The sequence below is a fragment of the Akebia trifoliata genome, chromosome 4 (genome assembly GCF_017979445.1).
Source record: "Akebia trifoliata isolate Shusen 1 chromosome 4, ASM1797944v1, whole genome shotgun sequence".
Lineage (NCBI taxonomy): Eukaryota > Viridiplantae > Streptophyta > Magnoliopsida > Ranunculales > Lardizabalaceae > Akebia > Akebia trifoliata.
This window is the reverse complement of record NC_141378.1, coordinates 27,419,869-27,491,957: the sequence shown is the minus strand read 5'-3', so window position 1 is coordinate 27,491,957 and position 72,089 is coordinate 27,419,869. Positions and strand designations below refer to the sequence as shown.

The following is a 72,089-nucleotide window of genomic DNA, read 5'->3' as shown; positions in this document are numbered from 1 at the left end:
ATCCTTATGATGATCGTTCTACCATCAATTCAATGTTCATAGAAATCTCGACTTGTTTAAGGTCATCCAAAATAATTTTTTTGATTGGACCATCAAAATAATTGTGCTAGGATTCGATTGATTATTCCTGATTGATTGCCTATCTAACATGCCATGATCTTGATTGATATATATTTTTGATATGCATGCTTTAATCTTGATCTTGATTGTTTTGGATAGTTATGCTTTATGATCATATTTTTTCTAATATCCATATTTTATGATTTGATCTGACCCATGGGCCCACGTGTTTGAAAAAAGGCCCCGGGCACACCCCACCCTGTTTTGCACACACCACATGCACGTTTACTGTTTTGAGCACTTACACGTCCCATTTAGCCAACGTGGCACTAGTGCGTGGCCCGGTCTCTTCGGAGATGCGACGTCATTCATGAAACCCACAACTCCAGTCACGTACCTTAGGGTATATCAAACTGGGGCATCAATACCGTCTGATCAGGTGATTCTGAGAAGTATGTTGATGCACCCAGGCTGGAGCGACCTGAGCCTTTGTCCTATTGTGAGCCACACAGTCACATGTCTCGATTGCCAACGTAGTACTAGTACGTGGTCGGTCCCCCCGTGGGATGCCAAACCATTTATGAAAGCTACAACTCTTGACTCGTACCCGTAGGTATAAAAGGTAATCTAAGTATATCAATTGCACTTCTTGGTCAAAACCGGTGCCTAAGCAAGATCTTGCCCCGCTGTACCCTACTGTACGAGGGGGATAGACTACGTCTATTCTAGACGAGAGGTATTTAAGTGGGCCCTTGCTCAGCATTGTGCGCCACCTCTCAACTGGAGATCAAACTGGCTGTTTTTGGCTTCAGAGAAGTGAATTGAGGTTTTAGATTATCACCTATACGGTATATCAAACCAAGTCACCACGTATCGAAAGGTATATAGGTGTGCTTGGGCAAGGGTGGCCAGATAAAAATGCATTGCACGTAGTAAGCTTAGAGTCTAGAAACCTTCCCAGTAGGTCACGACTCGAACTTATCGTGGGTGTTCCCGGGTTGTTTATTGAGTGAATGCATGTGATTGATGAATGTATGTGAGTGATGTGAATGGTGAGATCAGAGTGTATGATTGTCCTCAAGGATTAAAAATATTATTTTTGAAAATCAAAATGGGTGCACCGACCCAATAAAGAATCCATTTTTTTTACAATAATGACCCAGTCCATCCCGATCCAACAATCATGGTGGGCTGGGCCATTTAAATAGAAGTCAAATTTTCAAAGAAGAAAAATGGTTTACGAAAAAGTGTTATCCAGACAAAATGTTTTCCAAAAGAAGTGTTTTCCAGAAAAAGTGTTATTCTCTAGAAGAATGTTTTATAAGGAAAAAATATTTTCTAGAAAATGTTTTCCATAAGAACAAGATTTTCCAAGAGAAAATGTTTTCCAAATAAAAACTATTTTTCAAAGAAAAAATGTTTTCCAGAAGAAAATATTTTCCAAAAGAAAAGAAAATGAAGGAAAAATGATTTACAAAAGATATATATTTGCATGAAAAATTATTGAAATATGTTTGAAGTTGTTATTCAATGAAAACATTATTTGTCAATATTTTTCAAGAGTGCAGTAAAATTATTTTTCTTCTGAATAATCATTAAATGGATGAACTTTTTAATGGATTGGTGCACAAAATTCAATAAAATCTCAGGGATCATTTAAAATGTTATCAAGGGGGTGACACTGAAATTGGTTAAATTCATCTTCAAAGAGGTTTAAGGGTTATCATTGTATCTAAGCTCAATCGTCCATCGTCTAGGTAGGGTTGTAAATCCGATCAGTTAGAGTAAACGTCAATATCAAGTCAACAGTCAGAAATGACCTCAAAATTTCTCAACATCATCCAATTGTTCTTTGAAAATCATAGTGCTTCAATCCTATCGGTTAGAAGCAATATCTCAGTCCTCAGTCCTAATCAAACTCGTGTGGGTACTTGTCTTAAGTTTTCATGAGTCATTTGGGTTAGCTTGAGTCCTTTTTTCCAGCAAGGTCATGTCTCCCTTATATTGAGTCTACTCTTTCCTATTGAGTCAAGTTAGTTCATCGAGTCTATAGAGGTGTCTGTTTCCCCATCTGAAATTGATCGGATAAAGGAAATTTTTGAATACCTCGAGCGCATTAACGAATTAACTACTAATCTGCCTTCAAGGATAGATTTTTCTCCTGAGCAAGAAGATAAGAGTCGGGCTCAAGAAAGCAAAGGTCATTGACCTCGGAACAGAAATAAATTCCTAAAGAGATTCAAATAGAAACCATCTTATCTCTAGAAGAACACAAGGGGATAATGAATTTTTTCAGAAATTTCAAAAGACTTGTTCGTGTGATCATATGAGGGTATGTTAGGTATAAGCTTGGGTGTTGTTCAACACGGAATAGATACTCGTCTATATCGATGGAATCAAAGAAGATTTTATAAAATGTATCAGCACTATCCTTACTACATCTTGAGTTGCAAATCACATATTATCAGTCGATATGAGGATACCTTTTGAACTGATCTTTGATAATGGTCGTACTTCAAAGTATAAGTCATTATTCTGTGTACAAAGTTCAAAATCCGACATTGCAGATCATCACTCTACCGTCCTCAGATTAATGGAGCAGTTGAAGCAGCTCGTGAGAGTTACAAGATAATCATCAAGAAAATGTGTTAATCACACTGGGATTAGTTAGAAAAATTACCATTCACACTAGGGGCACATCATACTTCAATACAGTCCTCTATTGGAGCTATTCCCTACTCTCTAGTATATGATATGGAAGCAGTTTTGCTAGTTAAATTGGAAATCCTATATTCAAGGTCTTGATGGAAAATCAGTTGTCAGAAGCAGACTGGGTTCGCCAACGGTATGAAGAGTTAAATTTGATCGAAGAAAACGAGTTAAAGCCCTGTACCATGTGCAAGCTTATCTAAGAAGAGTCACCCGTGCATTTGACAAAAAAGTCAAAGCTCATCATTTACAAGTCAAGGATTTAACTATCAGACTTCAAAAAAAAATTGAACACTCCTCCTCGACTATAGGAGAAAGTCTGAACCCAATTGGGGAAATTCATTCATTAAGGAAATACTGTCTGGAAAAGTCGTCAGACTTCAAGATCATGGTGGAAGTGAACTACCAGAGTCAACTAACCTTGACCAGATCAAACGGTACTACATTTAAGGAGGCCATCTTTGACCGAATCAATTTTCCTGCAACCCAGTTCAATATCTCCGTTCTCAGCCCTTTGCAGCCTTTTCAAAAAGAAAAATTATGCCTTTTTTCTTTCTTAGCCCGATTACCTAACCTAGGGGAGGGAAATTTGAACTACGTTTTGGTCTGATCCCAAAATGTTGGGGTACGTAGGCAACCTGAGAAATTACTTCAGGCCCGACCACATCAATAAAAAAAATCTATTTCCCCACACAAAAAATCAAAAAATCAAAGAAAATTCAAAAGAAAAAGAAATTCAAAGTGGGAAAAAAAATTTAAAGAAAAAGAAATAACTTAAAAGGAAATGCCACACAAGGGGCATTTGGGTTTTTGAGCCTCAAAATCCTTTTCTTTTTATACCCAGTCCTAAGCTTACTCATGAAAGTCCTCCTAAGTACCGTGCGAGAAGTCAAGGAAGATAGCAAAGCATGATTATACAGCAACTCCAGAAGTTCAGAAGAGAAGAAAAAGATAAAAAATGATGAAGCCTGCTAAGTTGAAAACCCGAAAAGGGCGACTTAGACAAAAATTAAGGCAAGCTCGCAAGGTTGAAAATCTGAAAGGACAACTTTGGCAACAATCAGAGCAAAGAAAAAAAGAGCTCGCTAGATCGAAAACCTGAAAAGGCGATCTAGGCAAAAACTAGAGCAAGCTCGCTGGATTGAAAACCTGAAAAGGCGATCTAGGCAAAAATTAGAGCAATAAAGAAAAACAGAAAAAGATCCCAAGCTGAGAGCGGTCCGAGCTGAAACATTAGAAGTCCGAATAACCAAGTTCAATACTTAGCTTAAGCCAGGCATAGACTCAGAAGCCACAAGTATCTTGTCTATGATCGATTTGAAAATGTTTACTTCCCTAAGTGAACCAAGGGAGATAAAGGTTAATTCTATGATGAGTCTCGAAAGGAAATAATTTTGTACTCTTGAGCCTGACTCAAAACCTTCAATAAAATTAATCAAAATTAAAAAGTTGAGTCTTTATTGCGCTTGTGGTAATCAATTATTTCAAACCTTCATACAAGGGGCATTTTCTTTCTTTTTTTAATGTAACTTTTCCCCCTTATACTAGGGGCATTTTTTTTATTATGTGTTCAATTATTTTCAAGGCCATGGTCATTGTCGAACTAGAGGCATTTTGCTTTTGAGCAGTGTTAATCCTAAGAGATAATGACAACCCCAAATTTAAGGTAACCCTCTTGATAACAGTTTTTCAAAAAACTCTTGAGGTTCGAAAGAAATAAAAATTCAGGTTTTAAAATTTTTTGATAAATCCTTGAGGTTCAAACAAAAGCATTTCGGATCTCACATAGGAGATATAACATTCTTTCAGTCTTCAGATTCTTTTCCAGATTCAATCATTCTTGGAATCAATCATTTCTCCTCAAGATTCATTATCTTCCAGATTTATTCTCCGGTTTGTTCTAATCGGTTTTCTCCAAATTCGTTCATTCTTTCCCAAAATTCATTCATCCCTCTACCAGCCAAGGGTTATCTTGGATTTTGCTCAGTCTCCGCCAAGGGTTATCTTGGATTGCTAGTTTTGTTTCCGCCAAGGGTTATCTTGGATTTTGCTCAGTTGCCGCCAAGGGTTAACTTGGATTTTGCTCAGTTTCCGCCAAGGGTTATCTTGGATTTTGCTCAGTTGCCGCCAAGGGTTATCTTGGATTTTGCTCAGTTGCCGCCAAGGGTTATCTTGGATTTTGCTCAGTCTCCGCCAAGGGTTATCTTGGATTTTGCTCAGTTGCCGCCAAGGGTTATCTTGGATTTTGCTCAGTTCCGCCAAGGGTTACCTTGGATTTTGCTCAGTTGCCGCCAAGGGTTATCTTGGATTTTGCTCAGTCTCCGCCAAGGGTTATCTTGGATTTTGCTCAGTTGCCGCCAAGGGTTATCTTGGATTTTGCTCAGTTTCCGCCAAGGGTTATCTGGATTTTGCTCAGTTGCCGCCAAGGGTTATCTTGGATTTTGCTCAGTCTCCGCCAAGGGTTATCTTGGATTTTGCTCAGTTGCCGCCAAGGGTTTTTCTCGGAATTATGCTCAGATACCGCCGAGGGTTTTCTCGGAACTATGCTCAGATACCGCCGAGGGTTTTCTCGGAACTATGCTCAGATACCGCCGAGGGTTTTCTCGGAATTATGCTCAGATACCGCCGAGGGTTTTCTCGGAATATGCTCAGATACCGCCGAGGGTTTTCTCGGAACTATGCTCAGATACCGCCGAGGGTTTTCTCGGAACTATGCTCAGATACCGCCAAGGGTTATCTTGGAACTATGCTCAGATGCCGCCGAGGGTTTTCTCGGAACTATGCTCAGATACCGCCAAGGGTTATCTTGGAACTATGCTCAGATACCGCCGAGGGTTTTTCTCGGAATTGCTCAGATACCGCCGAGGGTTTTCTCGGAACTATGCTCAGATACCGCCGAGGTTTTCTCGGAATTATGCTCAGATACCGCCGAGGGTTTTCTCGGAACTATGCTCAGATACCGCCGAGGGTTTTCTCGGAATTATGCTCAGATACCGCCGAGGGTTTTCTCGGAACTATGCTCAGGAACTATGTTCAGATTATATTCAAATTATGCTCAGTTTATATTCAAATTATGCTCAGTTTATACTCAGATTATGCTAAATTTATGCTCAGGTTTTACTCAGTTTCACACAGTGCACACACTTGCACATTTGCATTTTTTAGTCAGGGAGAATTCTCTAAAATTCAAGGATCTGACACCGTCAGTGAGAGTTTGCGCTCAAGGACCTGACCACCTTTTTTGATTCGGGGAGAGCTTTACCCTCAAGGATCCGAACACCTTGACAAATTGCTAAATCAGGCTGCAAAATGAACTGTCACTAGCTTTGGCATTCAGATATCGCACTATCTACCAAAATAGATTTGCTATCTAGTTTGCTTCAACCCTCTGCCAAAGAGGGGCATCTGTAGACACCCCATTTTTGCATCCGCCTGATTAATCAACTCGTCAACCCGATCGCAAGGATTCCCAATGATGGATGTGTATTCCATTGCTTTACTTTGTTACCAGATTTGTTTCAGAAATCCAGATGAGGTATCTCGAATTGACAAAACCTTAGAAATCATGCTACGCTAGGAAAATACGACCCCAGAAACATAGAAATCATCATATTGCAGACCAAAAAGAAGCTTCACGATAAAAATCACTAAAAATTACCAAATTACCAAAATACCCCTAACCTCAAAACAACCTTAGAGCCTACGTTACGCTTAGGAAAACCCATTTGAACACATAAAATGACAAATTGGAATCAAATAAATCATTTCACCAATTTTAACAGAATTTGACAAAATTACGAAAATGCCCCTCATAAAGTTCACAACCATTTCACATAAAAAATTTTATAAATAACAAAAACTAATATTTCCATTGAATTCCTTACGAAAAACCGATTCTAAAACATCCTAGAACATTAAAAACTGACTTAAAATGTGAAAAGTCTTCTCCGGGGGCAAAACGGTAATTTCACAATTTTCATGATAAAAAATTCCGAAATTAATAAATAAAACATTAAAATTAAATTTAAATTAACATTAATGAAATTAATTTAAAATTTTGAACCTAAAAAATCGATCAATCGGACTTTCGGGTAAAATTGTTGAGGGTTCGTGGATATTTCTTTAAGGACCCCTCCATTTGGGGGTCCAAAGAATTAAAGATATTTTAGAGGGGGGGTCTCCCAAAATTAAAAGTAAATCAAGAAAGACTGAAGTCAAGGTATTAAAGTCAATCAAGTGAGACTGAAGTCAAAATTAAAGTCAATTAAGCAAGACTGAAGTCAAAATATAAAAGTCAATCAATTAAGACTAAAGTCAAAACATTAAAAGTCAATCAAATAAGACCAAAAGTCATAATAGAATTCTAATTAAATAATAATTCTACCTAAAATAATTCTAACATAAAAATAATTCTACCTAAAACAATTCTAATTAAAACACAATTCTACCTAAAACAAGTCAAATTAAAACACAACTCTAATTAAAGATCTCTAATTAAACACTAACTCTATCCAAATCAACCCCTAAAAATATCTATAAATAGAGGTGCTCACACCCTATTTTCGTATCAAATTATAAACCCTAAGAGAAGTAGGTCTAGAAGCTCCCCTAGCCCCCCATAAACCCTAGTTTTGGAGCCCCAACTCCTTAGCTAACATCCCTCCTTCAATTTTAGTCTAGAAAATAACCCAAAAGCCTTCTAAAAACACCCCCAAATCCGCAACAAACTTGAAGAGTTCAGATTCAAAAACAAGGAGATACCTTGCCTCGGAGATCCGAAGTCAAATCCGAAGCAGAACGAAGCAAGGGAGCACGGTACAAGGAGTTCTTTTTGTCAGATCTGAGGGAACCAAGTCCTTGCCATCGGAAAGGTAAACCTTTTATTTTTATTTATTTTCTTATCTAGGTTTTAGCAATGTAATTTACTTGGGAATTTAGTAGAGACCGGCTGTGGCCGGGCGGGGTTGGTGCCTAACACCTTCCAACCCCGTAACTTGATCCCCGAATTCAGTTTTTTTTTGTTTTAGATTAGTTTTTATCCGTTTAGAGTCATTGATCGGTTCCTAGACCGTAATAACTAGGTGGCGACTCCCAAACCTCAAGGGTCAAAAGCGGATCCGCGCACCCCGCGGATCGAGGGCGCTTTCAGGTATACTTCTACCAGCACTAGCACAGATATCGAAACATATGCATTCGGTGCAACCACCATATCAGGGTCATGATAGTGCTCTTCTGAGAGTATATAGGAGTATGAGGCCACCCAACTTTGATGGAGTTGCAGACCCCAACATGGCTGAAGAATGGTTAAAGGAGTCTAACATATACTTATGCACCATGGAGTGTTAAGGTCTTATGTGCCTCTTTCATGTTTCAGAGGAGTGCAACACATTGGTGTACTTCGGTGAAAGACAATCAACCTAAAATTCAGAACAGTTGGACGATCTTTCAGAGAACGTTCCTAAAGAAGTATGTTCCCGCTAGTTTCAAAGACAGAAATACGATGGAGTTTGATCGGTTAGCACAAGGTAATATGACAATGAAACAGTATGAGTTCCACTTTACGCAATTGGCTTATTATGCTCCCAAGTTGATTTTCACTAATCAGATGAAAGCAGAGAAATTTGTTAGAGGATTGAAAATCACCTTCAGGAATAGGATGGCAGCCTTCGGGGTTACTAACTACTCCGAGGTGGTCACGAGAGCCCAAAGGCTAGAGTGAACAAATGAGCTCATCCATGAGCAAAATGTTGGGATGAGAACAGTACCCCTATTAGCTAAGAAGCAGATGATTTATAGGCCCAGTAGTTCCAGGTAGCAGTGGGCCATTTAACCATAAGGTTAGATTAGTTTTCGAACCCCAGTATTTGTAGGCCTATACCCACGGAGGGCAGCATTACCAGTACGGGACAAAAGTCTGACTACCCAATTATAGAGTTAGATGACTATAAGCCAGAGACTGATTTCGAGGCCTTGAGTTCAAACTGCCAAACCCCCACTATCATCACCAAAGGCACCTACAAGTCAAGCTAGTAGGGAGTCGATCAGATGTTATGAGTGTAGAGAGTTGGGACATCTGGGAAGATAGTGCCCCAAAATCCTCCAATAGACACGTGACTCGATAACCCGGGCTAAGGTTTATGTTATGACACAGGCTGATACTACTACAACTTCAGAGAATGTCATGAAAGGTATAATCATGTTACACAATTTTTTAGCACATGTTTTGATTGATTCGAGTTCCACACATTCATTTATATCGTCTAGCATGGTAGAAAAGTTAGAACTATCCACAACGGACACAAATAGGACATTTTCACTATTGACTCCTCTAGGAAATAAAACAATGCCACATCTTATATGTATTGCATGTATTCTCAAGATAGGATATAATTCATTTGAACTGGACTTGATGGTTTTAGAACTTCAAGATTTCGACATCATTTTAGGCATGAACTGGTAAGCAGTGTACCATGCAGTTATAGATTTTTATGCGAAGACAGTTAGGTTTGGTGTGTCGGGACAGTCAAAGTTCAAATTCAAGTTCAAGGGAATTCAGAATTGTGTAATTTGAATGATAGAACCATCCAATAATGGAGTTGATTTGGATAGATTGTATGGTAAGAATGTTATCGTTAGTAAAACAAAAGAAGAATCACTAAAGGTGGAGGCAATTTGAATAGTATGTGACTATCCCGATGTCTTTCTTGAAGAATTACCTAGGTTACCTCTAATCAGGAAGATTGATTTTTCAATCAAACTAATTCTAGGAACTAGACCCATATCGATTCCACCTTATCGAATGGTTCCAATGGAAAAGAAGGAGTTGAAAAGTTAGTTGAAAGAATTGACGTGTTTGGGTTTCATTTGTCTAAACAGTTCGCTTTAGGGTACTCCAGTTTTATTTGTGAAGAAAAAAAATGGGTCAATGAGGTTGTGCGTTGATTATCGAAAACTGAACCAAGTGATTATAAAGAATAAATATCTGCTTCCCTTGATTGATGATCTATTTGATCAATTGAGAAGTGCAAAATACTTTTCTAAAATTGATCTAAGATCGAGATACCACCAGTTAAGGATCAAAGAGGAGGATATTTTGAAGACAACATTCCAAACACAATTAGGGCACTTTTAGTACCTAGTAATGCCTTTCGGCTTGACTAATGCACCTGTAGTATTTATGGATCTTATGTAGCAAGTATTTTGGGATTTTTTGAATGTCTTCATTATCGTCTTCATTGATGATATTTTGATTTATTCGAAAATGAAATTTGAACATGAGGATCATTTAAGTATCACACTTCATAGATTGCGTGAGGAGAAGCTTTATGCGAAATTCTCCTAGTGTGAATTCTGGTTAGATGAAGTGAAATTCTTAGGTCACATAGTTTTTAAGAGTAAGATATTTGTGGACCCGTCGAAGATCGAAACATATATGAACTAGTAGAGATCGATTACTATTACTGAGATTAGGAGTTTTCTCGAATTTGTGAAATACTACCGTAGGTTTGTAGAAGGCTTCTCCAAGATAACTTCATCATTAACAAAATTAACTCAAAAGGGGGTCAAGTTTGAATGGACAAATGGTTGTAAGACAACATTCCAAGAGTTGAAGACTCAACTAACTATGACACCAGTTTTGATAGTCTCTAGGCCACGAAAGAAATATGTCATTTATGCGGATGCTTCTTATATGGGACTTGAGTTTGTACTAATGCAGGGAGATCGGGTAATTGTTTACGCATCGAGATAGTTGAAGATCCACGAGAAGAACTATCCAACTCATGATTTAGAGCTGGCGACTGTAATGCATGCACTCAAGATTTGGAGACACTACTTGTATGGGGAGACATTCGAAGTATATTTAGATCATAAGAACCTCAAGTATTTGTTCTCACAGAAATACTTGAACATGAGGCAAAGACGGTAGATGGAGTACCTAAAGGACTACAACTTTGCATTGCATTACCACCCTTGTAAGGTTAATGTAGTAATAGATGCGTTAAGTCATAAGAAAGATGGGGTGTTTACTCACATAAGGATTGAAGAATGGAAAATGCTAAAAATTACAATTGATTACGCATTCAACATTCCCTTAGAAACAGACGAGCATAAATTCTATGTAGCTTAGATAAGAGTACAACCCCAGATCGTTGAGACAGTTATTGAAGCCCAGAAGATGGATACGGTATTGGAAGGGTATCAAAAGAAAACATAGGACTTTAGCAATCAGAGTTGGAGAATTCATGAAGATGGTAAAATACGGTTCAAGAGCAGACTTTGGGTTCTTCGCGACGCTTTGTTGAAGAAGAGCATAATAGATGAAGCCCATAAGTCATATTTTTCTATTCATCCATGGAGTACCAACATGTATCAGGACATGAAGAGAAATTTTTTGTGTCAGGGATGAAAAATCATATTACCCAGTATGTGAGTCATTGTATGACATGTCAGCAAGTGAAGGCTGAGTATAGAAGGCCTACAAGGTTGTTACAACCATTCCCTATTCCAAAATGGAAATGGGAGCACGTGACTATGGATTTTGTTTGTGGTTGTCGAAAGTCAGTGATGGGATTGATATAGTTTGGGTGATTGTGGATAGACTTACTAAATCTATTCATTTTCTACCGATCAAGATGACCTATACTATTGATAGGTTGAGTAGGATTTATGTCTCAGAGATTGTGAAGTTACATGGAATCCCAGTTTCTTTTGTATTTGATAGGAATTCACGCTTTACATCTCAATTCTAGCAAAGTTTTCAAGTTGCTTTTGGTACGAAGTTGAAGATGAGTATTGTATTCCACCCACAGATTGATGGATAGTCAAAACGTATTATTCAAATATTGAAAGACATGTTGAGGGCTTGTGTACTAGACTTTGGAGGTAATTGGAATAATCACTTAGCATTAGTCGAATTTGCCTATAATAATTGTTAACAATTCAGTATAGGTATGGCACGATTTGAAGCATTGTATGGTAGGTCGTGCAGATCGTTGAATTGTTGGGCAGAAGTTGGGGATATCCAACATCGTCTCAGAAATTACTGAGAAGATTAGGACCATTTGAGAGAGGTTGTGGGTAGCAAAGAGTAGACAGAAAAGTTATGCATACCATCGTTAGAGTTTGTGGTCGGTGACTTTGTGTTTTTGAAGATTTCTCTTAAGAGGGGAATCAGTAGGTTTGGCATTAAGGGCAAACTGAAGCCGATGTATGTAGAGCCGTTTGAGATTATAGACAGAGTTGGCACGGTTGCATACAAGTTGGCATTAACAGCTCAATTGGAAAGGGTTCATAGTATATTTCATGTATCGATGTTGAGGAAGTATGAATCAGATCTGTCCTATGTTATTGATTGGTAGTCTTTGAATTTAGAGGAAGACATATCATATGAGCAAGGACCAGTGTAGATTTTTGACTATAAGGAAAGATGTTGAGATCGCGAGCTATCCCATTGGTGACAATGTTTTGGAGACATCACAATGCCAAGGAAGTGACCTAGAAGAAAAAAACGGAGATGTGAACTCGATTTCTAGACTTATTCTTAGATTGAGGTATGTTTAATTTCAAAGACGAAATTCTTATTAAAGGGGGGAAGATGTAATGATTTGAAAATATTAACACACATCTTGAGGAAATAATTGTAGATTGTAACGTTGATTTAAAAGTATGAATCCTTAATTTCAAATATTTGAGATAAACTAAATTCGCCAATAGATTCAGAAGGGTCAAAAAATATACTTTAGACTGTAAGCATGTTTTAATCAGAAGTCGAACAAAAAAATTATCGAGTCCTCGAGTTTCGTGTCAACTTTTACCTAATAGGTAAAAAGTTAATTTAGAGACATAATTTCAGCAATCTGATTTCACCATTAGGTTTGTGTCAAAAAATCAACCAAAATAGAATATAAGAATATCCAAATCGGCATTCAAGAAGAATAATTTCTAAAATGACACTTACATCCCCACTTAAGTTTAAATATAAAAAAACTAAAGAAAAATATGATTTTTCTTATTCTTCTCTCCAAATAAAACTCAATCTTAGTTTTCTTTGATCTTTGCAACTCAGATCTGCGTCGAACTAGAACAATCTGAGCTTTGCTTTAAGAAAGTCGTACACGTCATCAAGGACTACATTTGGATGTAAAGATTTTCAATTTTCGCCGGAGTAAAAATTTTGAGATTGGTCGGAGGCGATCCTAAACTTCATTTAACCGTCAAAAATATCCCGAGGTAAGATACCTCCCCTTTTACCCACTAGTTGTAGGAAATTTTTCATAAAAAATAGTTTAAATCATTAATATTATTATTGTTGTACCATTTATCGATGAAACTTATGCACGTTTGATTATATTTAAACATAGTTTTAGGTTTCCATCGAGTAGATTTCATTTCATTGGAATATTGATGAGGTTTTAAGTGTCTAGAGTTTCAATTATCCATAGTTTTCAATGGTTTACCAAAGAAACAAGTAATTTTAATTTTCGGAGCAAAAATCAATAAAATCGATAGAAAATGAACGATTTTTGGCTTGCTACCAGTCCCACCAACCCCATAGACAGGTCTCATCGGGTCTTGTTAGTCCAAAAATTGGTCCCACCAATTTTGTAATAATTTGTTAGAAAATTTTCCAACAAATTTCTTTGGTGTTGTGAAGGTATACACACTAAAAACACTATTTCATTAAAAACATTTAAGTAAATATCAATTTACTTTAAGTTCTTTAATGAAATTAGGGTTTTACCCCCCATTTAGAAATTTTGAGAATAGTTTTAAGATCCAAATCTCATCGTTTCAAAATGTGATTTTTGATTTCAAGAATAAAACGTAAATTTCGACGTTTTTGCTCAATTTTCAAAATTTGATAGCTTTAGTATTTTTTGAATTAAGCTATAAAAGTTACATGGTATTTCTCATGTTGTCGATGATTTTTATTTACAAATACCCGTTTTCAATTTTGACAACTTTGAAAAATTACTTTTTCCAACACTTCACTAAATTTTCACAATTTTTCAGGTTTTACGTCTTATGGCTATATCATATTTTTCGAGTTTTTTTACTCAACCAAAACCATTGAATGGAATTGGTTGATATTCTATGGGTCTCGAATAAAAACAAAACTACTTTGATTGATATGCATGAAGTTAGGTGATGGATTGATCAATTTATTGATGGATGGATAGAGAGAACATATGTTCTCGACTGATTGATGGGACAGTGCATCCAGTTATACATAGTGGTCATGACACGTAAGACGTCATAGATAGATAGATGGATAGAATAAATGAATGATGGAAATGACAGATGGATGCTTCTAGATAGCACTACCAAACTCTACTTGTATTTTCGATAAAAAAAATTAGTATATATTACAAAACAAACTATTTTATTTGCTAGAAAAGGTTCATAGAAAATTCATAAAGATTGACTCGTTGTTGTGTTTCCGGAAGCAGCAAGTTAATCTAGAATAGCGTTAGATGTCATATGTTTTTCGATAGTATGTGATACCTTATAGCATATTACAACTTCTAAGATCTGAAAATTTCTCCTACTTATTTCTTGGGGAACGTTGTGTGCAGAAGCCGTCTTTATATATGGTAGAAGTAAGCAGGATTCACATGGATTACCTCTTGATAGGCTTTGATGTGAGGGGTCTCCTGGGCTAGTTAGTGATCATTATTAGTTTATAATCGTCAAACGGTTGGCCTCACCATTAGTTGAACTTAGTATTGGATTTTTGGTCAATAGCTAGTCTGAGCCAGATAAATGATCATCCAAACGTGATATGCTAGACTAGTAACAAAATTAGATTATAATGATGGGATTCCACGTCGGATTGGAAGTCTAGAATATCGAATTATCATAGTCGAGACGGTTATATCGGCGTGTTCCTCTATTCTCTTATCGACTACACCGTCGTGTTCGTATTATGTATATTTTCTTTATTTTGAAATGTTGAATAGATGTTTTCTATTTGAAAGTTGTATGTATTATTTTAAATGATAAAAATGATAGATTAAAGTTTATTACAACTATTTATTGATTATGCTTAGACATTTATCGTATGTTACATTATGAAAATTTGCATTATTTAATTGTTAAGGTGTTTACTCGTGCACGTATGACTCGTTGTTAGACGACGTTCAACTTACTAAGTAACATTCTCCTGTTACTCACCATATCCTTCACCTTTTCAGATTTTTCAACTTTTGAGGAGTCTTTCATTGAGAAGTCATTCGAGAAGGTCCTTGAGGAGGATCAGGTCGATGTTATGTCGTTGTCGTCTATTTAAAGATTAGTAAAGGATCTTAGCGGCTTTTGATTGTAAATAAGAAACATGTTAGTTTAAGAATTTTTGTAATCCAATATATTATGAGATTGAGGATTGGATTATGTCTGTGTTTGATGATAACTTCCGCTTACTCTAGATATGTATAAATGTTAGTTATATTTGTTGTTCCTCTGCGTGGAATTTCATTTCTTAGATATATTTATCTATGATTATTTTATCAGGTTGTGTGTATGTTTACCTCATACCTCGAGATTTTAATTGACGAGTCATTGAGATTCGTGTTGAAATTTCTGGGCGTGACATAACCTCATTGTCCTCATTATATCCATCATCACCTTCACAATTAACATTAACATCACCAATTTCATCATCACCATCACTATCATATAAACGGATTTTTGGTTTTCGAATTTTTGAAATGGAATGGATAATACATGTATGAAACATATGTCACATATTTTCTATTTATTGAATTTTTTGCCGAATTTTAAACCAAATTTTTGCAATCCAAAATCAAATAGAACTCGAATTTTTCACGAAACGAATTTTGTCGTATTTAGAATTGCTAACGAGGGTCTTGAAAACTAAGTAGATAGGATTAGACCCAAAACTCAATCTATTACTGTGTGGTACCTTCATATTTGGATTTTGATAAGGATCTAATCTAGTAAATTTGCGTAAGTATATAAATTATATTATATATTTTGTTTATGTATACTAGAGTTTGTCCATGCCAATAACACGGGAATCCTTTTTAAAGGTTAAAGGGGTAAAAGATGAAAGATAATAAAGTTAGAGGGGTATTATTGAAAAAAGAAAGGAGAGTGAAGACAATGAAGTTGAAGGGGGAGAAGAGGAAATACAATAAAGTGGGCATTATAAAAAATTATAGTTCGATGAAATGTTTATCCATACAATTACATAATTATAATCAATTACAACATTATCATAATAATTGTCATCACCATCACATCATCCAATTCAAAGTTCAAGAGGTTAAATAACTGATTTTAGAAAGAAAAATCAAGAGATTTTAGGTCATTTTCAATTAGCCTATGAGAGATGACGAAGGTAAAGGGGCATTAAGCAATTTAAAAACATATGGGATCTACATTACTTAATAAACCTTAAATGACTAGTCATCACTTAGTAGGAGAGTGTTGGTGCAACACTCCTTTGTAGTTTTTAAGAGTTCTACATTAACATTCCTTTTATTTTATAGAAAAAAATTATTTAGTTCTTGTATGTCAAATTGAATTTAATTCAATTCAAATCCGATTTGATTGTTATTAGATTGGTTTTAAATCAAAATATTGAGATCTTACAAGAACCCGATTCAATAAGAGTACAATCCAATGTTTTAAAAATCGAGTCAAGTTGGACCAGACACTTTAGTTTCTACGGATTGAGTCAATTGAAAAAACCAATTTTAGAAAAATGAATTGGACCATTTGGTTTCAGTCGGTTCAACCAGTATGACCGATGACCCAACTGGATTTGTGAAATGACTGGTCCAATTTTAGATGATTTTTAACATATCCCTTCATGTTTTGGTGAATATTTGGGATGATGTCCATTGACCTTACGTCTTCTCTTATAAAATAATAGAAAATGATCTAACTTACTAAGATCTTAATTGTTGGATTGATATGGATTGGCAATTTTTTTTGTAAAAAACCTATAACCATCCAAAATTCATTCCTAGACCAGATTTAAAACAAGTAAAATAAATTTTATTTATTTCAAATTAATTTGAAATTACAATGGTGAAAAATTATCTCTTGAATTTCAAATTAAAATCCAATGATAAAAATATATATATTTTTTAATTATTAAAATCTTGTAACCTACATCCCTCACATTAGACCATGTTTTTAAAGTTGAAGTAATCGTAAATGGCCCAACCACCGCTTGACATGAGAGCCCATAAAAAATGATTTTCGCACTCATATTATATCTGAATTGTCCATTTTGTTGACCATTTATATTTAAGATAGTGGGTACCACTTCCAACCTATCCACTTCATGAAAGGAACATTATCATATAAAATGTTTTAGTGAATCTGAAATAGGTGAAACTACCGATCGTCCAAAATAAGAAGACAACAAAGAGAATCAACAACATGGTCCAACGGGCAAGAAATCAAATGATTGAACCCTCACATGTCTTGAGAATAGTATGAGGTGTTCGGAAATGGTTGAAGTAGTTGAACAGGAGGATCAATTATGAACTAAATCTATCTAAATTTATATAATAAAAAAGAAAAATAAAATAGTTATAATTATATTTTTAACACAAATAAATATCTAACACTTTCCAATAAAAAGCATATGGGAAGGGAAAAAATTGTGATTTAAATATATTTAATCAAGATATGAATTGAAATCCTGAAAGTCCTAATAATATTTCACGATTTAATTATTTTCTAATTTATCATTAACAATTAAGATTACAAGTATATGACCAATGATACAAGTTTTTAAGATTAAAAGAGGGTTGTTGTTATTATGCTCTCCAAGGTCTAAGTACCAATGATAATCATTCATTAAAAATAAAAAAAATTTAATCAGTAGAGAGATAAATAGACACGTGGAGAGAGACGGTATCAAATTCGTCTATTGTATTTGTACAATATGTGTATCTATATATATATATAATATATATATATATATTATATATATATATATATAGAGAGAGAGAGAGAGAGAGAGAGAGAGAGAGAGAAATGTATCTTTCGATTGTCAAATTCAATTCTTACTATACTCCTTTTTTTTTTCTTGATTCTTGATTCTTGATTTTTTATTTTTTATTGTGTGAGTGCCTGGCACAATTAATGACAATTGACAAATATGTATTCTACAATAAAAGAAGAGAGATTTACCGGCAGATCTATTTGTTGCAATTTTATTACAAAAGCTCCCTTACTTTATCAAGTTTATTAACGAGCAAACCTTTACTTTATTGATCAGACTAGCATGACTTATTTAATAAGACTTCAAAACTTACTAAGGGTCTCTGGGCCCACAAGTTTTATAAAATTGACAATCCACACCATATACTTTTCGATTTCATGGAAAAATCATATTAAAACAAAAATAATTCATAAAAAAAAAAAGATCTTTTTTTAACCTTAATCCAAGGTATTGAAAATAGATGACTATAAAACTCCCAAATTTAAATCTAAAATTTGGACACTACAAATTGATGAGTTTAAGAACCACTCTAAGGTATGTTGAGTGGCAAATTAATCAATTAATTTAAAATTTATGAGGTAAATCCCCACTTCAAAACTTGTTGTGTAACAAACTTGATAAAATGAGGTTTGGTGGGTAAAACACTTGATAAAGTAAGGTTCTCTTGGAGTTCTACCTAGGGGTGCAACTTGGTTCGGTTCGGTTCAATTTGAGGTCAAATTGGAACTGAACCAACATAGGTCGATTCCACTAAATAAGAACCAGAGCCGAACCAAATTCCATTGGAACCAAACCAACCCAAACCAAATTAAAGTCGGTTTAGTTCGGTTCAGTTCCACAGATTGCAAATATTTTATAAATTATAAGTAATATTTTTTAATGAAAAAATAAACATAAAATTTCATATAATAAATCACAAATCTATCCATAAAAAATCATTAGTTTATCCATAAAAGATTACTAATCTATGTAATAACTCTTAAAATAATTTATAATAATTATTATATACATATATATTTATTTATTGCATAGGGGTTCGGTTCTTGGTTTGGTTCGGTTCTATACAAGCTTGATCCGAGAACCAAACCAAATTGATCGGTTCTCCAATTTTATAACCCGGAACTGAACCGCAACTTGTTTCAAATCAAACCAAACCACCCCAAAGCCATCAATTTGGTTCGGTTCTCGGTTTGAACCAGACCAAGTTGCACCCCTAGTTCTAACAACTCCAAGGGAGCTTTTATAATAAAAATACATCAATTTGGTCTGTCGGATAAATCTCTCATGAAAGAAAGTTACTTCAAAAGCTATGTTCTTTAAAACTCTTTTATCATTAACGGTTAACACAAGTTCAAGATTGCATGAAAATCGAGATTATTACTTGACTTGTGAAAGTGCACCCCACGTGAAGCATAAAAATGCGATTTTATCCGATTAATCACAATTTTTTTTTAAAATCGAAGATTTTAAAAATAAGCGTGATTAAATTATGATTTTTTTCGTTTAAACGGCGATTTTTCTCATTGTGCTGACACGCAAGGGAGGAGGAGCTAGCCAAGGGTGACCCTCTCAAATTTTTAAGTGATTTAGAACTCTATGTTTTGGTGAATGATTGAGATATCCCTGTATTTTTAAACTTATCACATGCCCCCTTTGATCTTATTGGCCTCCCTCAATTTTTTGGGCAATGTTAGAAATACCCTATTTTTTCAAATTGATAACATACTCTTTTTTCATTTATTTATTTATTGATAGACTGATGACATACTCATTTGACTTTGTCACCCCTCTTGACATAATAATAATATTTTTATTTATTTTGTTGATGTATACACTCCTCTACTTTTTAAGTGAATATTTGAGAGACCCTTATATTTTCAAATTGTTGACATGGCCCCTTTGAATTTTTGTCTTTTCTAAACTAACAAAAGAATAAGTATCCCAAATACTCTCATTTTCAAACTCTAACAAAGAACCCTTAATTTTTCTTTTGAAAATCATCTCCAAGTAAATTAATTTTAATCTATTTAACATCATCTTTAATCCATCATTTTGAATCTTACCTTAATCCCTTGTAAAAAATCTTGAAATTTTCTTTCAAAAGTTTTCATCATTTTCTACTTCAAAAATCTCATCTTGTTCTTTAGGTTTGATAGTTAAAGTAAATTAATCTTAAAGTTGAATACTAGGGTAGAATAATTGATGCCTAATTTTGGGAAAGTGGAGCCAAAGGTTTTGATTTCAGGTTGAAGACAAGGATATTGAAATCATTTTGCTTTAATCAATTATAGAAGACCGAGGTTGAAGGGAGTATGTAGGCGTTTTTGCAAATCTTTGAGATGTCCTATGCTTTCAGACTAATGACATTGCCAACTTGACTTAGGTCTCTTCTAATAGACTAATGAGAAATAACCTAGACACCATTATCTTTATCTTACTAGTTAACTGAAAAAAAAAAGGCTCATTGGAATACATATGAACGTACCAAAAGTCTATCTACCATAAAGAAAAAACTCAATTGTTTCTCTTTCCTTATTCACAGGGGCAGAGCTAGTAAGGAGTTGGTAGGGGCAATTGCCCCCATAGAACTTTGAGACACCCTAATATTTTCAACTAATTACATGCCCCATTTGTCCCCATTCCCGCACCTCTCTTCCCATTTGCCCCCACAACCTCACCTCCCTCCAATTCCACCCCGCACCCCTTTTAATTTTTTGTTAATGACATTGGAAATGACCTAAATATCTTTTTCTTCAACTTCAAACTAAAAACCTCTTAATTTCTTCTTAAAACCATTCATCTTCAAGTTCTTCAACTATACAACTAGCCATAGTTTGCCACAACTAACCATAGTTCAATAAAATACTAGTTCTACCCTTGCTTCTCGATCTCATCTTTTATTCTCAAGTTACATTGACAATCAAGTAATCATTGACTTCACTTAGGAGAAAGATAGAGATAGCCTCATCAAATCTACCACACTTTATAATATGTTGGGTTGTTTATTGTAATCTAAGAAATTTTTTATAATTTAAACAACATTAATTAATGCAGAATTATACTCAACTTTCTCCCATTAACAAGTGAAGGTGTTAAGCTTTTAAATCAAATGGAAATTTCCATATATAAAAAGCAAGGTTATTTGTTAGAGAGATTTAAACATATGTTAGAGAACCTGGTGAAGTCGTTAAGTGTCTTGAACATTTACCTTTTAATGACACATTGAACGTAGGGGTGAAGCTCAAATTTTCTTGTAGTGGGGGCAAACTATTTAAGTTTTCGATTAGAAGTTGAAGTAAATGATATTTAGGTCATTTTCAATTAGTCTTTGGGAGAAGGCTCAGTGAAGGGGCAATGTCCTCTTAAAAAAATTGAGGGCGGGTGAGTGCAAAAATTGGAGGGAGGTGAAAGGGTGGGGGCAAATGGGGAGGAAACCAAAAGAACGGGGGCAAAAATAGGGCATGTAATTGAAAATAAAGGGGGTATCATGTCACAAAGTTCTATGTGGGGGGAGGGCAATTGCTCCCATTGCCTCCTAACTAGCTCCGCCTTGAATGAACTTATAATATTCAACATAATTCTGAAAGGTCTTATCTAAATTGGGCTTGATTGATATCTATGCTCTAAGTTTAAGGGGAATGTAACAAAAAAAGAAGATATAATCGTGGAGTCTTTCAACAATAGCTACTAAATTTTTGTTTTTTTTAATACTTTATGTAATTGAGATTCTTCCTTTTATTTGGTGATTGTATTCTCTACAATCAAGAGAGGGTTTAGCCAAGGAGGGAGTAAGTTCTGACGAGTGAAATTATTTTCCTTCTTCAATAAAATATATTTTCTCCTCTCTTATGTGCATGTACCTTTTGATTTGCTTTAATTTTCTATTACGACGTGGTACTCCTATGTCCAATCCTTCATACATTACATGGTTTGAATTCATATTTCAAGAACCTTATAAGTATAATTAAAAAAAAAAAAAAGGCTCATTGACGTACATATGGACATACCAAAAGTCTATCTACTAGAAAAAAAAATTCAATTATTTCTCTTTCCTTGTCCATCTCATCTTCTATTCTCAAGTTACATTGACAATCAAGCAATCATTGACTTTGCTTAGGAGAAAGAAAGAGATAACCACATCATATCTACCTCACTTTTACTACACTTTCACTTCTACTTGGGGTTTGACATCATCCAAAGATCTTATCTTTTTACCATTATTAATTTGTATCCACAGTTGCTTCCTCAAGCCTCAATATATAAGGACAGGTTTGAGAGTCAACATGCTTGTCTTATGTGAGTTAAAAGTTTTGGATTAAGCTGATTTTTTGTGAGGATGATCTTTATGGTAAGAAGATCATCCTAACAAAAAAATCAGCTCAATCTGAAATTTCTAAGTCTATCAAAAGTATTTATAAATTTTCGATAAAATATTGGTGGTTAACAATTTTAAATCACTTTTGATGAACTTAAAATTTTTAAATTTGACTGATTTTTGGTATCATCCTCACCATAGAGATCATTCTTACAAAAAATCATCTCAATCTGAAACTTTTAAGTCACATAATACAAACTTGTTGGCTCGCATATGTATATATATATGGGAAATGTTCACCACCCTAAGCTTTACCCTACACTTTAACAAACGTGTTTTGTCCTACATGGGTTAGAAGTTTTGGAATGGGCTGATGTTTGGTGAGGATGATCTCTATGATTAGAAGATCATCTTCACCAAAAATCAGCCCATTCCGAAATTTTTAGCCCCATGTTTACAAGTTGAAAAATCGTGAACCGTCCATTTTTTGTAAACCATTTTTGATAGGGTTAGAAGTTTTGGAATGAGCTGATTTTTGGTGATGATGATCTCCTCACCATAGAGATCATCCTCACCAAAAATCAGCTCATTCCAAAACTTCTAACCCATGTAGGACAAAAAACGTTTGTTAAAGTGTGTGGTAAAACTTAGGGTGCTGAACATTTCCCATATATATATATATATATATATGGGAAATGTTCAGCACCCTAAGTTTTACCACACACTTTAACAAACGTTTTTTGTCCTACATGGGTTAGAAGTTTTGGAATGAGCTGATTTTTGGTGAGGATGATCTCTATGATTAGAAGATCATCCTCCCCAAAAATCAGCCCATTCCGAAATGTTTAGCCCCATGTTTACACGTTGAAAAATTGTGGACCGTCCATTTTTTGTAAATCAATTTTGATGGGGTTAGAAGTTTTGGAATGAGCTGATTTTTGGTGAGGATGATCTCCTCACCATAGAGATCATCCTCACCAAAAATCAGCTCATTCCGAAACTTCTAACCCATGTAAGACAAAACGCGTTTGTTAAAGTGTGTGGTAAAACTAAGGGTGGCGAACGGGACCCTATATATATATATATATATATATATATATATAATATATATATATATATATATATAGGGTCACGTTCCTAAGACTCATATTGGGACTCACATTGCGACACACCATTTTGTCTTATATGGGCAAAAATATTTGGAATGGGCTGATTTTTTGTGAGGATGATCTCTATGGTGAGGGGATCATCCTGGCAAAAAATCATCCCATTCCAAAACTTCTAACCCCATCAAAATTGATTTACAAAAATTGGACGGTCTATAATTTTTCAACAAAAATTGGACGGTCTAGAAGTTTCATAATGAGCTGATTTTTGGCAAGGATGATCTCCTCACCATAGAGATCATCCTCACAAAAAATCAGCCCATTCCAAATATTTTTGCCCATATAAGACAAAACGGTGTGTCGCAATGTGAGTCCCAATATGAGTCTTAGGAATGCTGTTCATATATATATATATAGGGAAATGTTCAGCAACAAACATTTTGGCAAAGCATTTTTCAAAACATGGGTTAGAAATTTTGGATCTCCTCACCAAAAATCAGCCCATTCCAAAACTTCTAACCCCATAAAAAATGGTTTACAAAAAATGGATGGTCCACGATTTTTCAACTTGTAATCTGGGGTTAGAGGTTTTGGAATGGGCTGATTTTTGGTGAGGATGATCTCTATGGTATAGAGATCATCCTCACCAAAAATCAACCCATTCCAAAACCTCTAACCCATGTTTTGAAAAATGTTTTGCCAAAATGTTTGTTGCTGAACGGGACCCATGTGTATATATTGTCACGTAGTATTTATTTAAAACAATCAAAGGTATATTATTTCACAAGATGAAATAACAAATATTTCTTCTCATGCAAGAGAGCAAACTTCAATGAAGCAAACATTTACTCCTAAATAAAAAAGAGGAGAAAAGGTTATAATTATTAAGAAAAAGAGAAAATGAGACGTTTTTGGCAACCACATGATGATGCTTGTGGAGACTTTATTGTGAATATTTGGGACATTCCCCTCTCAACCTCCATCTTCTATAATATATATAAAATGTTCATCAAAGGGATTGTTGAGAACATATGTTTTCTTGATATGCGCGTATATTACTTCTGATGCAAGGGATCAAACCCTCAATGAAGCAAACATCTACTCAAAAAAAGAAAAGAAGAGATATTTTATTGAAACCACGTGATCTGATCCTTGTGCAGACTTCATTCTATCCTCTTGCCGTGCAGAGAACCGCGTCCACCCTTCCACGTTTTTTTATGAATATTTGGGATGCATGGTGACATGTCCATCTTAACCTCCACCTTTTATAATAGATAACTTGAAAATGGCATAATTGTCCTAATCTTTAACCTGTAATAAAAAAACCCTTAGATTTTTCTTCTTTAAAGCAATTATTTTCAATCTTTTGATAAAATTTTCATTTATCTTTAACTCAAAACACTATTTACTTCAACTTTTAAACATCTACGGAAAGAAAGAATGAGGTAGATGGGTAGAAAAATTTAAAATTTTCTACACAAGGTTAAGATTAAGATTAAAATAATGGATTGAAGGTACAGTTAAATAAATTAAAAATAATTTATGAAAGTGACATAATTGTCCCAATCTTTAACATGTAATAAAAAAAAAAAATCATAGATTTTTCTTCTTTAAAGCCATCATTTTCAATCTCTTTCATAAAATTTTCATTTATCTTCAACTTAAGACCCTATCTACTTTAACTTTTAAACATCAATTGAAGATAGAATTTTTGGTGAATGGTTCATGATAGAATTTTGGATAGAAAAATTTAAATTTTTTACGAAGAGTTAAGATTAAAATTAAAATGATGAATTGAATATACAGTTAAATAAGTTAAAAATAATTTATCATTGAGATTGAAGAGCTTCAATTTGATAGAAAAGTCGAGCAACTTTTGGCTAGAGGTTGATGATAAGGGCATTTGAGTCAATTTTTTGTTAGTTTACAGAGAAGACCAATGTCAAGCAGGTATATTACCCATTTGAAAACAGGGGCATTTAAATATTCATAAAATGTGGAGGGTATGTATAAATAAATAAAATAAACAAATAGTTAAGAAATAAAATATCTTTTTTGAGCGAATCGAATCTATATGTTTGGAAATTGGAACTCAACGTCTCAACTTTCAACCTCTCTCTCTTCTCCACAATCGCTGTGATTTTACAGGTTAGGGTTCTAAGTTCTGATCTCTTTCTGTTTATGTTCTCACTCTGTTCCTTCGATCAATGTCTTTCACAATTTTCCTTCTACACGTTTGATTTCACACGTTGATCTCAATTCTGAAGAGTACGTCCTCCTCAAACTCCAAAACAATTGGGTGATCCCAATTTCGACAATCATCCAAGGAGGAAGTACTCCTTAGATGGATACAGCCCAATTCATCTTCAATCCAATCCTAATTATCACAAAATTTTGGTTCGTATTACTTCAATTTGATCTCAATCTAGTTCCTTTTTAAAATATTTTATACTGAGATCAAACTGAAATTATCTCATTTTGAGAATTTAGTTTAATTCTACTTTCAATTTATGTCAATGGGTTTTCATCGATCTTTGCGATTTGGTTTCGTCTGAAATAATTTGGTGGAAAAAGGATCTAGAAACGAATCTCAATTGCATTTAAAGGCCTTTGGATTGAGCAAAAAATAGAATTTTATTTGAAGCATTTTGTTTTGGTTCTGCATTGTGATTTGTGATTGCAGAGAAAATGTTTTTCGTTTTTCTTGGAAAATTGATTTCCGGGGAAATGTTCCTCAGGGAATGGCTTTCATCAGTCAATGTTTGCCTTTGTTTGATTGCTGCTATGAAAATGCCAAAATGAGAGAATAACATTAGAAATTTTCGGCCCTGACGAGAAAATCATTTTGCTCGGGGATTGGGTTGGAGAATATTTTCCAACCCAAGTCAAGCACATCATCAGAAAGAGTCTGAATTGCAATTTAAGGCCTTTTAGATTTAACACACAGAATTTTATATGAAATACTTTGTTTTGGACTTTTGGTAGTGCATTTTGATTTGAGGGTGTGTATGATTGCATAGAAATCGTTTCTCTTGGAAAATTGATTTCCAGGGAAATGGTCACAAGAGAATGGTTTTGATCAGAAAATGTTTGTCTGTGTTTTGTTGCCGCCAGGAAAATGTTTTAGTTTTGGTGGTGGTGGGGGTGATCTAGAATAACATTAGGATTTTTCCGTCCTAATGAGAAAATCACCTTCTTAGGGGGACTGGGTTGGAGAATATTTTCCCACCAAATCAGACAAATCATTTTATCAGAAATGAATCAGAATTGCAATTAAAAGCCATTGCATTGAAAAAAAGAAGAAAGAAAGAACGAAAGAAAGAAAAGAAAAGAAAAGAGGATATTATGTGAAGTACTTTGTTTAGGTAGTGCATTGTGATTTGTCATCCACCATCTGAGAGATATATCTTCCGAAAGATCAACTTCAGGGGAAATGTTCTTGAGAGAATGGTTTTCATCATAAATTATTTCATTGTGTTTTATTGCTGTGGGGAAAATGTCAACACGAGAGTTTGTTTTCAGTTCTGGAGGTGCAGCAATCATGAGAGAGTAATATTAGGATTTTTCCGCCCTGACGAGAAAATCATTTTCCTACGGGATTGGGTTTGAGAATATTTTCCCACTATGTCAGGTGAATCATTTTATCCAGAAGATGATTTCTCCTGCAAAAATGAATATCACATTTTATATTGGAAACACTATTTTTCCACTGATTTTCCTGCACCATCTTAGAGATCCCAAAAGATTTTAAAGTTTCATCGTGGGACCTCATTTTGATTGTGGTCACTCAACTTCTTTCATCTTCTGCTTGACATTTTGAGTCACTAATTATCTGTTATTTTTCATTTGGATTCCATTTAGACAAGGTTGGCAGAGACAATGGAGAATGGCTATCACGAAGGAGAAGATGATCATTCTTCTAATTCTTTTGTTGATAAGGTAGATTTCAATTTGTTGTTCACTTTTACAACCTTTTTCGATGCATTAGCAACCTTTATATACTTCATTTCAAGTAGGGGTGTCAATGGGCTGGGTCAAGGCTAGGCTTTTGATAGTTTTGCATTGGTCTGGCCTGACCCATCCCATTCATACAATTCTAAATCAGGCCTGTGGTGGTCCTCATCCTAATTTCAAGATGATACATTTGAATTACTATTGACCTTGTTAACCCCCATGCTTTCTTATATTCAAGATGCAACCCCAAACATATCTATAGTTGGAAGTTGAAGAAGGAAAGCTGGGAACCAAGTATTGTGCTCATTATATATGCATGTTAGTTTTGGTAAAAAGAGACCATCATTATTTTTAAGGGTAATTACTTAGTTCCTTTTATAGTCATCAGCTATAGTGGGATATAGGTGATGGCAAAATTTACATTCAACAGATTGCATTTTTTTTTTCTCTTGGGATTGATACTTTAACATGACTTCATATTGTTGAATAACTCTTATTTTATTGGTTTTACAAGTCTTTTGTCCTTTTTAGTCTTTTCACTTATTAAACCATGTAATCACCTTAAAGCTTAATTAGTGCTTAGTAATTAATTACTTTTTACTGTTATCTTATTTTCAACTTGGTATCAGAGCCTACCTCCATCGCCTCTCCTTCTTCCTTGCTACAACCCCATTGCACTCCCCCTCTCTTAAATCCACCTCAAAACCTCTCGTTCTAGTTTAAATCATCACTCCTATGAGGGTTTTTTACTCCATCCCTAATCGCAACATGCGATAAGGTCATTAAACCTCATTGAAGCTTTACGGCAACAGTAGGGTTGTTGTTCTTAGGCCAACCGATGGCCCTATAGGTTTGCGGCAACAATTTCTAGGCTGTTTGCTATAAACACTTGCAGCAGGGCTGCTGTTTGGAACCTGCGACTACAACAGGAGTATCGTTTAAGGCTTGCCACCACAATAGGGGTGCTGGTTGGAGCCTATGCCCACAACAAGACTACTATTTGGAACTTGCGACCACAGCAGGGGCATCGTTTAGGGCCTGTGACCATAGCAAGGGTGTTGATTGGAGCCTATGACCACAGTAGGGGTGCTGTTTGAAGCCTGTGACCACAACAGAGGTGTTATTTGGGGGTTGCGATCCCAGCAAAGGTGTTGTTTGAAGGTTGCAAGTTATTTGGGGGCTGCGATTCCAACAATGCTATTTTTTTTTTGGGATGTACTCACATCAAGTGGCTATTTGAAGCTTATGGTAGTGCCCTACGATTGAGTTAATGATTGCTCGGGTCACCCACAACCGTGTTTGATCACCTTCCACACCTTTTACAATCGTGTATTGTCACCTTTAAGGTGCTGCGATAAGTTTCTCCTTGTGAGTCGCTCTTTCTTCTTATTGGAATTTTCTTCAAACCAAAGCACCCCGACTCTTTGATGGCCTTCGAGACGTCCTCTTCCTCGATCATCGGTAATAGTGATGGATTGAGTGGTCTTCCCTCTCATTTGATCGATTTTCGAAGCATCCGAATTACCACCGTAAAATTAGATGATCCTAATTATATTTTTTGAGTACGATTGGTTGAAATGTTCATTGGTGGAAAATGAAAGATTAGTTACTTTACAGGGGCAGACAAACAACCTGCACTAACTGACACTACTTACTCCCATTGGTTTGTTAATGATTTTATGATCCGTTCTTGGCTGGCTATATCTATGCAACCACACATTGCGATTGATTTTATGTGTTCCACGACCGCAAAATAGGTATGGGATTCCGTAAATAGCATTTACTCGCAACGTTAAAACAATGTCTGGATATTTAACTTAGAGCGTGAGATTTCCTGCCTTTTACAAGGTGACTCTTCCGTCACCATCTATATATCACAGTTACGTGCTCGATGGGAAGAGTTAACCTTCTATTCCTCGTCTCATGCACGGAATATTCTGGATTAGAATCGAGTTTTTCAGTTTCTAGCTGGTCTCCGGGATGAGTTTGAGTATGCGAGAGTTTATTTATTGGGTATGGATCCCTTTCCGTCCGTCTATACAGACTGCGTATTCTTATGTTTTAGTTGATGAGAGTCGTCGTACAACTGTCTTACCTCACTCTTCTGGAGACCACTCTGCTATGTTTGCTCCCATACCTTCTCCATAGCCTCCTAGCAGATCTCTGCCTACACGTCAACGACATAAGTGTGATCATTGTGGAAAGTTGGGTCACGTGAAGGCCCGTTGCTATGCTTTTTATGGTTGTCTTAATCAGCACCATCAATTGTCTGATCGATCTTCAACTCATGTAGTCTCTTAGTTGACTTCTGATCAGGCTCTCCCTTCAGTTACTACATCTTCCTCGGAGTCGGTATCTATGTCCCAAGCTGAGCTTGACGCTTGAAAAGTTCAGGCAATTTTTCAATCAGATGGAGACTTCATCTCAGTCGATCTCTACTTTCTCTTACTCAGATACCTTTACATCTGCACACAGTGTTTCCACCACTTTCTCACCATGGATCATTGATTCTGGTGCTTCAGATAACATGACCGGTACGTCTTCCTTGTTCACAACCTATAGTGTTTGTTCTGGTCATCACAAGATCTGCCTGGTTGATGGTTTTCTGTCTTCTATAGTTGGTCAAGGTCATTTTTCTGTTGCACCTTCTTTATCTTTAACTAATACACTACATGTTCCTCAACTTACTACTAATCTTACATCTATTAGTAGCATTATCAAATATTTGAATTGTAGTGTAATTTTTTATCCTTCTCATTGTGTCTTTTAGGATCTAGGGTCGAAGAGAACGATTGGCATTGAATGTGAAGTGAATGGCTTGTATCTCTTGGATGCACTTGTGTCACCTAACACTCATTCTGTTTCTCAGCCTAGTAGTAATAGTCAGTCTAATAAGGCATTTGTAATGCGTTGGTACTTATGTTTAGGCCATATTTCCTTTAAATATTTGAAATACATGTTTCCTGATTTATTTATTTAATAATAACAATTTACTTGATTTTTCTTGTGAAACTTGTCAATTAGGTAAACATGTGCATTCTCCTTACCCTATTAGTATGAATACTATTGCACCTACTATGTTTGACCTAATTCACTCTGATGTGTGGGGTCTTTCTCCTGTCACCTCCACTCTCGATTTTCGCTATTTTGTCATGTTCATCGATGACCACAGTTGTATCATTTGGGTCTATCTTATGAAACACAAGAGTGAAGTATATGGGATCTTCAAGCAATTTTTGTTATGGTTCATACCCAGTTTGGTCGTACCGTCAAAATTTTCTGTTCTGATCATGGTACTAAGTACACCTATAGTGAGGTATTGAAGATTTGTTTAGAGTCTGCCATTAAACATTAAATGTCCAATGTTAAGACTCCTTAACAGAATGGTCGGTTAGAAAGGAAAAATCGCCATATTATAGAGTTAGCTCGTGCCTTCTCTATTGGCATGAATGTATCACAATCTTATTAGGCCAAAACAGTTCTTACTGTTATTTATCTTATTAATTGGACTCCTTCCCGGGTTCTTCAATTTGCCACGTCCTTCTCTTAACTCCACTTGATTGTCCATTGTTTCCACTTCCTTTGCTTGTGTTTGGGTGCGTCTGCTTTATTCAAATTCTTGACCAGACTTGTATTAAACTTGACCCTAAGGCCGTAAAATGTATCTTTTTGGGTTATATTCCTTTACCCAGAAGGGGTACCTTTGTTATCATCCTCATTCTCAAAGGCATTTCATTTTCAGGACGTTTCCTCTTTTGAGAATACCCCATGTTACCTTGGGTCAGTTGGCATTCAGTTTGAGTGGTTCCCTCTAGATTCCTCTGATGATGATTCTTCTCCCGTGTTATTTCCTCTTCCCATACCTGTTCCTCCGTTTCCATCCCTAGTTCGTCCACTACTCTCGACGGCTACACAATCCTACCATCACTTCTATGCCAGACTAACTCATTTTTCCTCTGCAACTCCGCCTCCTACTATCATTTGTGATGATCGTCCTATTGCCACTTGCAAGGGTAAGCGTATTTGTACATATGTAATTTCTAATTATGTATTTGATTCCGCTCTCTCACTTTCCTATCAGAATTTTCTTGTATCTGTTTTTGTTGTTTTTTTCTTAATACTGTTGCAGATGTTATTGCCTATCTTGAGTGGCGAGCCGCTATGATTGATGGATTGAATGTTTTTGAAAAAATTCAGACTTGGGACTAGTTGTTCTTCTTCCGCCTGGGAGGAAGGCTGTGGGATGCCGTTGGGTGTTCACTATTAAGCATAACCCCGATGGTTCTATTACTCGTTTTAAGGCCCGTTTGGTAGCCAAAGGTTATGCTCAGACTTATGGGATTGATTATCGGTAGATTTTTGCTCCTGTTACTAAGATAACTACCATTCAAGTCATTTTTTCTGTTGTTACTATCAGAGGGTGACCCCTTTTCCAATTAGATGTCAAGAATGCATTTCTTAATGGTGATTTTCAGGAAGAAGTCTATTTGGTTTAACCTTCTGATTTTCTTGCTACTACTTCTTTTGGACATGTCTGTCGTCTTCACCGTTCTCTCTATGATCTGAAGCAGTCTTTTCATGCATGGTCTGAAGCAGTTTCCTCATGCATGGTCTGAGTACTTTATTAAAGTAATACATCAGTTTGATTTTCATCAGAGTTTTGCTGATCATACCCTTTTCTTGCGTCACTCCTAAGAAAAAATTGTCGCTCTGATTGTTTATGTGGATGATATTGTCCTTACTGGAGATGATTGTGATGGCATTGCCGAGGTAAAATCTTACTTAGGACGTCAATTTGAGATTAAGGACCTTGGGCATCTTCGCTATTTTTGGGTATTGAGGTTGCATGGTCCCATTCTATTATCTTTATCTCTCAATGGAAATATGTCTTTGGTTTACTAAGTGACTCTGGTCAGCTTGGTTCTCGTCCCGCCGATACTCCTATTGAGCAGAATTACAAGTTGACTGATTTTGAGAGGGAGTGTTTGATGGATATTGGCCAGTATCAGCGTATTGTGAGAAAATTGAGCTACTTGTCTATGACTCGTCCCGACATTGCCTATACTGTTAGTGTTGTAAGCCAGGTTATGCACTCTCCTCGCACACCTCATTTTACTGCTGTCTATTGTATTCTTAGATATCTTAAGGGATATCATGGTCGAGGTATTTTGTTTAGTTAACATGGTCATGTTTGCGTTGAGGCATGAATAGATGTAGACTATTCTGATTCCATAATTGATAGACGGTCCACTTTTGGATACTGTATTAAAGTTGGTGGCAACTTGGTAACTTGGCGCAGTAAGAAGTAGAATGTGGTTTCTTAGTCCAGTGTTGAGTCAAAGTATAGAGCTATGGCACTTGGAGTGTGTGAGTTGTTGTGGTTCAAGACCTTACTAACTGATTTGTGTATTTCAGTGACAGTCCCTTTTTCACTATATTGTGATAATAAATTAGTTATTAACATAGCGGCAAATCCGGTTTAACATGACAGAGCGAAGCATATTGAAGTTGATCGACATTTCATTAGAGAGAAGATTGTTTCTAGGCAGATTTGTACTCCCTTTGTTCTTACATCTCAGCAATTTGCTGATATTTTTACTAAAGGTATTAGCAAAGACGCCTTTGAAGGTGTCTTGTTCAAGTTGGGCATTACCGACATCCACGCACCAACTTGAGGGAGAGTGTTGAATAACTCTTATTTTATTGGTTTTACAGGTCTTTTCTCCTTTTTAGTCTTTTCACTTATTAGACCATGCAATCACCTTAAAACCTAATTAGGGCTTAGTAATTATTTACTTTTTACTGTTATCTTATTTTCAATTCATATTTTTGTCTCATTTCTAACACCTTTTGTTCTTTCTAGGTTAAAGTTGACCCTGGGCAATTTCCCGCATTGACTTGGAAACGGAAATTAAGTAGTGAAGGAATTCATCTCAAGGAGTTCACTCTACGCATGGAAGAGACAATGCATTTGGTATTTATTCAATTTCCTATTTTTATGTTGTTCTTGTTGTTGAAATTGGTTTACATCGTATAGTGAACATTTAAAAATGCTTAGAAGTAGGTTTTTGGCAAGATGAGTTGAACTGAGTTAACAACCATTAGGACCCTAGCCAATTTGACCGTATTTTTCTTTGCAACGACGAGGACAACTGAACTAAATTTGTCAAACCAAGCTTTAGGCAATTGTTTCAACCCATAGATTGTCTTTCGTAGGCGACACACTAGTCTAGTCTTACCAGAGGCAACATATCCAGGTGGCTACTCCATATATACCTACTCCAACAAGTATTTATGTGGAAAGATGTTTTTAATATCCAATTGATACAGAGGTCAAGCATTACACACTACAACAGAATAGGAACTCTAACAGAGTTCAGGCGAGTCACTGGAGAGAAAGTCTCACTATAATCAAATTCCATAAGTCTAAGTGTAACACTTGGCTACAAGGCAAGCCTTCAACTTCTCAATAGATCCATCAAGAAGATATTTGGTTATATACACCCATTTACACCCCACAGTCTGCTTCCCAGGTAGAAGAGGAGATAAATCCCAAGTATGATTATGATCAAGTGCTGCAATTTCCTCATCTATAGTAGTTTTCACCTAGAGGAGGATAGTGCCAGCGTATAAGAAGTAGGAACAAAAATAACAGACAAGAAAAGTGCTAACTGGCGAAATGAAGGTGACATCCGATGAAAAGACAGGAAATCTTCAATTGGGTGCTTAGTGCAATATCTAGTACCTTTCCTTAAAAGCAATAAGAAGATCACTAGAGGTGGAAGTAGATGTTGGTGGATGTGGAGGAACTTCAAGTGAAGCTGATAATGGATTTGGGGTTGGTAGAAAAAATGGTGCTCAGAAACGCGTGCGTTGATATACTTGAAGAAGTACAATGGAAGGTCACTTGTAGGAAGAATTGGAAGCACAGGAGATGAGGAAACTATAGGATACAGCTCCCTTTGACGAGAAGATACAAGATCCAAATCAAATGAGGTACCAGTAGAAGAAAAACAAGGTGTAGACTTAAAGAATGTCACATCAATACTTACATAGTAGCGTTAAGTGACAAAACAATAGCACCTATACTCTTTTTTTGTAGGAGAGTAATCCAGAAAGACACATTTGATGGATTTTGGAGGAAGTTTATGTAATCCAGGCTCAAATGAATGAACAAAGCAAATAACAACCAAAGACTCTAGGAGTTACAACAAAATGATGAATTTGAGGATAAGCTAAAGCGAAAGGTGATTGACCATTTAAAATTGATGATGACATGTGATTAATAAGATGAAAAGCTGTGAGGACAACATAAGCCCAATAAGGCTTAAGTACGTGCATTTGAAACATAATGGTGCGAGTAACATCAAAATGATGATGTTTTCGCTCAACAATATCATTCTGTTGAGAAGTATTAATACAACTAGTATGATGAATAATGTCTATCTGAACAAAAGACCGAATAGAAGATTGCATGTATTCTAAGGCATTATCAGAATGGATAATTTTCACAAGTTTGCCAAATTTGACTAGAATTTCTTTGTAAAAAGTAAGGAAAACACGAGGTAATTAGTACAATCTTTTAACAAGAAAAGCCATGTCATATGAGAATAATCATCCACAAACACCATAAAGTAATGAAAATCATATAATTTTTATTCTTGACGGACCCAAATATCTATATGAATTACCTGGATTGATGACTCTTAGTACGACTAGGAAAAGAACTACGTTGCTGCTTGCCCAATTGACAAGCCTCACATTCTAAACTAACACTGAATTCAACTTAGGAATAACATGACGTAAATTAGACAAAGATGCATGACCCAACCGATAATGTCACTGGAGGGGTGAATCTAAACCATTCAAGGCAAAAGCAGGAGTTTCACACAATAAATAGTAGAATCCATCTTTCTCATGCCTCAAACCAATCATCTTCTTTGTCTTGAGATCCTGAAAGACACAATAAGAAGGGAAGAAGGTTACGGAGCATTGCTATGATTTTGTAAGTTGACTAAAAGAAAGTAGATTAAAAGGAAAATCATGGACCAAAAGAGTAGAATATAAGAGAAGAGAAGAGTTTTGAAAAAACTATCTTTCCCAATTACTTTATGAGTAGTACATTGTGAGATTTGAGAGAATGAAAATTAGGAAAGAGACAAGATATACCAGATATATGGGCACTAGCTCCTGATTCGATGACCCAAGATGAGGGACACTTGGCAGCAATAAATGTCGGATTACCTAAAGTATTCATAGTAGCTGTGAGTGGAGTAGGTTCTACAATTAAGGTTGTCAACTTTTGAATAATCTCTCTCCAACTGTGTGGTAAGATCGGAAGATGCAATTCTAGATGTAGTCTGAGAAGTGGAACTCTGAGGAGGCTCCTCTTGAGCCTGATTAGCCCAAACAGGTTTACCCCATTTATCCCAACAAAACTACTTAGTGTGGCTAGTGTAGCCACAATAGGTATACTTCAAATCACCACCATGGGCACTTTCACGACCACTACCACCTCCTCTACCATGGCCACGAGAAAAGTTAGATGAACTACTAGAAACCAAATTTTCCATCTGGGGAGGAATAAACTGAAAACCCACACAAAGACGAAAAAAATCTCAAAAAAATAGAGTATCCCTAGGGATATTCTATGAAATGTGGTTATGATTGAAAGGCCAATGAAACAACGATTGGAATAGAATCGCAAAATCCAAAAACACTCGAAAAAAACTGAGATAAGAGAAAATTTTCAAACCGTTGATCAAGAAACTGAAGAAGTCTAATTTTTTTTGTGGGTACAAAAAATACTGCTCATAGGCACTATTACACAAAAAACATTGTTCATGCGACACTATTCACATGAGCACTATTCATAGATTTGTTTTGAAAAATAAATTTTGAGACTTAAAACTATCCACCAATTCCCCGATCATTCATAAACATCTGAAACAAACACAAACCAAGCCTTAGATAAACATCTAGGTATAAACAAACATACCTCAAATACCTAATCCCTATTTAGAAACAAAGCCTTAGGGTTTAAAAGTACCGAAGTGAAGAGGGAAGAGAAATGGATTAAGAAAAGGGAAGAAAAGAAGAGAATTCAAGAAGATCTAATGGTAGAAGTGATTTGATACCATGTTAGAAGATTAGAGTTAATGAGAGAAGGAAACTAGATAAGAGAATGAGTAAGTCACTCCCAATAGGGTTCGACCTCTCTTTTATATTAAAAACATGTGGTTGATCGTGTGGGCTTAAGTGTTAGGCTCACGCAACCTTACATTAATGAGAAATAAGACATGGGTCGTGTGGGCTTAAGTATTGGGCCACATGACATTAAATAATAACTTTAACAAAAAAATCTAACAATAGTCAATTACACAAGTCACATACAATTTTCTTGAGTTAAGAACAATGAGAAATCATCATGAGGAATTTTCTATACAAGAGTACTTACTCACATCACTCACATCAACTCAACATATAAAACAAAGTAGACAACCCATATACCTAGTTATCCAATATTAAAGCCCCCAATGTACAAAAATGTCCCAAATACATTACTTTTATAGCAATGGAAGATAAGTTATCCATTTTATCTTTAACAATACCCACAATGGTTTAAAATCCCGTTTGGTCTTGGTTGAGAGTCTCGAGACATCTTCTTAGGATAAGATACTAGTACAATACACGATATAGATTGTCTTATACTAGGAATTTGATTTAATTAATTAAGTCATTTCTTTACATTATATGTTGTTTGTGTTGTGTTTAGTCCCACATTGGGCACTCATTGCCTTGTCTCTCTCCTTATAAGCTCTTGGGCCTCTTTCCTCATGGCCAATTGGTTTTGAGTTGGACCCCCAAAGTTATCATGGTATCAGAGTGGCCTCTCTCTCCTCCATGTCACCCAGTTCATATCTCCACGTGCTTTGGCCCAATCCCACCCACACATACAGGGGCATGATGAGTTTAGTCTCACATCGGACACTCATTGCCTTGTCTCTCTTCTTATTAGCTCCTGAGTCTCTCCACTCATTGCCAATTGGTTTTGAGTTGGATCCCCAGATTTATCAGTTTGTAGATACATTTATGTTACCAACGAAACCATCATCTAAGCCTTACTTAAAGGAAATGAGGTTTGCTAAATGAATCATGTTCCTCCATTCCACTCTATTTGGAGCAACGTCTTTTGTTATTTGAAGTGTTTTAATATCCACTTTCATTATCTCAATTCACGTTCTTTTGGGACTTCCTCTTGCCTTCACTGAACATGCGTAAATCATCCCACTTGATTTTTTCTTAGTTTATCACCTAGTGCAGCTACTTCTACATTTTCTTGAATGTGTTCATTTCTAACTTATCTTTCCTAGTATTTCCACTTATCTATCTACCTCAACATCCTCGTCTATGTTAAGTTCAAATTGTTATCATGATGCTTCTTTGATCGTCCAACGTGTTCTTAGGTATAATATATAACTGCACATGCATGCCTTCATGTGTTTCCATAGGGATTGTGACCTTAGTGTTATGTCAGGTAGACACGATAACTCATGCACAACATGCACCAAAATATTACTCAAACTATATGGTTATTTTTTACATATATTGTTGTTCATGTTTGATATATAATTTCATTTTATGCTTTTCTAAAGGTTCCATTAGGGCTTCGCATGTGGCGTTATGTCAAAGAAGAAACTTCTAATGGACGGGTGATTATTTTATCCCAAATGGATGCTTTTTTTATATTCAAATTATTGTTTAATAAATGTCTCGTTTAGTTAAACTACAATCCTAGTAAATTTTATTGTTAAACATGCATATTTTTTTCTGTCCATTTTTAGGCGCCAATAATGGATCCTTTCGTTAAGCGCATTGTTAGTTCTTGTCACGGCGTTCCCCTAGGTGGTATTGGGTAAGCCTCTATCCTTAACTAATTACCTCAATTAATATCCACGGTACATTAATCATTACATTTATTTAATTTTTCTTCCATTATCATTCAGGGAGGTGGTGCAAAATTCATTTTGGATAATCAAATTAATTTGTAAAAATTGAATTCTTGACTAGGATTTTAGCTTGCTTATTGAGATCCAGTTTTTTTTTTTATACCAGTCTAAAGGCATTTGTATGAATGAGAATCCTTAAATTCTTTGAGAATAAATACATATTAAAAAATAAAGTGGCTTTCTTTTTGTCAATGGACATCTCCAACAACCAATGTTTTTTATGTTCTTACCACATACTCCAACAATGGAAACCTGGAACAACCTTCATAACACATGGAATTTGATATATTCACCATCCATGCAATGTAAAGGCAAAACACAGTCTTCTCATCATCCAATGCACCTCCAATCCCATGGAATTCATTGCATTCCTCTAGTGATGGTAAGAAGGCAATTGACCAGATTCCCATTCAATTTACCCTAGTATGGAGGAGAAATCCAATATAAATATTTCCATTACACATCTGTACAAAAATTTTATCAAAAAAATTATCAGATCTGTAGACTCTCTTGGTGATGCTTCAAATGTTATTTAACAACTTTTTCTTTCCCTTACCCTACAAGGAAAACCATGTGGGCAAAGCCAACAGGTCCTCTGACGATCAGCTTAGCTATAGAACAGGAGATCGTAAATGCAAGATGTGCGATCCACATACTTGTGGGAGTGAACTCCTAGTTGAATGATAGTGCTTACTAGGTGTTTGTTAGGTATCAAGCCAGTTGAGAAATAGTGAGATGGCTAGACATCTAGCATTGTTTGACAAGGGGCAACTGAACAGACCATGTGGCAGGTTTATTAGTTCCAATCAGCAAAAGACAGGATTGCCACCTTGGCAGTTACGGCTTTAACGCTTTACAATTTTGAAATGCGTTAGTTTGATGTTCTCCTACAAATATCTTACAATGATCTCAAACTCACAAATGTGATTGTAGAGGGTGTTGGAGACTTGCTCAGCATGTTACACTTAATCACTCTGAACTACCAATATTTTTTTACTTCCCAATCATGGAAGTTCCTTCTAAAATTCAAATGCCTAACTACTATACCACTAGATCTCTAAAAGCACTCATTTACAAGGATATTCCTTATTTTAGGTCATGTAAGGCTGAGGCCTGAGTGTTGTTTACGGTTGTGAGTGGATCTCAATGTGAGTGGGTTTGGTACTAGTTGGGCTAGGAAGTAAATGGGCCTAGTGATGACTGGGCCTGGTAATTGGCTGGGCTGTTTGGCTTCTCACCAAAGCCCAAAAGCAATTAAAATGGGTCTGGAATTTCTGTGAAAAGGCCCACAAATCTGGTTTGTCTTTGACCTCCAACAATACTTTATCAAACCCTAACCACCTAATCTGACCATGGTGACCACTATCAACGAACAACAATAATGCTAACCAACCATACTTGGTTGCCACTCACAATTTTTAGAAACCAGTAGGAAAGCCAACAGCACCTAGCTTGATTTCTTCTGACTGCAAAAATGATGTCTAGGAGGGGATCTCTACTTTTATCATGAAACTGCCTTTTGTTTAATTATGAATTATGATTGTAGAATCTCATTTGTGATTCTGTGGTTCTACAGTTCTACTTGGTTTTGAATTACATTTTGAGAAGCCTACCTATTCTTATCTTTAAAATACAGAAATTGCCATCTTGATCTTTTTCCTATGGTTGAAAACATCAACCTTCAGTGCAGGGAGCATTGGAAGAAGTTACAAAGGAGATTTCCAACGCTGGCAATTATTCCCTAGAATATGTGAAGAAAAACCTGTTTTGGCAAATCAATTTTCTGTGAGTTCTCTTCTTACTTTCTGCAGGCATACATCATAGATTATCGCCTATACTACATCTCTAAGAGAAAACTTACCCTGCAATACATGCACGTTTAACGCCAGTGGGAACACAAAAAAATGAGCTTATGGGATTTTGGGACTGTTTAAGTAATAAATTTGAGAGCCATTACATCATTTAACTATAAATAATTGTGATTTCCTCCGAAGTGTTTTGTTCCATTTCTTTATATGTTCATGGTGGAACCCTTTTGAGTCTTTTCTATGCAAGTGATCAAGAGCTAGGGGTTTCATTTTGTAGTCCTTCTCATTAACGAGAAACGCAAGGACCTACTGCTGCAGAACCTGAACCTTCATGAATGCAAACTTTGGCTTCAATTAAGCAACAATTGAAAACCTTCTGAAGTTATTTTTATTTACTATAATAAATATATGTAGTGGCACAAGTGCAAGTCATAGTTGTTGGATCTAGAGATCCTCTCCACTCACTTAGGTTTGAGATGGTTGCGATAGTATATCAATGCAAAATGATACCCAACAAAGGGGATTAGCACACAAATTTCTTTGGCCATCCATGACATTTCATATTCTTTTTTCACACCTCCATCATAATATGAGTAGTGTGGTGCTGACAATACCAAATCTAGTATAATCCTCTCAAAATAACATCATAAACAACCACCTAATATATATATATATATATATATATAGGGGCAGGATCAAGAGCCAACTAAATGGCCGTCGTGTTTTGTCCTATGTGGGTTAGAAGTTTTGGAATGGGCTGATTTTTTGTGAGGATGATCTCCTCACCATATAAGACGAAACACATTCCGAAACTTCCTACCCCTATAAGACAAAACACATTGGCCTTTTAGTTGGCTCTTGATCCTGAACCATATATATATATATATATACTCTATTTGTGTGGAAGTTGTATCTGGATTTTTTTCCTTGTACAAATGCCGTGTTTATTGAGTACTGATAAACTTTGAACTTCTCAAAATTTACAAATGTTTTTGAGTGAAATATGATCTATAATATAGTAGTTGAGATTACAAGTAGTATTCGTTTCTCCTGGCAAATTAATTTTTTGTTTGATTAGTTACCGATCTTACCATTTTAGAAGTTCATGTTGAACAATTAAAAGCATTCACAATCATATTGGCCACAGATTAGAATAGCTTTAGTTCCTACCTTTGGTTGAAATAGGAATGTGCTCTGATAAATTTAAGCTATTGGAGTTATCATAAGATTAGTAATTGATTTTTCCCCCCAAAATATTGCACTTTCTTAGTTTATGCCATTTCTCATGCAGATTTTTGTTTCACGCACAAATGGTAAAAGATATTCTACTGTATTGTCCCCAAGGAGCCCAGAGGTGCTCAAGTAAGCCAATATTTCATTGCCTTATTGGTGTTTCAAGAATCATTTTTTTGGTCATTGGAAACTAATGTGATTTGTTCAAATATCCAATAGAAACTTTATCTTAGTGATTGAGGACTTTGACACAACCGAAGCAGAATAAATCTTACTGAAATCACATGGATGTGCAGAGAGAGTACCAATTCAGGCATTGGGTCATGGGATTGGAACCTAAATGGGCAAAATTCTACATATCATGCTTTATTTCCAAGGGCTTGGACCGTATATGAGGGTATTTCTGTAATAAAAAACTTTGGGACCGTATGACTTTTATCCGATTCATAAATAATAATTAATCTGGTGTGTGGACCTTTGTTTCTTTTGTTTTCTTATCATGCAGGTGAACCTGACCCAGAACTTAGAATAGTTTGCCGTCAGATTTCACCATTTATTCCTCACAATTACAAGGAGAGCAGCTTCCCTGTAGCAGTATTTACATTCACGGTATGGAAGGGCCTGTGAAGTTCAGTTATTCGAAGATTTTCATTCATCTCAAATCCTCAGTCTTAGGCAGTTGCTTGACATTTTTTCAGATATTCAATTCTGGGATGACCGATGCAGATGTTACTCTGCTGTTCACATGGGCTGTAAGCTAATTTTTTTATTATATATTCTTCCATGGGTATTTTAGAAATATCCCTCCCCTGTAAAATTGGTGATATTAATTTTACCCCCTTACAAAATGCAAGATTAGGTTTAACCCCCTTGACCATAATGACACCTTGCTTTTTCTTGATGATTTAACAGGGAAATTTAGATTTTTTTCAAATGCTCTTTAAATACTTAAATTACTAAATCCAAATTTGGGAAATATCAAAATTTCACTGTTAAATCATCAAGAAAAACAACATTGACTTAGGTTCAAGGGGGGTAAGCCTAATCTTCCATTTTGCAAGGGGGTAAACCTAATATAACCAGTTTTACAAGGGGTTGTTTCTAAAATACCCATCTTCCATCTCAAGTCATCCTTGGGGTTGATCAATACGATCTATCAGTTGTGCTATTGGTGGTTTAACTTTGCAGAATTCTGTGGGTGGGAACTCAGGATTTTCTGGTAATCACTCCAATACAAAGATGATGTAAGGAACTATGCAATTTTTGTGTTTCATCCATTGATTTATTTATTTATTTGATTTTTGCATTTTTTAATGTATTCTAACATTTAAGGTCATAATTCTTAATAGAAAAAAAAATGGTGTGCGTGGAGTGCTCCTACATCACAAGTAAGTTTGCTTTCCTTGATATAAAGGGAAAAGATTTCCAGTACACCGATTTTATTTATCGAAAAAATCTGCTTTTCCATTTAGGACTGCAAACGGTCAAAGCCCAGTAACATTTTCCATAGCAGCACAAGAGACAGAAGACGTCAAGGTCTCAGAGTGCCCTTGCTTCTTAGTATCTGGACAATCCCAGGGTGTTACAGCAAAAGATATGTGGCATGAAATTAAAGAGGTTATTATCCTGTTTTTATAGATAAGAAATTGTGTCTTTTTCCCTTTTGAATCCTCCATTCCTTCAATGGCCTATGCATGATTTTTAGTTTAAGAAAACCTGTCTATTGAGAGTACCCCTTCTTGCTTGTTATTGGCAATAACTATTCTAGGATTTTTTTTCCTTCTAATTTGTTGTGAGCTGGATGAGAAACCAACTATTGGTGCCTTATACTTGTAAGTGCTGTCCTATTTGTCTTTGAAGGAAAACATATAAATTAATTTTGGGATGCTCACGTTGGATACAATTTCGTCATTATTATGTATTTGTCAATTGTTTTTCATTTATATTGATGCAAAAGGAATTTACTATTTTAATAATCACATACTTCATACATTTTGCTCACTGGATGGTCATATTCATTATTCTAAGATTAATGATTTTGATATGTTTAACAAACATAATTTCATGTTATAAAACACTCACAAAAACACGCATGTCCATCTCCTGCCCAAATACAAGGTACTCGATACGATGCCTTTGAGAATCCTAATACACCGACACATCTCTTAATACTCAAAAATATCCATGTATATTGTAATAATAGTACTAAATTTCCACGAAATATTTCCATTTTCGCAGGACTCAATAGCAAATTTAACTGACAACTTCTTTACATTTCAGTGCACGAGGGACCCATGGTATTTTTTTTTTATAGGTAGAGGAACACATAGTCTCACCATTGGTTTGAATGAGAAATGAAGTACTCAGTTGGCAGCATGGTTTTAAATCTCTTCCGAGACCGAGACTGATAGACAAGATCTCTCAGCTGTGTTGAATCTCACGAGATGATTTGTTGAGTCAACCCGGACTTTGTGTATTTTAATTAAAATAATTAATTTTTAAAAGTCATCATTATTTTATAAAAAAAATCCTATAATTATTTTCATATTAATATACATGAGTAAAATTATAAAACGAGTTAAAGGGTTCATGTTGTCCGAGACAACCCAGTCTCGTCCATGGACGAGACATCAAACCGGGTTTTAACACCATGGTTGGCAGAGCTTTCAGTCTGTAGATTAGTAATGCAAATATGTCCAGTATGTCACATTAATGCTTTACCCATCTTTGTGCTCAAAATGTGTGTGTAGATTGTCAAAGCTAATTGTAAATATTCTCAGAGGAAATAATTTTAGATATATTGACTTTTATTTAGCTGATGCTTTGGAGGAAAGGATAGAAATTCTCATAAAAAATCAATGCAAATACTTGAGTACAGAATGATTCCATTTCTATGCATCTTCATTTTATCATTTTATACAGGGCTTGATACCTATACTTTCATTCTAATAGTTTGGGTCCTTTGATCGCCTTGATTCCGATGAAACGTCGATGCCATCAGAACCAGGATCTTCTATTGGAGCTGCTGTATCAGCTTCTCTGACTATTCCATGTAACACTGTCCGTACTGTCACATTTTCATTGGCATGGGCGTGCCCTGAAGTAAAATTCTCAAGTGCAAAGACTTATCACAGGTTGGTGGGCCCATCCCTGGAGTAAGCAAAACCTCTCAATGAACTGTTATATTTTGTTCCTGACAAAAGTTTATTAGCAGGCGTTACACAAAATTTTATGGCACTCATCAGAATGCAGCAGAAAATCTTGCACATGATGGAATTCTTGGTAATTGTTGCCAGATTCTTTCTTTTTGGATATTTTGATATAATTCTAGTGTAAACAAGGCATTCATGCTAACTCTGACATCAATGTTTTTAGAGGCATATGAGGCTTACGCCTTGAGGTTCGCCTTGCAATGAGACTCATTAAAACACCCTGAGGTGTAAGATTGAAACATAAAAACAGCAAAGGCTTACACGTCAAACCAAAGGGCTCGCAAAATCCATACACCTTAGTGTGAGGCGTGAGTGAGGCATACGCCTTTTGGCCGAGGCTTATGCCTCACATTTATTTTTTCTATTTTTTCTTTCCTTTTTAAATAATATATTTTTCATCTCATTATTTTATTAATTAGGATCTTATAAACTTCATCTTTGCTACCATTTTTTTGTAGCATGCAAAGAAAAATGTTGAGTTGATTTGATTTATGAATAAGTTTTGGTAATATTTAATGTTATATTGAAGAAGTTATTTAAAAAATATTTAGTTATTTTTGCAATAAACATAAAATATTTATTTACTGTAGAAACTTTCACTTATTCAATTATTAAATATACAATAATATTAAATATAAAATAATAATAATATTTATATTATTATTTATTGTAATGGATTAATACTTAGAATTCGTTTGTGTATTTGAAAATTTTGAATATGTGGTTGCTATCTCAATTTTCTAGTTTTTAATATTAGTTGTTGTATTATTTATTTAAAAATTTCATGTGTCTAAGGCTTATGCTTTATGCCACGAGGCATTGATCAATCGAGAAATTACAGTTTTAAACATAATACTTTAATTTCATTTCATTTTGACAAACAGAGCATGAACACTGGGAGTCTCAGATAGAAACATGGCAAAGGCCTATTCTTAAAGACATTAGTCTTCCTGAATGGTGAGGTTATATGAATCCCTTTGTGAATAACAGCTTGTATGTTTATGGATGGCTTTTAAGTTTTCTGAAGACTTTGTACAGGTACCCTATCGCTCTCTTCAATGAGCTCTACTTTCTTAATGCAGGGGGAACAATTTGGACAGGTATTTAGGGATCTGAGAATCTACTCCCAAATCAATTTTTTTTTAGAGCTCCATTGCCACACCAATTTTACTAATACCACCCCAAAATGTGTTAATTCGTTGGTGATTTTCATATGGATTGGGGTGGTGTTAGAAAAAGTTGCTGTGGCAATAGAATCTCTCTCTCTCTCTCTCTTTTCAGTCGAGTAATCTAAGTCCACAAGTTCCCTTTTGTAGATGGATCACCTCCAATGCAGAGTTTAGTAACCATTGAAGAAAGAAAATTTTCCCTTGAAATGTCCAAATTGGATATTAAGAATTCGATTGTCTCACCTCAAAATGACATTGCGGTTGATATCCTTGAAGGGATGACATCAATACTTGAGCAAATACACAGACCGGTAGCATCGAATTCTGCTTTTGGTACATCTTTGCTTCAAAAGGGAGAAGAAAACATAGGCCAATTCCTCTATCTTGAAGGAATTGAATATCATATGTGGAACACTTACGACGTTCACTTCTACTCATCTTTTGCATTAATTATGCTCTTCCCCAAACTTGAACTCAGCATCCAAAGAGACTTTGCAGCAGCTGTAATGATGCACGATCCCAATAGAATGAAGATTCTATATGATGGAAAAAGGGTCCCAAGAAAGGTTCTTGGAGCAGTTCCTCATGATCTTGGACTCAACAACCCATGGTTCGAAGTAAATGCTTATAATGTTTATAATACAGATAGGTGGAAAGACTTGAATCCTAAATTTGTTCTCCAAGTTTATAGGGATGTAATCGCAACGGGCGATAAGTTATTTGCACGGGCTGTTTGGCCCTCAGTATATATGGCGATGGCTTATATGGACCAGTTTGATAAGGATGGTGATGGGATGATTGAGAATGAAGGGTTTCCTGATCAGACTTATGATGCATGGTCGGTTAAGGGAGTGAGTGCTTACACTGGTGGACTTTGGGTTGCGGCACTTCAGGCTGCTTCAGCCATGGCACGTGAAGTTGGTGACAAGACTTCTGAGGAACATTTTTGGAATAAATTTCTGAAGGCGAGGACGGTATACGATCAGTTGTGGAATGGTTCATACTTTAATTATGACAACAGTGGTGGTGGTTCGAGCTTGTCTATTCAAGCTGATCAATTGGCTGGTCAATGGTATGCTATTATAAACATTGGTCCTCTTCATTTTATTTGTATTAGTAAAGAACATAATATGCAGGGTCAGCCTTTATTGTGTGTTGATCCTAAGTCTCACAAATATAACTGAAACTTTTTTTGAAGTATTGTGTTGAACATGCTTAAATTACAGAATTGAATGGAGGAACATGATACATTCAGCCGACCCCAAAATGGTCAGATAATTATATATCTATATCTATATATATATATATATATATATGGGTCCCGTTCAATGGCTAACTTTTTGGCAAAACATTTTTCAAAACATGAGTTAGAAGTTTTGGAATGGGCTGATCTCTACGGTGAGGAGATCATCATCACCAAAAATCAGCCCATTCCCAAACTTCTAACCCCATCAAAAATAGTTTACAAAAAATGGACGGTCCACGATTTTTCAACTTGTAAACATTGGTTAGAAGTTTTGGAATGGGCTGATTTTTGGTGAGGATGATCTCCTCACCGTAGAGATCATCCTCACCAAAAATCAGCCCATTCCAAAACTTCTAACTCATGTTTTGAAAAATGTTTTGTCAAAAAGTTAGCCATTGAATGCTACCCTATATATATATATATATATATATATATATATATATCTCCCTTGCAGGGTTTAAAATGGAGATCTATAAATGGAAAAAATAGTTGACAAAGGCACACTTACATTATGCATGTATATTTAACATTGCAAGAAAAAAAAAAGTACAGCAGAAAATTCAATATCCTTACACTCTTCCTTGCCAAAAGGATTTATTTGAACATTGCGAGGCAGTAAACCAAAAGAAACTAAAAGGAAAAATGAATCGCCAAACAATTCCATTTGAAAAAAAGGTCCTGGCATTGGAATTTTGACCATGCAATTGTGGTGTATGCTTATATTTTTCTTCAATTTTCTTTATAACTTTTTTCTGGTTTCTTTTCTTCAATTTTATTTGTAATTTCTTTACATTTCAACTCACTAACTAACCACTATAGGTATGCTCGAGCATGTGGACTTTCCCCTATTGTTGATGAAGACAAAGCACATACTGCTCTCGAGAAGGTTTATAATTTCAATGTCTTAAAGGTGAAGGATGGGAGGCGAGGAGCAGTGAACGGGATGCGACCCAATGGAAGGGTTGACATGTCAGCAATGCAATCAAGAGAAATATGGTCCGGAGTCACATATGCTGTTTCTGCGTCTATGATTCATGAAGGAATGGTAGATATGGCATTTAGGACTGCAAGTGGAGTTAATGAAGCTGCCTGGTCCCAAGATGGGCTTGGGTGAGTTAGTTAGTTAGCCTCTCTGTTTCTTTTCTTTCTTTTCAAGTAAATGCAAATTGGTCGAGTCTATGAATGCCATGTTGTATGCGCGATAAAACAAAACCACAATTATTCTCTCTGAATTTAATTTATTATCTGTTCTTTGAAACTGTTAAAATCCTGAGTTAGAAATCCATTCCTATGATTTGGTTCAAATCCTGCATAATGTAAGAACCCAATAGTTATTATTGATTGTGGTATTGAAAGTGGATATGTAACCTGCAACAACAGAAGATATAGCTCTAGGCACAATTGAATGGAGAAAAATAATTTTTTCAGCCGACCCCATTTTATTTCAGATTTGATTTCGTTAATGATGATGATGTAGTTTCCGTTTTTTACTTGAAACCCCTCACTCAAGTCACACTCAAGTAACTAAGAAATCAATAAGAACGCGAGGAAACTGTGTGCATGCAGAGACTACCCATCCAGTGGTCCCCAGTGTCCACTAAGGAGATTTCTTAGTTCAAAGTCATTCTGATTAAATAAAGAGAACCTCTATTGCCACACCAACTTTTGCTAATGCCACCCCAAGATTGAGCTAATTCTTTGGTGACTTACATTTGAATTGGGGTGGTGTTTGCAAAAGTTGGTGTCGTAATAGAATCTCTCTAAATAAATGATTACAACCATTCAAACCAATTGTTTTAATCAAATTAATATGCCTAATCATTTGATTTCTTGATCTTTTAACCTAGACATTTTTTAAGGTTTAGACCCATTGAATCTAAATGGTGCTATCGACCACCATTTTTCTTCATTTATATGTATAGTACTTGAGATCCTTTATAACATTCTTTTCTAGGCTGCTAAATATATCTTCCTCTTGGTGGTTTCCAATGCCATTGCAGGTACTCTTTTCAAACTCCAGAAGGCTGGAATACTGATGATAAGTACAGATCACTGTGCTACATGCGTCCTTTGGCCATATGGGCAATGCAGTGGGCACTGTCACCACCAAAGCTCTTTAAGAAGGAGATGAGACCAGAAACAAAGGAAGAAGATACTCCCTTTTGGCAGCATGACGCCGGATTCTTGAGTGTTGCCAAACTTTTAAAGGTGCCTGAAGATGACGCTTCTGGAAGCTTTCTGCAATTTATTTTTGATTGCACTTGCAGGAGATTGTGGATGTGATACAGATAATCTCCTACAAGCATCTGGAAATTTCTAGATCATATAATTTATAAGAACAATGCTGAAGTGACCTCAAGCTGAACCTCATATCGCACACCTTGACGTGAAAGTGTATGGGAACCGTAGATGTTTTCATCGAGATACGAGTGCAAAAGCATCCTTGGTTCCTGTCCACTTTCACATCAAGAAGTGCGATATGAGGTTCCAGCTTGAGGTCACTCCAGCCCGACTCAATTTATAATTGTAACAATTTGTGATTTATTATTGTAAAAGGATACAAATAAAAGATAACATTTTTATCGCAGCATTGCAGAAGACTAATGATGATACTTGTTTTTCTAAATGTTTCTATTGTTATTAATATTAATGATGGTATAATTTAATTTAGTGCATGTTTGATTGCTGGGAAAATATTTACTAGGTAAATGATGTGTTAGAATTTTCAAAAATATAAATCTTTTTTGTTAGTAAAAATGTTAGTCCCATTTTCTCATCTATCAGATGGAGCAATTTAAGTTAGTTATTTTATCTGGCATACCTTTAGAGGTTTGATCCGGTACTTGGAAGTGGTGTAAAGCACCACCCTTGCACATTCGTAATGCGAAAAGGCAATTGGGTGCTTTATGATGCATTTTGCACGTACGCATCGTCGTGAGCAGTTTTGAGTATCTGATCATATACGTTGGATCAAGTAAATATTTTATCGGAATGATAGAGTGTGTTGGTTCCTGTTTGGTATTCGATTGGATCCATTAAGTCAAGTTATGTGTTGATTATAAGGCAAAAGACATGTACCTTTGATGGTGTGTAATCTAGATCGTTAAATCTATGATCAAACACAATCCATCGACTCTTGAATGAAGAAAGACATTGGGTCATGACTCTTAGTCAACAGACACAACAATGACTCTAAATAATCAACCAGTAATCATATTTCTACATAGAGAAATCATGTGCTTTCATATTTTCGAGCTTAAGAATTTAGCATCATTAGAATTCAATTTTCTTGAGTATTTTAGGTTGAAATTAGATAATACATAATCAAATTCAACATTTCTAAGTATAGATTCATTAAAAGATTTGATCTTAGGATCAAATAATTTGTCTGATTAAAGGTTCAATTCCAATCAGGGGTAGGCCCGCGTTTAACATTTCTCACTTTCTTGGTCAGTATAGACTTATAATGCATTTGGATTCGATATTTTCCACCGGACTTGGACTAATCTATATCGAAACTTTAATCATGTGGTTAAGAGTCAAACATTTAGAGTCAACGGTTAACCTTGGTTTACTTCCAATCAGGTAATAATTGCTCTTAAACGTTCTAAACCACCATCTGTACCACTTTGGGTCCGTGAAAAAAGTCGTCTTTCTAGAGTATTATTGTCAAGTCCAAGTAATCAGCTATTGCCACAAAAAGAAACAAGTACAATGGATGAAGCAACGCTCTGTTAGATTTTAAAATCTTTTTAAGCAAAAATTATCACTTCTGTCCAGACACAAATTGAAACCCTGAAGACAAAAAAAGAAAAAGATAAAGCTATAGAACCTCAGGATGTGTTTGACCTCGTTGAAAACCAAGAAGATGATCAATTATATGTCGACCCTGTCTTAGCTCTTCGAATAACTCAGGTTGAAACTGCTTTGAGGAACATCAAAGATCCCGATGATCTTACTCTTGGATTAGGGGCAATGACGTTATTTCCCATGGTCCGTTTGCCAGAGAAGTTCACGATGCCAGACATGGAGAAATTTGATGGGATTGAATGCCCTAAGACTTACTTGAAAGTATACGTCGGCATAATGCAATATCAGGGTTTGAGTGAGGAACAGATGGCACAACTTTTTCAAAGAACCCTTACAAGTCCTGCCCTACGCTGGCTAATGTCATTGGATTCATCTCGGGTAAGAACATGACATGAATTGATGAATGAGTTTATTGGTCGGTATTCATTTAACACGGATATTGAACTCACAAGAAGAGACCTATAAACTACTAAACAGTAGCCCAACGAAACTTTCACTGAGTTCATTGCTCGATGGAGAGTTAAAGCCGCTCAATTGTGGGATCGACCTTAAGAGAAGGAACAAGTCAATATCATCCTCAGGAATCTCACTCCAAATTATGCCAAGTACTTGATGCCTCAGTACCTTCCCACTTTTCAATCCCTCCTTGAGGTTGGAAATCAAGTTGAGGATGCCTACTCTTCGGGACTTTTTGGTAACCCATCTGAGTCAAAATCCAAACATTTCAAACCTAATGTCAATTCCTTACAAGTGGCCAACACCTCTTTCGCACTATCTCTTCAAGCTATTCAACCCTCACAAGCCAAGCCTAGGAGACAATTTGCCAATTTTGGAATGTCCCTTAGTGTTGCTTATCAAAAATTGATGAAAAGGGGATTGCTGACACCTTTACAACCTAAGCCTTTGCTTAATCTTCTTCCTCCAAACATAAATAATGGGCAATTCTATGAATTCCATCAGATGCCTGGTCATGTTCTTGACAGGTGTATTACTCTTCGTCATTCTATCCAAGACTTGATTGAACAAGGAAAGGTCACCATATCCGTTCCTACTACACCCAATGTTAAAACTAATCATTTACCTACCTTTCAAAATCAACCTCCCCCTACTTTGAACCTGATATCCCTTTTCAAATCTGAGTCGGTTGACCCAATTTCCTTTATTTATTCAGTCGGTCCTAACAGTGTACCCCCACCATGCCGAGATGATCATATCTACCCCAAGGCAGTACTAGAACTAAAGAACATAGAAATTATTGAAGCAACGGGTTGTCCAGCATATGACGGGCTTGAATCAGAATATGAAGAGATAGTAAAAGCAAGAAAGTACAAGTCATTCATCGAAGATAACCGAAGTGGCATAGACCTTATAATTGTGTCCCTTCATTCAGAATGATGTCGTCTTTGTAAGTCTTCTTAATTTTTTAGCTTCAGTTGCGTCAGTCTTTGAGTTCAGATAGTCATTTTTAATTTTGAGCTTTAGTCAGGTTTGTCAGTCTATATTCTTTTTTATTCTAATAAATAAAGAAGCTTTGATTATCATGTGTGCAATAATGATGTGAACATAAAATCTAACATGAGAAATGACTTAAAGCTCATTAATCAAATTTGATAAATATTGAAATTAAATAGTACACTCAAAAAGTGCAAATGGTTATTACGTTATCCTCAAGAGAACATGAGAGAATAATAAACTTACTTGAAAAATATAACAACGTTCCTACATGATTTCAAGAGGATAGATTGTACCAAAATAGATCAAGGCATAAAGTCGAGGGTGAACTTCAAGATCAAAGATTATTGATCAGGAATGATGTAGTTGAAACCATTACAAATGTGCCAAAACCCATAAGAAGGGATCCATCATATTTTTCACTCAAAGAAAAGAGTTATCATTCACAAAAGAACATGAGATTTTCTTCAAAGTTTGGAAATGGTTGAACGAGTCAATGTCAAATACAAAGAACTTAATCTCACTCAACTTTGTAAAAGAAGACTAAAGATTACTCATTCTTAAAAGAAAACTAAAGATTGCTCCTTCTTAGAAAAAGACTGAAGATTATCCCTTCTCAGAAGAAGACTGAAGATTATTTTTTCTCAAAAGAAGACCTTCCTCGACAGAGCAATTAAAATATCGAGTTCCTAGAACCTTGACTAAATCAATTAGCATTTTACCAAAGGAGGCCTTATTTGGTCGAACTATTTTCCTGTCCTACCAAAAAAAAAAAAGATAACTTTCTTTAGCCCCTCGCAGCCTCTAAAAAAATCAAATAGCATGTTTCTTTCTAAACTACACCAACTAACATTGGGAGGGAAGTCTAAGTATGAACTACGTTTTAACCTGATTCCAAAAGAAAAAAAAAGAAATATTTGGGGTACGTAGGCAACCTGAGAAGTTACTTCAGGCCCGGTCATGCAAAGAATAAATGTATTCTCTTAAAAAAAATGTCATCAAAATGGAAAATCCCCTATTGAAAGGTTCAAAAGCAAAGATGCCAAACTAGGGGCATTAGAAAAAAGAATCAAAAGAATTGATAAAAAGAAAAGAATGCGAAACTAGGGGCATTAGAAAAAAAGTCAAAAGAATTTACAGAAAAGAATGACAAAAAAAGATAATATTAGACAATGGGCATTTTGGAAAGTCAAGCCTTTTACCCTTTCTTTCTAAACCATGTCCTAAGCCCACCTATTAAGTCCCTCTGAATGCTAATTGACTCGATTAAGGTGTACGGAACCAAGAAGCTGTCGAGTTGAATATTCAAGATCATCGAGAAAAAAAGAGAAGCTCGCTAAGTCGAAAACCCGAAAATGTGACTTAGGCAAAAGCTAGGGCATAACAATAAAAAAGAAAGTCTGTTAGGTTGAAAACCTGAAAAGGCGACCTAGGCAAAAATCAATGTATTTTTAAAAAAAGAAAAGAAAAACCCATTAGGTTGAAAACCTGGAAAGGCAACCTAAGCAAAAATTAGGGCATTATCAAATGGGAGGAAAGGTCCCATCCAGAAGAAAAATTCAGAAGGAAGCTTGTGTAGAAACTAGGAAATGCAGAACTATTCAAGCCACAACATTCATTTTTCAGCCAAGCACTCACATCCGACGAAGACAATGTTGAAGTTGAAAAAATCAGAAGTCATCTTGAACATTGTAAGATCTTCAAGAGTATCTTTACCTGTTCAAGTGTTCGCTAGTGGAAGATATAGAATCATCAACCACTTTGAAGAGACAAATCTTCTATTCTAATATTTATCAAGATTTTTTTAAAGTTCGACTCAAGCATTTTTCAAAAAAATTCGAAAGAAAATGATCAATTCCTTATTCCACATATAATAATCTTAATAGTCTTAAATTTTAGGGAATGCCAGTTTTTCTATCTATCATACATCAGAGTCCATATTTTTCAAGCGTAATCCATTCCATCAGTCTCGTAGTCAAGTTCCAGTTAAAGCCAACCTTGAAACTAAGGGCATTTTTGAAAGTCATTTAATTCCAAAGTTTTGTTCTTAATTACATGATAAAAAGGAAAATCTTACTTAAAAGTCCGATGAAGTCAAATGATAATTATGAATCCAGATGTATGATAAGCCAATAAAGGTCCAATCTCCTAATCTTTGAGCTCGATAATACCAAGTCTTTAATTAATCCAAGCCTGAGAAACGTGACTTAGTAAGTTCGAGTCCGAGAAATGGGACTCCAACTTTTTTTGAATCATAGAATGAATAAACATGATTGTTTAAGTTCCTATAAACCTTAGCCCAAGAAGTGTGGCTTAGTAAGTTCGAGTCCGAGAAACGAGACTCAAACTTTTTTTGAATCATAGAATGAATTAATAGGATTGTTTAAGTTCCTATAAATCTAAGTTCGAGAAAAGTGGCTTAGTAAGTTTGAGTCCGACAAACGAGACTCCAACTTTTTTTGAATCATAGAATGAATTAACAGGATTGTTTAAAGTTCCTGTAAACTTTAGCCCGAGAAAGGTGGCTTAGTAAGTTCGAGTCCAAGAAACGAGCCTCCAACTTTTTTTGAATCATAGAATGAATTAATAAGATTGTTTAAAGTTCCTGTAAACCTTAGCCCGAGAAACGTGGCTTAGTATGTTCGAGTCCGAGAAACGAGACTCCACATTTTTTGAATCATAGAATGAATTAACAAGATTGTTTAAGTTCCTGTAAACCTTAGCTTGAGAAATGTGGCTTAATAAGTCAAGTCCGTGAAACGAGACTCCAACTTTTTTGAATCATAGAATGGATTAACAGGATTGTTTAAGTTCCTTAGCCCGAGAAGAGTGGCTACAATAGGCTCGAGTACGATAAACGAGACTCAAACTTTTTCGAATTCTAAAAAAGAATTTCAAATAGGATTTAACGAAGTTCTTACAATGTTATGACTCCACTTACCTTATTGTTCAATCTTTCCATGATTGCTTTCGTTGCATAAGCACATTTCAATTTTGAATCATTATTATCAGTGAGAGAAGATCTCTAGGACCTAACACAATGTTACTCAGTAAGCATCACACCATTGCACACACGTGCACTTTTGCATTAGTCAGGGAGAATTTTCTAAAATCTGAGGATCTAACATCGTCAATGAGAGTTCAAGCTCGAGGATTTGACAGTCTTTTAGTTCGGGAAGAGTTTTACCCTCAAGGATCCGAACGCCACGACGAATTGCTAAATCAGGCTGCAAAATGAACTGTCACTAGCTTTGACATTCGGATATCGCACTATCTACCAAAATAGATTTTCTATCTAGTTTGCTTCAACCCTCTGCCAAAGAGGGGCATCTGTAGATACCCCATTTTTGCATTCGCTTAATTAATCAACTCGTCAACTTGATTGCAACGGTTCCCAATGATGGATGATTATTCCATTGCTATATTTTGTTGCTAGATATGTTTTAGAAATTCGGATAAGATATCTCAAATTAACAAAACTATAGAAACCGCACTACGCTAAGAAAATATAACTCCAAAAACATAGAAATCATCATCTTGCCGACAAAAAAAAGCTTTTCGATAAAAATCTCTAAACAATGATCAAATTATCAAAATACCCCTAATCTCAAAACATCCCTAGAACCTACATTACGCTTAGGAAAATCCTTTCAAACACATAAAATCACAAATCGAAATCAAAAAAACATTTTGGCCAATTCTCACAAAATTCGATAAAATTACGAAAATGCCCCTCATAAAGTTCACAACCATTTCGCACAAAATTTTTTATAAATGATACAAACCAATATTCCCATTGAAATCCTTATGAAAAATCGATTCCAAAATATCCTGGAACATGGAAAAACGACTTAAAACGCAAGAAGTCATCTCCGAGGGCAAAACGGTAATTTTATAATTTTAATAATTAAAAATTCTGAAATTAATAATTAAAACATTAATTAATGTAAAGTGAAATCCTAATTAAAATTAAAGTCAATCAAGTAAGACTAAAGTCAAAATCTTAAAGTTAATCAATTAAGACTAAAGTCAATCTTAAAGTCAATCAAGTAAGACTCAAGTCAAAATCTTAAAGTCAATCAAGTAAGACTCAAGTCAAAATCTTAAAGTCAAGTCAATCAAGTAAGACTCAAGTCAAAATCTTAAATTCAATTAAGTGAGACTAAAAGTCAAAATCCTGATAAAATTCAAATTAAAATATAACTCTATATAAAACAATTCTAATTAAAATATAACTCTATTTAAAACAATTCTAATTAAAAATTCTATTTAAAACAATTCTAATTAAACGTTAACTTTACAATTCTAATTAAACATTAACTCTATCTAAAAAGCACTTAAAAAAATCTATAAATAAGGGATCCTACAACTTATTTTCGGATGAAAAAATAAACCCTAAGAAAAGTAGGTCAAAAAGCTTTCCTAGCCTCTCATAAACCCTAATTTTGAAGTCCTAATTCCTTACCTAACATCCATACCCCAACTCTTGCTCAAAAAACATCTAGAAACCCTTCTAAAACATCCAAAAATCCATATAAAAAAATCAATCAGAAAACTCACAGATCTAAGAAGAAGATACTTAATCTTAGAAGATTAGAAGTGGATCCAACGACGGAAACGAAGCAATGAATCACAATCAAGGGATCTCTCCGCCATATCTGAGGGAACCAAAACCGTTGCGTTAGTAAAGGTAAATATTTTTATTTTATTTTTTATTATTTAGGTCTTTTAAGCAATGTAGTTTTATTTGGGAATTAGTAGAGACCGGCGTTTGTCGGGGGGGATTGGTGCCTAACGCTTTCCAACCCCGTAATGTGATCCCCGGACTCAGTATTTTTTTGAGTAGATTAATTGTTTTTATCCGTTTCGAGTCGATGTTCAGTTCCTAAACCGTAATAACTAGGTGGCGATTCCCAAATCTCAAAAATTAAAAGCGGATCCGCACACTCGCGGATCGAGGCTACTTTCAGCATTATGGAATCTATAATGATGTCCTCAAGCAATCAAAGCTCTTGTCATTTGCATTATTTTGAGAGCATAAAACAACATGGCTAACAAATTCTCTTTTTTTCATATGAACTTCCCTTCACTAAAGAAATATAATCATTATGATAATAAAACATGACAAGAAAAATCACTAAGAAAATGAAATTGAAAAGTTATGTACAATATAGTTAATGGATGCAAGTAGGTATTTTTAAGGTTCATGAAGTAAAAATAGATTTATAAAAAATAAAAAATAAAAAGATATAATGTTCTAATGCATTTAAACCATTTATGAGAATGCTTTAAAGACTTCATTTTTCTAGTAAATGGTTTTGAAAAAAATTGTAATCTAATCCACTCATGCAAAGAAAGAAAGATAGAAAAGTGTGGTATACTAATATACACCCCATTTTTATCCTCGTGAGATCAATAAAATGTGTAGAAGAGGGATTAGATCCAAAGGAGCAACTACAAAACCTATGGGATGTGGCAAGAAACCCATACCCAACTCGTGAGCCTAGTCCATCCATAAACCCAAATCCAATCCTAAAGCCCAAGTCCAATTCCTAAGCCCAAACCCAAATAAAAAACCCATGTGCACCAAGGTAGGCACATGTCACCACCACAATCAACCTCCCAAACCTAACATACTCATACCTCAACCGATCACCCCATTTTCCCTACGTCCCCTATATTCTCGCAAATAACACAAATGTTCTCTACCCTATCATCTTATGTCTCCCATGCTTCTTATCTCCCAATTAAAATAAGAGAATTATTATTTCCACACCAACTTTATTAATGCCATACTAATTCCTATGTAAATCACCAAAAAAATTGCACACAATTGCATCAGTAAAAATTGGTGTCATAATAACAACTCTCTAAAATAATTCTAATCCCATTTTGGATTAGCTTAAGTCTTTCATGCTTCTCATCTCCCCAATAAAAAAAATTCTAAACACTATCCTAATCCCTCACCCTCATGTTCCCCTTCCACATGTCATTCCCATAATCACCCTCTCCAAATCCTAAGACAAATTCCATCTTTACCCTCAAAAAATTGAAAAAATCTAAAAGGAAACAAAACAAAGATAATATCATTTTCATTTATTTTTAAGTTTGAACCGTTTTATCCCCAAAACATCCACCAACTCTATATAAATCCCCTCTTCTCACAAACCCAACGCTTGCTATAAAGCCCCCCTCCCCCCCCCCCCTTTCACTCTAAATCTTTACCAAATTTCTTCATTAAAATCCTTCTCCATAAAATCTTTACTTCTTTACTCTATTCTAGTTATCATTCAAAATAACTCACTCAAGGACTTAAGAAGAAAAGAATAAAAAGAAGATCAAGGAAGGAACAAGAGTGAAGCATCAAGGTTGGTTAAAATATGAAAATTATGTCATAATTTCTCTTCTACCCCCTACATCTCCCTCTTTTATCTCTCCCTTCTTTATAGCTTTCTATTTTCTTGTAAAAAATGTATTCTTAAGGCAAGACATTAGGGGTCTCCATCTCTTCATAAGGAGACCCTCAAGGATCTAAGCTACAATCAATGCTCATCTATGTTTAAGGATAGAAAATGTTGTTTTTTCCTTAAATTTGTTTTTCTCTTTTTCTTATTCTTCATAGAATTTCCATGTTTATAAGGTTACCACTTAAAATGGAGAGGGACGGGTGCTTAACACCTTCCCTGACCTCTAACTGGATCCATTACATAGATTTATAGGTAGATTAATTTCTTTATCCAATTTTGGAGTCACTAATTGCATAAAAATGAAATTTCAAAATAATTAACTGGGTAAACATTCAAAACCTTTTCTCAAAAAAGAATGGTAGCAACTCCAAAATCAACACAGTGTTGAGGTTTACTCGATGAATTTTTCATGTCTACAGTTTGGCGACTCCATTGGGGAAAATACTCTTTTGTAGGTTCAACCATTTCTTGAATTGGCCATTTTCAAAAAGAAAATTAACTTTTTTTCTAACCATCTTCTTGTTTATTTGTTTTCTTTATTTTGTGGGAATATTGTAATATTTATTTCCTTTCTTTTTGTTTTATTTTTTTATAAGATTGAATATATACAAGTTGTAAGGAGTGGACATGCCACTTTAAAAATGCACATGCACTTGTGATTTCTTAGCTTACTTGCATAAACCACCTTCTTCAACAAAAAGTCTTAGTCCCAAATGATTAGTAGTCTTGCGTGCCAAAATTGTTTATTTTGGTAAAAGGAAATAAGGCTTCCAACCCAATCACCAACTTAAGACGTGAGTGCTTCAACATGCATCAAGGTTTGAATATTGGGAGGTCATGAAAACACGTATAGTAACAGGCATTAATCAAATTAGAAATTTTAGGAAACAAGATTTTAAAAAAATTGTGTTCACCCCATCAATGTTGTAATAATTCCAATCCATAAAGGCCAAATTTGTAAAGCCCAAGAAGGTAATTTTGTATAGGAATCAAAAGCTTTTCTTACCACTCTCCTTTAGTGAAAGCGCCCTCGATCCGCGAGGTGCGCAGATCCGCTTTTGACCCTTGAGGTTTGGGAGTCGCCACCTAGTTATTGTGGTCTAGGGATCAAATTTTGACTCTAAAAGACAAATAAACTAATCTACTACAGAAAATCTGAATCCGGGGATCATGTTACGGGGTTGGAAGGTGTTAGGCACCAATCCCGCCCGGCCATTGCCGGTCTCTACTTATTCCAAATAAATCTACATCGCTAATGAAAAACCTAGATTAAAAAAAAAAAAAAAAAACTTACCTTCGATCTGTAGAAGTGATATTCCCTCAGATCTGGTGAAAATGGCTCCTTGTACCATATTCCTTACTTCGTTCTATCTCCGGATCTGATTTCTGATATCCGAGGTAAAGTATCTCCTTCTTGGATCTGGGTGCTTCGAATTTATTGTGGATTTTTGGGATATTTTTGAGAGGTTTTTTAGGTATTTTTTAGGCTAAAATCATAGCAGGGGTGTTAGGTAAGGAGTTGAGGCTCCAAAATTAGGGTTTTGGAGAGGTTGTGGAAGCTTCTTCACCTATTTTTCCTAGGATTTTTTCTTTGCTACGAAAATAGGGTGTGGAGGCTCCTATTTATAATTTTTTTTTAGGAGAATTAGGGTTTGATTACGGTTTCAATTAGGGTTTAGACTTTGGTCTCATGAGATGGACTTAGTCTTTAGGGTTTTGACTTAGGGTTTTGACTTTAGTCTTATTAGATTGACTTGATTAGATTAGGGTTTTAACTTTAGTCTTATGAGATTGACTTGATTAGATTAGGATTTTGACTTTAGTCTTACTTAATTGACTTTAATTTTGACTTTAGTCTTATTTGATTAACTTTAATATCTTGACTTTAGTCTTGCTTGATTGACTTTAAATTTTTGAAGAACCCCCCTCTATTATATCTTTGATTCTTTGGACCCCCAAATGGTGGGGTCCTTAAAGAAATATCTTGCGAACAATCAACAATTTTTCTTGAAAGCCTGATTGATCGATTTTTTTATTTAAATTTTATAATTAATTTTATTAATGTTTCACTTTACATTATTTAATGATTTATTTATTAATTTTAAAAATTTTAATTATAAAAATTGTGAAATTACCATTTTGCCCTCGGAGAGGATTTTTTTACGTTTTAAGTCATTTTTCAATGTTCCAAGATGTTTTGGAATCAGTTTTTCGTAAGGAATTCAATGAAAATGTTGGTTTTTATCATTTATGACATTTTTTGTGTGAAGTGGTCGTGAATTTTATGAGGGGTATTTTTGTAATTTTGTCGAATTTTGTGAAAATTGGCGAAATGATTTATTTGGTTTCGATTTGTCGTTTTATGTGTTTGAACGGGTTTTCCTAAGCGTAATGTAAGCTCTAAGGTTGTTTTGATGTTAGGGGTATTTTGGTAATTTAGTCATTTTTAGTAATTTTTATCGTGAAGCTTCTTTTTGGTCTGCAATATGATGATTTCTACGTTTCTGGGATCGTATTTTCCTAGCGTAGCGTGGTTTCTAAGGTTTTGTCAGTTCGAGATACCTCATCCGGATTTCTAAAACACATCTGGTAACAAAATAAAGCAATGGAATACACATCCATCATTGCGATCGGATTGACGAGTTGATTAATCAGGCGGATGCAAAAATGGGGTGTCTACAGATGCCCCTCTTTGGCAGAGGGTTGAAGCGAACTAGATAGCAAATCTATTTTGGTAGATAGTGCGATATCTGAATGCCAAAGCTAGTGACAATTCATTTTGCAGCCTGATTTAGCAATTCGTCAAGGTGTTCAGATCCTTGAGGATAAAGCTCTCCTCGAATTAGAAAAATGTCAGGTCCTTGAGCGCGAGCTCTCACTGGCAGTGTCAGATCCTTGAATTTTAGAAAATTCTCCTTGACTGATGTAACAACTGTGCAAGTGTGTGGGCTTAAAATCTGAGATAAATTTGAGTAAAATCTGAGCACAAAGCGAATATAAATTAGGCATAAACTGAGCATAAATTGAGCATAATTGAGCATAGACTGAGCATGAACTGAGCATAATCTGAGCAAAGTGAGCATAATCTGAGTAAAATTTGAATGTCTTCTTCTACTTACCCTAGGTGAACGAGTAATAAGCTAATTTTTTGAAAGTCCTACTCTACTTGCCCAGGGTGAAAGAGTAATGAACTAATTTTTTTAGGAAGTTCTACTCTACCCACTCGGAGTAAAAGAGTAATGAACTAATTTTTTTTTTGGGAAAGTTCTACTCTACTTACTCGGAGTAAAAGAGTAATGAACTAAGCTTTTTGAGAGTCCTACTCTACCTGCCCAGGGTGAAAGAGTAATGAACTAATTATTTTAGGAAGTTCTACTCTACCTGCCCAGGGTGAAAGAGTAATGAACTAATTTTTTTGGGAAGTTCTACTCTACCTACTCGGAGTAAAAGAGTAATGAACTAATTTTTTTTTTGGGAAAGTTCTACTCTACTTACTCGGAGTGAAAGAGTAATGAACTAAGCTTTTTGAGAGTCCTACTCTACCTGCCTAGGGTGAAAGAGTAATGAACTAATTATTTTGGGAAGTTCTACTCTACCTACTCGGAGTGAAAGAGTAATGAACTAATTTTTTAGGAGTCCTACTCTACCTGCCCAGGGTGAAAGAGTAATGAACTAATTATTTTGGGAAGTTCTACTCTACCTACTCGGAGTGCAAGAGTAATGAACTAATTTTTTTGGGAAGTTCTACTCTACCTACTCGGAGTGAAAGAGTAATGAACTAAGCTTTTTGGGAGTCCTACTCTACCTGCCCAGGGTGAAAGAGTAATGAACTAATTTTTTTGGGAAGTTCTACTCTACCTACTCGGAGTGAAAGAGTAATGAACTAATTGTTTTGGGAGTCCTACTCTACCTGCCCAGGGTGAAAGAGTAATAAACTAATTATTTTGGGAAGTTCTACTCTACCTAGTAGGAGTGAAAGAGTAATGAACTAATTGTTTTGGGAGTCCTACTCTACCTACTCGGAGTGAAAGAGTAATGAACTAATTATTTTGGGAAGTTCTACTCTACCTACTCGGAGTGAAAGAGTAATGAACTAATTTTTAGGGGAACGAACAGGAGATTAACCTCGCATTTGAATTTTTTTTTTTATAATAAAAAGTTGGATTTTATGAAGGTCCGGTAAACATTTTAACTCTCTTTGAATCTGAGGAGTTTTCAAAATTACTATCAAGAGGGTAACCTTTAATTCAAAGTTAACCTTATTCTTTGGGGTTGAAATTGACCAAGCATCAGAACAAAAATGCCCCTAGTTTGACAGGGAATATTACACTGGGGATAATTGAACATATTTTGGAAACGAATGCCCCTAGTGTAAGGGGGGAAACTGTACTCTTTAGAAAAGGAAGTGCCCTTGTTATGAAAGTTTGAAATCCTTGATTACCGCAAGCGCAATAAAGGTTTAACTTTTAATTTTGATTTTTTATATTGAAGATTTTGAATCAGGCTCAAAGAAATTGAAACAAAATATTTCTTTCTGAAATTCATCATAGAATTTGTTCTTTCTCCCCGTCGGTTCACTTAGGGACATGAAACTCTTCAGATCAATCATAAACAAGATACTTGTATCCACTGAGTCTATATTTGGTTCAAACTGGATATTGAAACTTGATCATTCGGACTTCTGATATTTCGACTCGGGCTACCTTTTCAGCTTCTCAACTCAACGGAGATTTTTTTTTATTTTTTCATTGCTCTAAGTTTTGCCTAGATTGCCTTTTCAGGTTTTCAATCTAGCAGCATACCCTAGCTTTTACCTAGATCGCCTTTTTAGGTTTTCGATCTAGCGAGCCTACAATTTTTTCTCTTTTCTTTGCTCTGATTGTTGTCAAGGTCGTCCTTTCAGATTTTCAACCTTGCGAGCTTGCCATAATTTTTGCCTAAGCCGCCCTTCTTGGGTTTTCAACTTAACAGACTTTTTTTCTTCTTCTTCCCTTCTGAACTTCTAGAGTTGCTGTTTGATTATGCTTTGATATCTTCCTTGACTTTTCGCACGGTACTTAAGAGGACTTTCATGGGTAAGCTTAGGACTGGGTATAAAAAGAAAGGAATCTTGAGGCTCAAAAATCCAAATGCCCCTTGTGTGGCATTTCCTTTTAAATTATTATTTTTCCTTGAATTTTCTTTCCCACTTTGACAATTTTTTTCTTTTGAATTTCTTTCTTTTAGATTTTTTCTTTGTCGGGGAATCTATTTTTATTTTTTTTATTTTGATGTGGTCGGGCCTGAAGTAATTTCTCAGGTTGCCTACGTACCCCAAAATTTTGGGATTAGACCAATACGTAGTTCAAAACTTCCCTCCCCTAGGTTAGGTGATCGGGCTAAGAAAGAAAAAGGCATAATTTTTCTTTTTGAAAAATGTTGCAAAGGGGTTGAGAAAGGATATATTGAACTGGGTAACAAGAGAATTGATTCGGCCAAAGATAGCCTCCTTAAATGTAGTACCGTTTGATTCGATCAAGGTTGGTCTGTTCTGGTAATTATATTCCATCATGATCTTGAAGTCTAACAGTTTTTTCAGATAATATTTCCTTAATGATTGAATCTCTCAATTGGGTTCAAACTTTCTAGGATCGAGTAAGAGTACTCAAAATTATTTTTTTTTTTTTGGTAGTCTGATGCTTAGATCCTTGACTTATAAGTGATGAACTTTGACTTTCTTGTCAAACATGCGAGTGATTCCTCTCCATGGACAGACCCAATCTGTTTCTAACAATTAACTTCCATCAAGACCTTGAGATACATGATTTTCTCTTTTAACCCGTAAGATTGCTTCCATATCATACTAGAGTGACTCTAGTAGAAAACTGTATTGAAGTATAATATGTCCATAATGCGAATGGTAACTTCTCTGGCCAATCGGTGTTGATGTGTGATTGACACATTTTCACGATGATTGTCTTGAGACTTTTACTAGCTGCTTCAACTATTCCATCGATTTTAAAATTCCAGCACTGATGCATTTTATAATCCCTCCTCTGACTATGTCAGTCTATTCTGGTTGGTGTTCTCACAGATGGGTATATATTTCATGTTGAAAAAATACTCCAAATTTAACCGACATATTCTCATAGGACCATGTAAGCAAGTCTTTGAATTTTCTGAATAAATTCATCATCTCTTTGACTCTCTAGGGATAAGTTAGTTCCAATCTAAATTTCTTGGGAATTATTTTTGTTCCGAGGTCAATGACCTTTTGTTCCTCGAGCAAGACATTTATCTTCTCATTCAAGAGGGGATTCCTTATTAGAGGAATTTCTCTTTGAAGCCAGTTATTAGTTAACTCGTTAATGCACTCAAGGTATTCAAAATTTTTTTTTATTCAATTAAATTTAGATGGGGCAACTGACACCATTGCAGACTCGACAAACTAACTTGACTAGAACAAAATAAGAAAAAAGACAGACTTAATTACTGAATTGATAGAAAGAACTGGACTCAAGACTCATAAACAACTAAAGACAATTACCCACAACGGGCTTGATTACAGACTGAGAACTCGAGAAACTATTTCCAAGCGATTGGACTGAGTCTTCTTCTTCAGGTTCTTTGCATTCTTCAAACTTACTTATTCTCTCATGGCCAAGACTGTGTTTGGTGGTGAAAATCTCATTAGGGATTGTCACTTTGGTAAGATGGGGGCTAGGAGGTTTATTATTGACAGATCGGATGAGAAGATTGGGTCAAACGAGAGTTGAACATTGGATACCATGTTCAAAGTCTGAGGAGGTTGGTAAATGGGTAGAGGATTTGTAGTAACATTTGGCTGCTCAGGGGCAGGGACAGTAACTTTTTTGGCGTCAATGAGGTCTTGAACTGTATGACGAAGAGCAATGCAACGATCAGTAAGATGACCGGGATTTTGGTGAAACTTACAAAATAGGTTGGGATTGTGAGAAATGGGGAGTGGATTTGGTAAAGGTCGAGGTTGGAGAGGTGCAATGAGCCCTTTACTTAATAGTTTTTGAAGGACAATGCTCAAAGGCATACCAAGATTGGTGAATTTCCTACGCGGTCGAGGTTGATTAGGGTTAACTTGGTTACTAGGCAAGATAGTAGATTGGACGGGTGTAGTAGACGTATTGGCTACAAAGGCGTGATCAGTACTAGACTTAGAATTGGTAAAAGGCTTTTTGAACTTGTTGTCAGAAGGATTGGAAAGGATTCCGGAAGCGAAAGCATCTTCCAATTGGCTACCAGCTTGCAATAGAGACTCAAATGTAGGAAGGTATTGGGAAACTAGATGTCGAGCATACCCTTGTGAGAGGTTTTTTAAGATAATAGCCACTTGTTCTTTCTCTGAAGGTCTATCCTACATTTGTGTAGCCTTGGCCCTCCAGTGACCAATGAAATCAGTGAATGTCTACCTATTTTTCTGTTTAGTTGCTTCCAAATCCCTTCTTGAGGTCTCAATCTCAGTACTGTATTTATACTGATGCCAGAAGACCTTTGACATGTTCTCCCATGTACCCACAGTAACTGGATCTTGAGACATTAGCCAACGTAGTGCTGATCCTGATAAAGTTCTTTGGAACAATAATGTCATTTGTTCGTCGTTGAGCTCCATAGTGCGCATGTTAGTAACATACACCTTAAGATGTGTTTTCGCACATCCTGTCCCACTGAATTTATCCATTTCAGGCATCACAAACTTCTCCGACAAATGGATTCTAGGGATGCGGTTCAGAGCTCCAATGCCTGCTGCAATTTCATCAATACCCTTTATACTCTTCATAGCTGACTCCAATTGGGACATTCTGTTAGATAACGTCGGATTCTCATCAACATACTCTTCGTCTCCATCGAGTTCGAAGACTTCACGTGGACGTTTCTCTTCTACCTTTTTTCCTTTTGGGTCATCTAGAGGATTTCCCGTTGATTCCGAGGTCTGTTCTAACATTTCCACTTTGCCTTTTATATTGTTGATATCATTGGCAAAGGCTGCCAAGATCTTACGGATCTCTGTGAGCTTAGATTCTGACGCCATCTCTACTTGTTGACTTGGTATTGTGGCCTGTTCTAACCGACTGGACTTACGACTCCAACTAGGAGGTGGATGCTTGAGTTTGGGCGCAATGATAATCCTGAAAACCCCATCAAAGGAGGATTACTAGTTATGGATCCTAGAGTAGACTTTTTTAGAGGTTTCTCTTGATAGCATGGGTTAAGTTAACACCTAGATTCAAAATCTCTAACCAATGAAATATTTCGATCAAGAAATATTACATGAATATGATTTATTGATCTTGTTAAGTATGTAATATTCAGTCCATTGAATCAAACTGGCTGATGCAAGGTGATTGGGACTATGTACCCATTTAAGTTTGGGCCGGTTCGACCCAATGGATCTGAATATTCTACTTGCATCCAATATTTTTAAGTCAATTAGTTCAACTGATCCATAAGATCCATTTACCAATTGACCTAATTGGTTTAACTTGATATTGACCAGTATGTTTCACCAATTAAGTTTATTGGGTTGGACCGATATTGCGGGTTTGATTGGAGCAGTGTGGACCGGTCCACCCACTTACCTTTTGGTTGGATTAAATAGAGCAACCCGGGAACACCCACGATAAGTTCGAGTCATGGCCTGCAGGGAAGGTTTCTAGACTATAGGCTTACTACATGCAATGCATTTTTATCTGGCCACTCTTGCCCAAGCACACCTATATACCTTTCGATACGTGGTGATTTGGTTTGATATACCGTATAGGTGATAATCTAAAACCTCAATTCACTTCTCTGAAGCCAAAAACAGCCAGTTTGATCTCCAGTTGAGAGGTGACGCACAATGCTGAGCAAGGGCCCACTTAAATACCTCTCGTCTAGAATAGACGTAATCTATCCCCCTCGTACAGTAGGGTACAGCGGGGCAAGATCTTGCTTAGGCACCGGTTTTGACTAAGAAGTGCAATTGATATACTTCGATTATCTTTTATACCTACAGGTACGAGTTAAGAGTTGTAGCTTTCATAAATAGTTTGGCATCCCACAAGGGGACCGACCACGTCCACGTACTAGTACTACGTTGGCAATCGGGACATGTGACTGTGTGGCTTACAATAGGTCAAAGGCTCAGGTCGCTCCAGCCTGGGTACATCAATATATCTCTCAGAATCACCTGATCAGACGGTATTGATACCCCAGTTTGATATATCCTAAGGTACGTGACTGGAGTTGTGATTTTCATGAATGACATCGCATCTCCGAAGAGACCGGGCCACGCACTAGTGCCACGTTGGCTATATAGGACGTGTAAGTGTGCAAAACAGTAAACGTGCATGTGGTGTGTGCAACACATGGTGGGGTGTGCCCGGGGCCTTTTCAAATAAATGGGTCCATAGGCCTAATCAAACCATCACAACATGAATATCATATGAATATTACCCACATAATTCATCACATCAAGATTAAGATCAAAGCATGCACATCAAGAAATATCTATCAAGATCATGGCAAATCAATTAATGAGCATGGCATAATCAAACAAACATTGCAATAGGCATAGTTTTTAAGGTCCAATCAATGATCACTTTTGGGTGATCCAAAATAAATCGAGATTCCAATAGATGTTACATTGATGATAGAATGACAATGGTTGAGATGAGCTCATTCTCAGGAACATTAATTGTGCTAACATTAGATAAACTCAGATTTTCTGTGAATTAGGAAAATACAATCCGAACTTGTATTGATGATATCTAAGGCTTCCGATAACGAAATTGAGTGAACTCAGGTTCTAAATTAATCTACTCGATGAGATCTACGTTTTATTAACAGGTACCCAGACTTAGTTCTCACTAGAATGTTCTGTAAAAACGTTTTAACATTGCTGTCCCAACCTTCATTCAGCAACAATTCCAGATTTACAGATTTAACTTGCATCGATGATATCTAAGGCTTTCGATAACAAAATTGAGTGAACTCAGGCTCTAAATTAATCTACTCGATGAGATCTACGTTTATTAAAAGGTTTTAAGACTTAATTCTCATTAGAATATTCTATAAAAACGTTTTAACATTGCTGTCCCAACCTTCATTCAGCAACAATTCCAGATTTACAAATTGAACTTGTATCAATGATATCTAAGGCTTCCGATAATGAAATTGAGTGAACTCAGGTTCTAAATTAATCTACTCGATGAGATCTACATTTTACTAAGAGGTTCCCAGACGTAATTCTTATTAGAATATTCTCTAAAAACGTTTTAACATTACTGTCCCAACCTTCATTCAGCAACAATTTCAGATTTCCAAATTGAACTTGCATCGATGATATCTAAGGCTTCCGATAACGAAATTGAGTGAACTCAGGTTTTAAATTAATCTACTCAATGAGATCTACATTTTATTAAGAGGTTCCCAGACTTAATTCTCACTAAAATATTCTATAAAAACGTTTGAACATTACTGCCCCAACCTTCATCATTCCATCATTTTCATATGTCAATTTGAACCTTCCATTATTTAGGGGTCATCAAAAAGTGATCCTTAATTGGAAAAAAATGCAATACCCAAAATCATCTACAATCAAGTCTCAAAAATAAATAAATAGAAAAAATAAATAAAATAAATCGAACTAAATAATAAAAAAAACTAGGTCATCTTGGCAATGCTCCCATACTTGGGGTTTTTCAAGTTTGATCCTCAATAGTCCCCAGTGGAGTCGCCACTGAAAGCGCCCGCGATCCGCGAGGTGCACGGATCCGCTTTTGACCCTTGAGGTTTGGGAGTCGCCACCTAGTTATTGTGGTCTAGGGATTAAATTTTGACTCTAAAAGGCAAATAAACTAATCTACTACAGAAAATCTGAATCCGGGGATCATGTTACGGGGTTGGAAGGTGTTAGGCACCAACCCCGCCCGGCCATTGCCAGTCTCTACTTATTCCAAATAAATCTACATCGCTAATAAAAAACCTAGATTAAAAAATAATTATAAAAAAACTTACCTTCGATCTGCAGAAGTGCTATTCCCTCAGATCTGGTGAAAATGGCTCCTTGTACCGTATTCCTTACTTCGTTTTATCTCCGGATTTGATTTCTGATCTCCGAGGTAAAGTATCTCCTTCTTGGATCTGGGTGCTTCGAATTTATTGTGGATTTTTGGGATATTTTTGAGATGTTTTTAGGTGTTTTTTAGGCTAAAATCAGAACAGGGGTGTTAGGTAAGGAGTTGAGGCTCCAAAATTAGGGTTTTGGAGAGGTTGTGGAAGCTTCTTTACCTACTTTTTCTAGGGTTTTTTCTTTGCTACGAAAATAGGGTATGGAGGCTCTTATTTATAAAATTTTTTTAGGAGAATTAGGGTTTGATTAGGGTTTCAATTAAGGTTTAGACTTTGGTCTCATGAGATGGACTTAGTCTTTAGGGTTTTGACTTAGGGTTTTGACTTTAGTCTTATGAGATTGACTTGATTAGATTAGTGTTTTGATTTAGGGTTTTAACTTTAGTCTTATGAGATTGACTTGATTAGATTAGGGTTTTGATTTAGGGTTTTGACTTTAGTATTATGAGATTGACTTTAATACTTGACTTTAGTCTTACTTAATTGACTTTAATTTTGACTTTAGTCTTATTTGATTAACTTTAATATCTTGACTTTAGTCTTGCTAGATTGACTTTAAATTTTTGAAGAACCCCCCTCTATTATATCTTTGATTCTTTGGACCCCCAAATGGTGGGGTCCTTAAAGAAATATCTTGCGAACAATCAACAATTTTTCTTGAAAGCCTGATTAATCGATTTTTTGATTTAAATTTTATAATTAATTTTACTAATGTTTCACTTTACATTATTTAATGATTTATTTATTAATTTTAAAAATTTTAATTATAAAAATTATGAAATTACCATTTTACCCTCGGAGAGGATTTTTTATGTTTTAAGTCATTTTTCAATGTTCCAAGATGTTTTGGAATCAGTTTTTCGTAAGGAATTCAATGAAAATGTTGGTTTTTATCATTTATGAAATTTTTTGTGTGAAGTGGTCGTGAATTTTATGAGGGGTATTTTTGTAATTTTGTCGAATTTTGTGAAAATTGGCGAAATGATTTATTTGGTTTCGATTTGTCGTTTTATGTGTTTGAACGGGTTTTCCTAAGCATAATGTAAGCTCTAAGGTTGTTTTGATGTTAGGGGTATTTTGGTAATTTAGTCATTTTTAGTAATTTTTATCGTGAAACTTCTTTTTGGTCTGCAATATGATGATTTCTACGTTTCTGGGATCGTATTTTCCTAGTGTAGCGTGATTTCTAAGGTTTTGTTAGTTCGAGATACCTCATCCAGATTTCTGAAACACATCTGGTAACAAAATAAAGCAATGGAATACACATCCATCATTGGGAATCATTGCGATCGGATTGACGAGTTGATTAATCAGGCGGATGTAAAAATGGGGTGTCTACACTTAGATAAGAAAGGAGTGTAGACAACCCATTTTTGCCTAGGCCGAGTGCGAGAGCACCAAAAACTTTTTGAGGAAAGGTTAGACCCAAAATAGCTTTCCAGAGGGTTCGAAAATCCAAATTTGCAAGCAACCAAAGTCCGAGGACCATTTTCTACAAAATTTGAGTTGACCAAGGGTGACCTATGGCCAAAAGGTTTTTTAAACTTAACCAAGGGTAACCTACGGCCAGGTAAAACTTTTAAACTGGCTAAGGGTAAACCATGGTTAAAGTAATTTTTAAGCCTCCACGGCCAAACAAAATTTTCTTAGGCCTTGGTTCACCCAAGACCAATTCTATTGGGTAGTTTTCTAACTCATGTGCATTTGAATTTGGTTAAGGTTAATTATTCTTTCACCCACATCTTAATGAATTTTTCCTCAAGAAAATCTTACAATTTACTATTTTTGTGGTGCCCCGCCAAACGCTAACACAAATCCTGATGTCACACCTCAAAGTTTGGACAATTTCCTCATTTTATGTTAGCGTTTCACGAAACTCAAAAGTAAAGAAAATTGATAAGCCAATAACTAATAAATCATGTATAACAATGTACAAAAATATACAAGATGCGAAAGATAATAAACTGCAAACATCATAGAATTTGATCAGAGTTGCGCAAAAAGGTGAAAATATACAAGATTACAAAAATTTATCCTCACTCTAACATAGACCTAGCACTCAGCCCCAGAAAACATATACATCTCCTAGGACGAACAGACTCCTAGTAGAAATAGTCCTGATACTCACTGGATAACGAACTCTGGTCAACGGTATGACCCATCAGATAGTCCTCGCTCAACGGCTCTACGACTGTAGGCTCTGAAGCTAAAAAAAATAGGAAGTAAAGGGTGAGTAACAATGGTTATCCAGTAGGTCCACAAACAGCCCCTACTGATAATCTCACCTAACATGTACGAAGAAGCATATTGAAACATTTTAATACATGCGAGGCATTACCAGTAAAATACGATTAACTGGTACACATAGCCAGGGATGAGCAACTAAACAGTTTAAAAGTCCACATACATCCATTGTCAATATTCATTATACA

General features: G+C 35.6%; 1 protein-coding gene across 4 annotated transcripts; it reads left to right on the top strand.

Annotated features, from left to right (window-relative positions):
• Positions 1–25,241: 25,241 nt before the first annotated feature.
• Positions 25,242–49,430, top strand: LOC147404640 (Beta-glucosidase, GBA2 type family protein). Of its 4 annotated transcripts, none has more exons than XM_086440668.1 (20): positions 25,242–25,321; positions 27,035–27,112; positions 32,991–33,101; positions 37,783–37,839; positions 37,972–38,042; positions 39,822–39,921; positions 41,236–41,306; positions 41,474–41,574; positions 41,683–41,786; positions 41,876–41,929; positions 42,366–42,421; positions 42,527–42,565; positions 42,650–42,794; positions 44,130–44,311; positions 44,392–44,459; positions 45,274–45,346; positions 45,428–45,489; positions 45,706–46,630; positions 47,624–47,914; positions 48,805–49,430. In XM_086440668.1, exons 2-20 carry the CDS (start codon positions 27,053–27,055, stop codon positions 49,085–49,087), a joined length of 2,853 nt encoding a protein of 950 aa, XP_086296794.1. In that variant the 5' UTR covers positions 25,242–25,321; positions 27,035–27,052; the 3' UTR covers positions 49,088–49,430. The 4 variants fall into 4 exon arrangements, with proteins under 4 accessions (XP_086296794.1, XP_086296795.1, XP_086296796.1 ...); XM_086440669.1 differs by lacking the exon at positions 25,242–25,321 and adding an exon at positions 25,346–25,570; XM_086440670.1 differs by lacking the exon at positions 25,242–25,321 and adding an exon at positions 26,751–26,804.
• The last annotated feature ends 22,659 nt before the right edge of the window (positions 49,431–72,089 follow it).

What these genes read in the sequence shown, in the direction of transcription:
- LOC147404640 (XM_086440668.1), top strand. Translation starts at nt 27,053, where the DNA reads ATGGAGAATGGCTATCACGAAGGAGAAGATGATCATTCTTCTAATTCT. An exon ending in TGGAAGAGACAATGCATTTG is followed by an intron (nt 33,102 to 37,782) that starts GTATTTATTCAA and finishes GCTTTTCTAAAG; the next exon opens with GTTCCATTAGGGCTTCGCAT. An exon ending in GGAGTGCTCCTACATCACAA is followed by an intron (nt 42,566 to 42,649) that starts GTAAGTTTGCTT and finishes TTTTCCATTTAG; the next exon opens with GACTGCAAACGGTCAAAGCC.